The sequence below is a fragment of the Pogoniulus pusillus genome, chromosome 10, assembly GCF_015220805.1.
Source record: "Pogoniulus pusillus isolate bPogPus1 chromosome 10, bPogPus1.pri, whole genome shotgun sequence".
In the NCBI taxonomy this organism is placed as follows: domain Eukaryota; kingdom Metazoa; phylum Chordata; class Aves; order Piciformes; family Lybiidae; genus Pogoniulus; species Pogoniulus pusillus.
The window spans coordinates 17,134,278-17,206,366 of record NC_087273.1 but is presented as its reverse complement, the minus strand read 5'-3'; positions in this window follow the sequence as shown (position 1 = coordinate 17,206,366).

The following is a 72,089-nucleotide window of genomic DNA, read 5'->3' as shown; positions in this document are numbered from 1 at the left end:
GAAGAGCAATCCTGGTGCTCTGCACAGCCTGCTGCCAAACCTCCTCTGAGCTACAACACTGGCATACATCCATCTGATGCTACACAGCTCCTGCCTGGCTGCTTCTAACTGAGCTGCCTTGAGGGTACAGGGGTGGTGGGGGCAGTCGAGGGGGAGAAGACATTGTGGGGCAGAAGGGGGTGAGGACCGACGCTGCCCCACAAAGGCTGAGGGCATGTGAACACATGGCAGCAGGCAGCCCAAGTACGTGGCTCAGCCCATGGGCAGGGCACATTGGCACTTGTGTGAATCATCTCAGGAAGAAGTAAGCAAGGATTCATTTGGGGTCTAGTGCCTTTTTTTATTTACCTAGCCAGGTGGCAATCTTATCCTTCTGCCAATTTTCAAATCTGGATTGAGGAACCAGCTGAGACCTCTCAGCCATACAGCCACATTGGCAGCTTTCAGCACCTATTCTTGGCCACCATTGGCACAAGAGTGCTCTTGAATTTGAGAAAGGATGACTTGATTACAGAAAGCATCTCTGAGACAACTCCAGATTGCACCAAGAACTACCAGGCTCTAGAAGGTCAGCAAATGGGAGAAAACAGCTCTCACCACAGGGTTAAATGCCCACCCAGAACTACTGCCACCTCTCTAAAGAACTGGTCACAATGGTCATGTTTACCAAAAGGAAGAGAAGCAACACTGGAAGATAAATGGCTTTCCTAGTTTTATATCTGGGTGGAAATGAAGTTAGTATTGAGTGTTAATGAACATTCTATGATTCTATGGGTTTCCATCTCCTGTCACAAAAAAAAAATAAATAAATCCTACTCCTTTTTCTTCTGCAGTTTCATCTCGTCTGGTATAGATACAACACACAAAGCATTTTACCATGAATACTATGTCTCCTTATGTTCCTAATTGCAAGGAACTTTATTTTAACTGAATTCTGGTATGTGATTTTCCCAAATTGCTACTTCACTGCTATTGTTGGACAGAAAGCTGCCAATGGGGGGTTTGTCTGATGTTCAGAGTCTCCTTAAGGAAAGTGTGTAGGCATATGTATGCTGCATTGGTCAAAGCCACCAAAGGCATAATCCAAGGTAGGAGTTAGATTTATATCTGTACTGATTAGAGCTTTGACATTTATGAGCCTATCTTAAAATATCATATATGATGCACAGGATGATCTGCTTTGTTTTGAACACGTTCAGAAGGCTGTACACAATCTACATTTGTTATCTTAAGAAAAAACAGATCTCTCCTTCTCCCCAGAGTCTCTGACCTATTGAGACTTATATTCTTACATTTATTTCTTATGAGCCTTTTCCTTTCGGGCTCCATAAATTTTGTGTTGATTTATTCCAGTGAAGGCAAGATTATGTCCATGTACTCATCTTCATGGCTTGCACTTCTTTTACCCATCTGTTAAATGGTTTGTAAGTGATATATGCCTACCAAACACTGCTCATGGCAAGTTACATTTTCCTGTTTTACTCTTTCTGATTCTGTAGTTTATTAAAAGCCTTACACTGCCCAGGGACAGTTACATCAGTGGTTCAGATTAATTCTTTTTGGTCTTTAGCCAGCCAACCAGCTAATTTTGTCACTTGGCTAATTTAGTGATGTGCCAGCAAAATTCATAATTATAGCTAAAAGTATTTGTACTACTATTGCTTGCTAAGCTAAGGTGACTTCATGAGTGCTATGTATTCCTCCTGCCCTTCACTCCAGAGGAACATATCTAATAAAACATCCTAGGAATAGAATCTATCATCTGCCCATTTAAAACTTCAATTGCTCTGATTTCTTTCAGTAAGACCCTATGTCATCTCCTACTCTGAGCTACAAAGGGAGATATCTAAGGAAAGGATTATTTGCCCTGCTTAGGAAATGCAGCTTGCAAATGGGCTACTGCAGATGGGTGAACACCATGCAACTGAATGTTTCAGGGAGAAAAAGCCCTTGCATATCATGGCTTTACTGAGATACTTGCTGATGTGTCACATGAGAAACAAGGAGAGCAGGCCTTACAGAAGGTGTGATTTAAGAGATGCTTCACTGAGCTTCTCTGTTTTTTCAAATGCATGAGTTTCCAGCACTGTCTTCTATCCGAATAAAGAAACACCATTTCCACAGAGAAGTTGTTTTAGAAGATAGGATTTAAAAGGCCACAGGCCCCCTGCTAACCTCATTAGAGATACTGTTTCCCATCAGGTTCACTACCACGCCCATCATCACCAAACACAAGGGCAGAGATTTTCCCCCTAAATATTTTTATTGTAGGATTTCCAAGTGACAACATTTGATAACTTAGCAGTCAAACTGGGAGCCTGGCTATTTGCTAAAACACTCCATCAACTTCTTAAGACTTGATAGAATTACTCAGTGCTTTGGTTTGGTACGTGACAACTCCAAGTAACCAAACTCAATTCTCCAAAAGCATTAAACTATTTAAAACAGAGAAAATATGACAGTACTTGGTGGGGGTTTGTCTCAGTTCTAGTTTACATTTCCCAGAGACTCAAACATAGTTAACAGAACCAATAACAATTTAGAAGATGCCTTTCTCTCTTCCCCCCTCCTCCTTTTTTTTTTTTTTCAATGAAAAGGAATTAGGTGTAGAGAGGAAAAAGGTAAACACACACAAATAAATAATAGTACTTCAATTTGGAAGTTAAAAGAGAAAACTTTAACAATAAATAAAAGGTATTTGAGGTAGGGGAGTTAGAAAAAGGTATAGGGAAGAGAAAATAAGATTATATATATATATATATATATATATATATACAACCAAATTGATGGCAATGGGGTTTCCATTTCATGCATTGATGGCTACATAGTAAAACAAAGAGTAGCACGAAACAGGAATGTGATGCTGTCAGGCAGGGCAGGAAACAGGATGCACCTCTGTTTTTATGGGAAGTGGGAGTGGAGAAAAGGTCTGAGCCACTCCCAGGGAGGAGTCAGGAAGACCTGGGGTCAGGGTCAAGACCACAACCCCAGAGAGGGTTAATCCTTTACAGGGTTTTCTTTTCTTAGCAACTCTGTGAATGGTAATGTCTCTTTGCCCTTCTTATTAAGCACAAATTTAATGAGAGGCCAGCATGAAAAGCAAAGTAGGTGTCTGGAGAGGAGGGACTGGCAGGCAAAGCCCAGAGCATAGGCCAGGAAAGTGCAGTTCTGAAGCTGAAGCCAGGAGCAGCCGGTTTGGTCGAGAATTAATCCCCGAGTACCTTCTGCTGTCAGCTAAAGTGTATGACAGTGCTAAGGGCTGCACATGTGCACAGCCTGCTTCCCCAGCTGCTTTGAGATGAAAACCTAGCTCCAAAGTACATGAGATGCTCCAGCACACTGTGTCCATGTGCAGAGAGCACTGAGGGTCCATGCTGGTCTGCCTGAGGGAGCTGGAAAGCACTGCTCCTACTTCTGCAACTGGGGAAGCAGAGCTGAGAGACCTTCCAACATGTCAGGGGTCTGGCAGCCTGTTCCGGGTAGTGAGAGGAGGGGCGATAAAGGCCCCATGGAAGAGGAAAGCAGAAATAAGGATTATAGAGGAGGGCAGAAAAGCACTTAGAGTGTGAAAAGGAAGAGCTCCAACTTGTTCATATTGCTGACTCTGACTTGATTTGGAAGCTTAGCTATCATTATGGGAATTGGATCAGAAACAATTTGGGAAGATGATGATATTTACTTGCCAAGCCAATCCTTAGCACTTACTCTGAGTGCCAGCTCCCTCAGCTCTCAGAAATAGCCTTCTCTAATTTTCTTCAGGCTGGAAGCAAATACCTATTCAATGGGAGTTGTGGGTCCTCAGCACTTTTCAGGACTAAGCATTAGCTGCATGCTGAACTTAAAAACTGACACATAAATCAGGCTGGTTTGTTTCGGTATTCTGCCTTCTCTAGAAAACAAATCCTTGTAATACAAAATTGTGCTTCTCACTTTGATGGCTTCTGTTAGCTGCCCATGCCGATGCTCTGGGTAGCTCAAATAGGCAGAATTTGACACTGATGTTTTCTGGCACATCACTTCTGGTGGAGCTGTGATTGAAGTGACACAGCAGTCCTTCAAAGTGCTCACTGAGGGTACACAGACTTCACACAGGCTGCTTATGAGCACAGGTACAGAGAGATTTTCAGTGACACCAGAAACATTCATCCTCTCTCAGCCAAGTCTTGTGAACTTCCTCTCTGTGCTTCTGCCAATTAAAGGTGCTATCTGGGTGTCTTTGTATGCTTGCCAGCAGAGATTTAGATTTTTATCACAATAATAGGGGTGCAAATGAAAAACGAATACATAAAGAAATACAATGCAGGCTTTATGGGTCGGGTTTATATTGCTGTCACCTTACTTTACACATGGAGCAAAGAAGACAAAGCACCAAAGTAAGAGGAAAAAACTTGCAAACTGAATGGATATTTTCACTGTTACCACTTCTTTTCTGTCCTGAAAATTTATATTCTTATCTGTTCACCTACAGCAGAATGTGACTGTATCTAAACATGATCCTAACTCTGACTGTGATTGTGCCATTTATTGGATGTTATTGGAAGGGAATCAGGACAAGCTATTCTGACAGAGAGCTCTTCAGATTTACACTGGCAAAAAATCCAGGCATCACAAGTCTCAAAGGGTAAATGGATATAAGCAATATTAGGGTCTTTGTTCATCTACTAAAGAATGTGTTCAGCTGTAATGGAGAGGTCATAAATTGATTGTGAGATGGTGTTTTCAAAATTAATATTGTTTATTAATTTTATTGTTTAGGAGTCTCGACTTGTGACCACTAATTTTAATAATAATCAGGTTCTCTTGCAACGGTCATGGAAACATTATACAGATGATAGTATAGGATCTAGAACATTCAAGAAATAACTATTTAAAAACATTAAACTCATTTGAACTGGAAGAGAAGGTTCTTGTGGTCAGTACACTGCTTGTCCACTAGATGGATGCGGGAAGCATGTTTTTGCTAATGGCAGAAGGTGATGGTGAATTACAAGAGGCTTTAAGTATTTACCCATCAAATATTATTTCCTGACTTGGGAGCTAACTACAGCTTCAGACAGCACCCAAAACACTTTCAGGGAATTCTGTTGTGTCTTGTCAGCTTCTAATTCTTCCCAGACCTCACAGGATGCTGGGGAAAGGAGGCAGATGATCTCTGACCTTATTCTGATTGGACAATCTGTGTGTCCCTTCCAGGGCTCCTTATCTTGGCAGGTGTAGGCAGGGTGTCTTGCAATATGCAGTCTCAGCACAATGTCACGCTGGCTATGCAGGCCTATTGCATGGAGGCATGTGAAGCCTGTTCCTGGTAATTTAAAGCAGGCAGTTTCCAGGCAAACCCAGAGTATCAGGGTTTGTTACTTTGTGGCAGAGCTAGATTATAGCTTAGCAAAACATAATGCTGCAGAAGGCAGTACGGCAGTGAGGCATAACGCTGCCTGAAGCAGAGAGGCAGCAGAAGGCAAGCATGAATACAACGGCAGAGCATGTTGTGTTACCTACTCATCTCTTTTAGCTCAAGACTAAGGGGCCTTTGGACACAGAATAACCAATCAGAATGGCAGTTATCCAAGCTTGCCCTTATTAGGTGAAGCCATAGGCTTGCTTTATCCAAATTTGGGAAAAACATAGGCCTTGCATGAGGAAGGCAAAAGCCAAGGGTATTTACCTTGCTTACCACAGGATGCAAACAGGAGAAAAGCAAGCCTGGGCAAGCCAGAGTCCTTAGACTAGGTGGCTCTAGGCTCTTTGTCCTCTTTCCTGTGGTTGCTTCTCCCCAAAACAGAGAGAGGGAAAGCACAAAAACATCTCTGAGCAGGCCAGGACATGTATAAGCCTATTTTGGCCTATTCAGGCCTACAGTGACATCATCCCTAAAATATATCCTTTTTCTTAGGGACTTTTACTCCCTAAAAGTTTTGAGTCTTAAGTATATGTTTTAGTGTTTAGCCCTACTGTCTGGAATAACCCTGAGACATGTATTTAAGTGACTAATGCATTTAAGGTACAGTCCTACACCATGTCAGGGATTTGAACTAATCACAGTTGCTTCAATTAAACTAATGCACTAGGTAAATGGCACTTATCTTTATGAATGTAACAAATGTACTAAGTAATATACAGCTTGTTGTGACCTAACCTTGCAGGAAGGGTTCAGGGGAGGCTTTTTAGTGATAACAAGGAGTGCATGAAGCAAACTGACACCTAAATGGCTAGAACAGTTGGCAGTTTATTAATCACAAGTTAGTGCAGATCACTTGGATCATACAGTGGTTCTTATAGCAGACAAAGTCATTACCTAGTACATGCCAGAGAGAGGGGAAAATTATGAGAGAGTGGGAGAGAAGAATGGAAAGAAAAGTGAAGATCAGAGGTAAGAGGAGAAAACCATGTCCTGGGCTGCATCAAGAGAAACATTTCAAACAGGGCGAGCTGATTCTGCCCTTTTACTCAGCTCTTCTGAGACCCCACTTGGAGTAACGTGTACAGTTCTGGAGCTCCCAATACAAATGGACATTGAACTGTTGGAGCAAGTCCAGAGGAGGCCACGAAGGTGCTCAGAGGGATGAAGCAGCTCTGCCATGAGGACAGTTGGGGCTCTTAAGCCTGTAGAAGGGAAAGCTTCCAGGACACCATGTAGTAGCCTTCCAGTATCTGAAGGGCTGGGGAGGGACTATTTACAAGGTCTTATACTATTAGGTTGAGGAGTAATGGGTTTAAACTGGCAGAGGGGAGATTTAAACTAGGTATTAGGAAGAAGTTGTTTGCAGTGAGGGTGATGAGACACTGGCACAGGTTGCTCAGGGAGGTTGTGGCGGCTCCCTCCGTGAAGATTTTCAAGGCCAGATTGAATGAGGCCTTCAGCAATCTGTTCTAGTGGGAGGTGTCCCTGCCTATGGTAAGGGGTTGGAATTGGATGATCTTTGACGTCCCTTCCAACCTAAACCTTTCTATGATTCTAAAAGCATCACCACTCCAGGTTCTAGAGACATCCTGCATGTTTGAAGTCTTCTCAGTGGTGGGTGCACACAATAACAGTACATGGTGCTACCTTTTTTATTCCTGAATTCACTTCAGTCCCTACCTAGTGGTGTTCCCCAAGGGTCAGTGCTGGGCCCCATCCTGTTAAATATCTTTATTGATGATCTGGAAGAAGGGATTGAGTCCAGCATCAAGTAAGTTTGCAGATGACACCAAGCTAGGAGCAGGTCTTGTTCTATGGGAAGGTAGGAAAGCCCTGCAGAGGGAACTGGACAGGCTGGATGGATGGGCAGAGACCAGTGGGATGAAATTTAACGAGGACAAGTGCAAGGTTCTGCACTTTGGCCACAACAACCCCAAGCAGCGCTACAGGCTGGGGACAGAGTGGCTGCAGAGCAGCCAGGAAGAAAGGGACCTGGGGGTACTGGTTGATAGTAGGCTGAAGATGAGCCATCAGTGTGTCCAGGTGGCCAAGAGAGCCAATAGCATCTTGGCCTGTATCAGGAACAGTGTGGCCAGTAGGACAAGGCAGGTTCTTCTTCCCCTGTACTCAACACTGGTCAGGACACACCTTGAGTGCTGTGTCCAGTTCTGGGCTCCTCAATTCAAGAGAGATGTTGAGGTGCTGAAACGCGTCTAGAGAAGGGTGACAAATCTCGTGAGAGGCCTGGAACACAAATCCTATGAGGAGAGGCTGAGGGAGCTGGGGTTGTTTAGCCTGGAGAAGAGGAAGCTCAGGGGAGACCTTATTGCTGTCTACAACTATCTGAAGGGAGGTTGTAGCCAGGTGGGGGTCAGTCTCTTCTCCCAGTCAACCAGCAATAGAACAAGGGGACACAGTCTCAAGTTGTGCCAGGGGAGGTATAGGCTGGATGTTAGGAGGAAGTTGTTGCCAGAGAGAGTGATTTGCCATTGGAATGGGCTGCCCAAGGAGGTGGTGGAGTCACCGTCCCTGGAGATGTTGAAGAAAAGCCTGGATGAGGCACTTAGTGCCATGGTCTAGATGACTGGATAGGGCTGGGTGATAGATTGGACTGGATGATCTTGGAGGTCTCTTCCAACCTGGTTGATTCTGTGATTCTAGAGGTGCCTAGAAGTATTCCCAAAGCTGCTCATGTGATGGCACAGGCACATTGGACACTGTGGCAGTCACATAGTGGTGAACATTCCTAATATTCTGGGTGACTGTTGCTGCACCTTTGTTTGTGTGAGTTCAGCTGCGGTGCGACAACCTGTTGTGCAGGCACTCAAGCTGTGCCTGAACTGCAACATACTTTTGAGGAGCAGCCTGTCACAGGTGCTTGGAGACAGAGAGAGTGGAACTGAGAAGAAGTTTGAGACAAACAGTTTGTGCAGAGCAATTTTCTATGGGGATGTAACTTCCACACAGCTGAAAGAGTAACCTGTTAGAAAACACACAGTGTGGGACAACATGGGACAGAAGCCTCACACCTCTGTGATGCACATTGTTGCTTTTGGGTTTCACTCATGTTCTTAAAAAGTATATGCTGTGTATTAGGGTAGAAATTCATCCAACAATGGCATTTGTGAAGTGGTAAAGAAGAACAAGAAAGAAGGAGAGGGGAAAAAAATCTGTCGCCAATGTAGTACTGTCTATAATAACTGTAAACAAACCTAAACCATAGATGGGGGGAGCCAAAAAAAAAAAAGGGGGTGTGTGTGTGAATTTAATTGTAAACTCACCATTTCTCCAAGAAAGAATAGCTTTTATCTTTCCCCACCTTTTTCATGTTGACATTAACATACCATTTTCCAGATGACAAAACTAGATGTTGGTGTTGTTTTTTTCCATTCAAAGGTTTCAGTGGATTTACATATTAACATACCATTTTCCAGATGACAAAACTAGATGTTGGTGTTGTTTTTTTCCATTCAAAGGTTTCAGTGGATTTACATATCTGATATCATTTATGCAAATACCCTTCATCCAGTAATCAATACATTTTGCCCCCCTGAGAAGGAAACTCTCTAAACCTGAATATTTCAAACTCAAGCATAATCAATAAGCATCCAGGCACAATATTTTAAGGATTTTAATTAATGACTTCTAATTGCTACCAGCCAAGCCCTGTCAACTAACATTAATGGACCTCGGCTTAATATGGTTTACAATCTTCAGTGGAATATGCAGGAATTAATCACTGCAAGTAACTTACTTACACAAGTGTCCTGAAATGGATCTATAAACTTCCAGACAGCAGGATTCTGTCCCACTAGAGCCACTATAAAGTAGTAGTCTTCAGGATGTTTATTTTGATTTCACAGTATCACACAGTATCACAGTATCATCAGGGTTGGAAGAGACCTCACAGATCATCAAGTCCAACTTCCCACTCAGGCATTGGAACAGGCTGCCCAAGGAAGTGGTGGAGTCACCATCCCTGGAGGTGTCCCAAAAATTGTAGATATGGCACATAGTTTAATAGCCATGGTGGTATTGGCTTGACAGATGGATCTGAGGATCTTTAAGATCTTTTCCAACTCAAATGATGTTGTGATTCTACAATTACTTTTCAGTCTTGTGATTCCATGTCTCAGCTTCTTGGATATTCTCACTTTCCTTTTGCTTTCCTCCCTCTACTCTGATGCCTTTCATCTCTTCTAAACCACTTTGCAATTGCAGAGTCCAATTCTATCCCTCGCTGTTAAGTCCTTCTCCATTGCTAACCTTTTTCTCATCTTCCTTTCACTTTGACTCTATCTGCTCACTTAACTTTCATCATTTCCGTGGACTCAGTCATCTTACATCCTTCAGCTGGTATGCACCATTCAGAATACAGCTTACAGCATCTTCAGTAGCTAATTATGCCAAAGAGAACACATTTCCTAGTCACAATTGAAATACGAATAACCATAACGTTTTCCACTGCAAAACTGACAATAGACACTCTGTTAGAGGCAGTAGAAGAATATTGGTCTGTTTGGTTTTCCTTAACAAAGCAGCCACATTTAATAGCTCTGACAAATCATAGAAACACATGACATGCAAGTTTCTCATATCAATGAAAGACTTTAGTGACAGATAAAAATCAAAGATGTATACAGCTGTGACCCTACTTATCTTGTAGCCTTTCTGTTCTCTAACAATGAACTATTATGAAACCATGCTGTACTGGAAAGCTTGTAAGGAGAGGAGAGGAAATATATAAACATAGAATTAGGAAAAGAAACAAGAAAATTATTGACAGGTACCTGCAACTTGATTTGCAAACGGATCCTCTAGATGCGAACAGAGGGAAAGGAAATACTTGGAGCTCTAAAGGGGAACAAAAGGAAACAGTTGAGGAAATAAAGAGGTGCTGCTTGTGTGGAAATGGAAGGGGAGCAGCACCCTTCCAGTAGCTGAAGATCCAGTAACATCAGTTGTAATTGCTGCTATGTCCAGAAACACGAGCACCATGCAAACAGTGGGAACTAACAAACTACTTCCACAGTTTTACCTGCTTACTCATGACACAATAACAACTCTGCATAGCCTTCCTAGTACATGTGGCTATCAAAAAAGTATTTGCAGAGCAGGAAAGTGGAAGACCACTGACTGAAAGTCCTAACGCAGCTAAACAGAAAAAGAGGTTGCTCTTCATCAAAGAAACCAACATTGCAGCTGCAGTTTTGACCAAGTTATCACTACCCAGTAGAGCAGTGGAGAAGGTGTAAAGCAGAAGGCAAAGGGAACAAAGAGTGAGATAATTGTTTATACATTGATGTATAGTGAATGATACAGGCTTTAGCATTGTTATTCTTTTTATAACCAATGCCCTGCTCATTCATTATATATTCAACAGAATATCAAGAAAGTTCCCCTCTCGTTTATAATTTAAAACCAAAATAGAGCTTTAGCTCTTAAACTGCTATAGGGGCACATTTGGACTGGATGTGTTACAGTACTTGCAGGGGTCAGCGCTAGAGAGGCATCCTCAGTCCTGAGCTATGCCATGTGCCATGCTAGCTGGTATAGCATTCAGAGAAGTACTGCCCTTTTATTATTCATCCACAGAAGCCACTTTTTGTGGGCACGCACGTTAACTTTGTTGTCTTGGCAATGACCAATGCTGTTAATACTGTGGACTCAGTTCAATTTCCTCTGCCTTTTCAAGTGGCTATAGCGTTCTTAATTTTCTGTCTCAAACTGTTAGGTGGCTGTGGTGTGAACTGTTAAGCTGTTCTCACATTTCATCCCAAAGGTGCTGGTATTACACTGACTGATAAAGTGTGATCCTTTAACTTAAAACTTAAGGGACAGATATTGATAGCACTTTATCCCATAAGGGAATCTAGCACTCAGTTCATTATAAATAAGTTTATTGGGATCTAGCACACATGGTATTGAGGTAAAACACTGTATTGCACTAAAATGTTAGGTTTATTACCAGTTTTGCTATGCAGGTATTGATGAGTTGCTGTGATAGCACAAAAAGCCCAGCACTTGACAAAGAATTACAGAGCAGGTACACTCTACCATTATAGGGGTGGAGGGAACACGGCTGTAAAGAATTCAGATAGAATTTTATGCTGTTGGAAGAGATAAAGTCTTCAAAATGACAGAAAATAATTGCCTAATAAAGAACTATAGTACTGCCCTAAGCTGCAGAATGAAACAATTATTTTTATGTAGCTGTTCATCTTCAGAATCTTAAATTCTTTTTGTTGTTCTCTCATCTTTAGCTTGATCTGTTTGAAGACTTTTCCCTGTACATTTAACAAGTATTTCTCATCTGTTTTCTCTACCCACTCCCTACATTATTTTGCCTATGATGACTCTCTGTACCTCGCCTCTCCAATTCTACCTTACTGCCTGTAACGTCACACCATGGGCTAGATCATTACCACCATCTGTTACTCAGCACAGCTGACATATTAACCTACACATGCCTTCCATTCTCTCCATTATTCTCACAGGTTAGTACGGTTCAATGGCACCCCCTGATAGATGATGCAAAAGCAGAGAAGATTAGAGCATCACTGGCAGGAGACAGATTCTGAATCTGATCAGTTTAGGCAGAAGAGATTTCATGTGCTCCTAAGATGCAGCTGTAGTACAAAACAAGAAATACTTCTTCATGTCTGTCATAGTGAGTGCAAAATCCCAAATGAGAAAAGACACTCTGGGCAGTTGCTCATTTAATTAACCTGCCCTGACTTTATCGGTGTGTAGGGTCTAATGTCATTTGATAGAGTTTTCACTTTGCTTCTTAGATGAGGTCACCCATGCTGGAGACAATCTCTGAGTCTATATCTCTACTGAATTTCATGTGAGAGATCAAACACCTCTCATCTTCAAGCAGCCTGCATGATCCTATGTATCCAGAGCAGAGAAAGCTTGATATTTTTCTATCTGTTGTTCAGTGTCACAGATGCAGGCCTGGTAAGCCTCTGTTTGTGAATGTGCCAAACATTTCCACGCCCATCCTAACAGCCTACTGGTGCCCTGAGCATGTGATGATGAACACAGGGGCTAGTCAGGTGGAGAAGTACTGGCAGCACAGATGCCAATTCTACAGTCTAAGTGATACAGTGGAGAGCAGCTGCAGGTTCAGATCCCAGCTTTTTTCTGTAAGCTTTTTTTAAATACCTCCTACAAGCCTCACAGGTAGATCTCCCAACCTCTAGCATTAAATGTGAAGTTTTATGTTTTGCCAAAGTAAGAGGCCATGAGTGAATGCCATCTTCCTGTTCAAGGTCAGGATGGACGAGGTCTAGAGCAACCTGGTCTAGTGTCAAGTATTACTGCCCATGGCAGGTGGGTTGGAATTAGATGATCTTCAAGATCCCTCTCTACCCAAACTATTCTACTAACCTGTGAAGCTCTTTGGTATTACAAAATGAGCCAAAATCCCCAGTTTAGTCCATTCTCAATCACCAAAGAAAGACACCAGCATTTTTGAGTGGGTGCAGCAACACAAAGTATTTCCTAAGCCTACACACTTCTGGAAGTCTCAGTTATCATTTCCAGTGTATGTTGTGGTCATGTCATAGTCACATGCATGATCTCAAAGAGAGAGTTTTTCCTTCTCTATTTTCCTGATTAGAAAAAGAAAAAGGAAAAGAATGCAGCTGAACAAAGAATAAAAAATGGATAATGCAGACTATGAATGTTACCCTAATTTACTCAATTTTAATTTGCTGCTTTTAGAATATTGGCAAAAAGACAAAAAAATCCTGAGTGTATTCATTATCTTTTCTCCAGATCACTTCTTAAAGTATTTAAAGCTCATTATCCAAGCTGTACAGTTTAGTTGCCATTGGTCAGGCAACTCGATGACTGACAGATCAGCAAAAAGGGCAAAAAAGTATGTGGAAAGATGAAAGATCTAGGTATTCATATCACGGAATCACAGAATGGTTGGAAATGTGCACAGGCAGTGATGCCTCTCAACCAGATTCTGCTGCTCAAGGCCTTATCCAGCCTGGCCCTGAACACACTTATAAAAAGTCCCTCTCAAACTTTCTTGTAGGATCCCTTCAGGTATTGGAAGGCAGTTATAAGGTGCCCCCAGAGTCTTCTCTTCTGCAGGCTGAACAACCCCGGTTCCCTCAGCCTATCCTCACAGCAGAGGTCACAAAATTCTTCATACATCTACTTATGAAATAAAACCCCACATTTCTATTATGAAGACAACTGACACCTGTGAGAGACTAAATCTTGTCTCTCTTGCACATGTAAATCAACAAAGATAAAAGTCCCCCCACCCCCCAACAACAGCTGCTCAGGTAGTTTGCCTGAATGCTCAGGGATGTATCTTGAAGTGAGAGATGAAGGTACAAGGGGCAAAAGCCCACTGTGGGCACCGAACCCCTGCAGGCACAAGGACTCCCAAAACATACAATGGTTGTAAAGGACCTGTCTGATGGGACAGCTCTGCCCACTGCTAGCACACCTGGCAGTCACTCATGCATTAATGGCACTAGAGTGGCCAGGGGGAGCTGCAAAAAACTGAATAAAAGACACTGAGTATATACCAGCTTAAGTGACTGAGTGAGAGGAAACATCACCATGGGTGTCCAGGCTGAAAACAGCCCAGGAATTCTCCCTACACCGCCACCAACAACCATGAAAAAAAGAACTCCTGGGGAAGAACTGAACTGAAGACATTACTTGCTGGAAACACCCCTGGGCAACACACACTGAAAAGGTCTTGGACTTTGGAAATTCTTTCTCTTCCCTCTTCCATCACAAGCCGACAAGGATGAACCTCCTCCAAACCAAAGCATCACGTTTCCTTGGACCTTCTCCAGCCAAAAAAAAAGCATCTTGAGGGAGCATGGGGTGTGGTAATATCTCCTTCCTGCTCTTTTCTTCTCTCTCTCGCTTTCTCTCCTTTTCTCTGTTCCATTCACTTTACCCTTTAATAAATAGTCTTGCTTTTGATATTTGGCCCCACTCATGCCTTGATTTCACAACACAGGAATATATGAGAACAAATCTCTCTCCTCTGGACAGAGGCATTTTTAATCTCTCTCCCTCGAACCAAGATAACACCAAAAGAGACTAAAAATGGGAACCAAAATGCATTAGTTCCTGATGCAGTATTAATTGAAAGTGATTTAGAATATTCCCTCAAATTAAGATAACAAACTCTCCATCCTAATCAAAAGAAATTTGGCTGTGGCTAATAAAGTACTCAGACAAAGGTAGCCAATGTACCTGATTGCAAACTAGGTACCAATTTTTCCCAATGACTGATTAATGAACTAACTAAATACACATCTCAACCTGTTCAGAAGGTTTGAGGTAGAAATAGAGGATGCCTTTTGCTGCCATCTCGAAAAACAGATGTGGGAAACTTTACAGTCATCCTTTTCTGTGTCTTACTGCACTTCGTTAGAGACTAATTCTTACAACCCTTGCAAAAAAGAGTGCCAAGTTATATGAACACAGGACCACTTTATGAGCAAGGTCATATATTCATAAAAGCTACAGAGAAAATCTTTAGTCTAAAATCTGAGTAATACAATTCTGGGCTCATTGATTTTAATGGGCTTAGGAATCAGACCATCATTTCTGTTGTGATGACAACATCTATATAATGCTCTCATTTTTACAATCATGACAGTGAGATACTGTTTGATAAGTGTTTCTAATTTTAAATAGGGGGAAAAAAAAGTGTCATTAGTTAAAGATTATTCCTTGGCGTTAATTTTATAAAGTGTGCTGTAGAGCTCTTTTTCAAATTAAGAAAGAAAATCTATGCCAACAGAGTGCCAATGAAGAACTTGTTACGAGTTAGCAACCCTGCCTGAAGATGAATAGGAGACACCTCGGCTTCCTGTTTAGTTTTGTCTCTGCACTGATCAACCTTTCTTTAATAGCTCCGTCTCAGCAATGTGTCCATCTAAAAATACATTTCTATTTCACTGCAATCCAGATTTTTTGGCTCTAACAAATAATTCCTCTGTGTTAGGCTGATAGTACAAAGGACTAGTACAAAACCATTTGCCTCACTGTCAGCCACTTTGGCTGACAACAATTGGAAGACTTTGTTTTTTTCAAGAAAAGTCGCTATTGTTACCTGAGTTTATAATGGTTGAATTTCAACCATCTGTTTTGTTTTGTAAAAGCAGCTGAAAACCATTTATCTCATTCCATAACTTCTCCAAGCAAACAGCAGTGCATCCTTTCCCCACCTGAGAACCACCAAGGGAAATGCCTACTACTGCAAGCAACAATGACAACAACATCCAGAACAAAGAAATTCACCATTTTTTCTCTTAGAATTATTAATTCCAGAGAAATAAGTAAAAAAAAAAAATTGAAGGTAACTTCAGAATTGTTGCCAGTTTTATTAACAGTTTGCAGAAGGAGAAAAGTTATGTTCAAGAGAGTCAATTGCATCCTGGCCTCTATCAGGAATAGTGTGGCCAGTAGGACGAGGCAGGTTATTCTTCCCCTGTACTCAACACTGGTCAGGCCACACCTTGAGTACTGTGTCCAGCTCTGGGCTCCTCAATTCAAGAGAGATGTTGAGGTGCTGAAACGCGTCTAGAGAAGGGTGACAAATCTCGTGAGAGGCCTGGAACACAAATCCTATGAGGAGAGGCTGAGGGAGCTGGGGTTGTTTAGCCTGGAGAAGAGGAAGCTCAGGGGAGACCTTATTGCTGTCTACAACTATCTGAAGGGAGGTTGTAGCCAGGTGGGGGTCAGTCTCTTCTCCCAGTCAACCAGCAATAGAACAAGGGGACACAGTCTCAAGTTGTGCCAGGGGAGGTATAGGCTGGATGTTAGGAGGAAGTTGTTGCCAGAGAGAGTGATTGCCATTGGAATGGGCTGCCCAAGGAGGTGGTGGAGTCACCGTCCCTGGAGATGTTGAAGAAAAGCCTGGATGAGGCACTTAGTGCAATCTGGAACTGTTAATTTAACAATAGGAAGACATAGTCATTTGGGCTTGTTTTAAGGATGATTTCCAAGAAACTGACATATATATGGATGTATTCTGTTCCTTTGAATCACAGAGTCAACCAGATTGGAAGAGACCTCCAAGATCATCCAGTCCAACCTAGCACCCAGCCCTATCCAATCAACTAGACCATGGCACTAAGTTTGCTAGCACTACCCTTATTCCTGCTACTGCTCTTGTTTTAACATGTGGCCATCCTTCCACGGTGGACAAGTCCTTCCTGATTCTATCTCCATCCATTGCCATTAATCTGATTTTATATATATATATATATATGTATTATATATTGTTTTCCCTTCCCTATACCTCTTTGTAACTTTGTAACTATCTTAAATGCCTTTTATTTATTGTTAAAGTTTTTTTTTCTTTTAATTTCCAAATCAAAACAAGGCTATTTATTTGGGTGTGGTGTTTTGCCCTCTTCCTCTCTATATCTAATACCTTTCTTTCCAAAAGGGGGGAATGGGGGTGGGGAGGGGAAAGCACTCTATTATTGTATTGGTTCTGTTAGCTATATGTTGAGAGTCTGGGAAATTTAAATTAGAACCAAGACAAGGTGGTAGAAGAATTTGCAATACTCACTACACTATTATAGGATGATGCTAGTGGTTTAAAACTAGAGGGGAGTAGATTTAAATTGGACATTAGGAAGCTCTTTACTATGAGGATGGCAGAATGCTGGAACACATTGCCCAGGGAAGTGGCAGAAGACCCATCTCTGGAGACATTTGAGGCTATACTTGATAAGGCTCTGAGCAACCTGATCCACTTGGGAATGTCCTTGCTTACTGCAGGGGAATGCTGGACTAGATGACCTTTAAAGGTCCCTTCCAACCTTCTATGAATCTGTCCTATTTCTGCAGTGTAAAGAGGGAAATATATTTTATTTCCAAGTGGCACCTTATTTCTTTGATAGTATGGAACACATAAGATCACGTGGAAGAAGTAACTTCAGGTAACCCAAATTAAAATCCCTGGCAGTAGAAAGAGAATGCACCTCTCCAGATTTTAAGGAGTTCTTTACCAGCTAAATAAAAACAAACAAGCAAAAATCAAACAAGAAATAGAGAAGAACACACAATCTGAAGGAAGACTAGTGCCATCTGGGAAAGCTGCTGAAAGTGCCAACATATTTCTTAGTTGTACAGACAAGTGACCTAACTGTAGAAAATGATGAGCATGGCAGGAGCCTGCGTGTTCACGCTAACACAATACAATCACAAATATAAGTTGTTTTGCTACTGTTTCTTGCACAGGAAAAAAGATGCCAATATGTATATATAATTTTTTTAACACATTCTCTTAAAGGCAAGCCTCAAGGATGGAGAACAAAATCAGTCTGCTTTAAATCAATGGCCAATGTTTTCTAGTCATGAGTAACTTTACATGGTTTTAATCACTGCTGACTTCAATAACCCATAATGTACCCTGAAAGTTACTAATTTTCTCTTTCTCAAACCTTAGAAATGGCCTTCTCATCCTTTGTTTATGTCTGTGGTGATTTATGTAGAAATTACACAGTCAAAAGATGAAGAACTATAAAGCCATAAGATATCTTCTCTCAGCCTGAAGAAACATGGTAATTTTCCAGCAAAACCAGTGAAGTAGAAATTCTGATTTATTGATCTTTGAGGTCAAATGTAGATTTTTTTGGTTGTCTGGCTGATTTTTTTTTTTATTTTACTTGCTTTGTTTTGCATTGCCCTTTTGAATTTATGGAAGGTAAGGTTAAATGTTAATGCATTAATTCAGGCAGTATTAAAGAGCTTCCCTTACATCTTTCTGAGCATCCTTCAAAGCTGACATCCTGTTTAATATCTGTATCCATCATCTCTGAGAAACAATGTGGTTTTGGAACTTTAAACTGCCATATGATAGCAGGCAGTTGTGGTCCTGATTTTATTTTAGCAGAGTTTCACTAGGAAAGGATAAGAGGGAGAAAACCCTGAAGGAGAGAGAGATAAGTTTACTTTCTTGGAAAAATGTCCTTTATTAAAGACTCAAGCTTGAACGGATCTGATTGAATTAAGCTTGAGCAGTGTGAACAACACTATTTTTTATGGCTTGCAGCAATTTCTGACTGAAAGGCAGGTAACAAGCATAATAGGCTTAGATCTGAGATTCTGGCTTTTTGCACACCAAGGACTTAATTTGCAGAGGACATGTAATTTTGAGCTACATTTTCCTAAAATTTTGGTCTTTTCATGCCCAAAATCACTAGGTCCTTTCAGAACACTTGTGTGGCATTACAACTTTGTAACCTTCAGGTGCAGCACTAAATAAAACCAAGCTCATGGCTTGGACAGAATCACTCTGTGCTAGGTCAAGAACTGGCTGGAGGGCTGGGCACAGAGAGCGGTGGTGAATGGTGCTGCATTCAGTTGGCAGCCAGTCACTAGTGGTGTCCCCCAGGGATTAGTGCTGGGCCTAGTCCTGTTCAATATCTTTATTGATGATTTGTGTCAGGGGATTGAGTCCCTCAGTAAGCTTGCAGATGACACCAAGCTAGGAGTAGGTGTCAATATGTTGGAGGATAGCAGAGCCCTACAGAGGGATCTGGACAGGCTGGATGGGTGGGCAGAGGCCAATGGGATGAAATTTAACAAGGCCAAGTGCAGGATTCTGCACTTTGGCCACAACAACCCCAAGCACTGCAATAGGCTGGGGACTGAGTGGCTGGAGAGCAGCCAGGCAGAGAGGGACCTGGGGGTGCTGGTAGATAGTAGCTGAACAGTGTGCCCAGCTGAACAGTAGCCAGCAGTGTACCCAGGTGGCCAAGAAGGCCAATGGCATCCTAGTCTATATAAGGAATAGTGTGGTAACAGGACAAGGGAGGTTATTTTCCCTCTGTACTCAGCACTGGTCAGGCCACACCTTGAGTACTGTGTCCAGTTCTGGGCCACTCAATTCAAGAGAGAAGTTGAGGTTCCGGAACATGTCCAGAGTAGGGCAATGAAGCTGGTGAGGGAACTGGAGCACAGCCCTATGAGGAGAGGATGAGGGAGATGGGGATGTTTAGCCTGGAGAGGAGGAGGCTCAGGGGAGACCTCATTGCTGTCTACAACTACCTAAAGGGAGGTTGTTGCCAGATGGGGTTGTTCTCTTCTCCCAGGCAACCAGCAATAGAACAAGGGGACACAGTCCCAAGTTGTGCTGGTGGAGGTATAGGCTGGATGTTAGGAGGAAGTTGTTGACAGAGAGAGTGATTTGCCATTGGAATGGGCTGCCCTGGGAGGTGGTGGAGTCACCGTCCCTGGAGGTGTTCAAGAGAAGACTGAATGAGGCACTTAGTGCCATGGTCTAGTTGGTTGGATAGGTCTGGATGCTAGGTTGGACTGGATGATCTTGGAGGTCTCTTCCGACCTGGTTGATTCTATGATTCTTACTGCTTTGGAGTCAGTGAAGCAACACACTGCACCTATTTCCAGAGTGCTCAGTTCTCTTAAGTGTGTACTTTGCCAAAACTTCCACAAACAGAAGAAAAAAGCAACTGCAAACTTCTGTCTTCATATGAAATGTTATTTGAATTAAACTTAACCAAATGCAACTCCACCTTAGTATTTCTGTTTCCACTTTTTCTATGTGCACATATTTATTTGTGTTTATATATACTGTGTACACACAGATCTAAAAACCAACAATATTTCAACTCTGTGGTGCTTCTAAGATCACTGATTTAGATTGAAAAATGCCACTTGATATTTCTTAGGGTGAAATCCATCGTTGCGTGATGGCCTACAAACTACTCGAGGCCCACTTATTTCAGGGTTTAAGTAGCACTTCAGTGAGGCATAGCCTTGTACAGATAGAATTTTACCTGTGAGGAACATGCCACTTCTTTTCTTTGGATGGTTTTTACTGTACAGTAGGACTACAAGTGTTTTGTGAAATAATACTGCAAAAAGTGATGCTTCCCACCCCCTCATTTATATCTATATTCTTATCCTGAGTGGATTATTTTTCCTCTCTGAAAATTTAAAAAAAAAAAAAAGAAAGGAAAGGGAATTTTTAAAGCAAAATATGATCTTTTTTCCTTCGTATTACTGCTAGTGCTCATAATACAAATCTCATGGTGAAAAGTGAGTTGCAATCTGATGTGTGAAAATGAAAATGAATTTCACTTTCCTAATCATGCTATTGTGCATCCCTGACATCAGTAAAATCACAGTATCACAGTATCATCAGGGTTGGAAGAGACCTCACAGATCATCAAGTTCAACCCTTTACCACAGAGCTCAAGGCTAGACCATGGCACCAAGTGCCACGTCCAGCCTTGCCTTGAAGTGCCCCAGGGATGGCGACTCCACCACCTCCCCGGGCAACCCATTCCAGTGGCCAATCATCATTATTTGGGTAGCAAACAAGTACAGGAATATTCTGAAAGACAGTTGGTGCACACATTCACTATAGCTGGCCATAGTGCTTTGAAACTAGGGTAAGTTTCTTCCCCTCAGAAAAACAAACCAGCTATTACCCACCAGTGGAGCCACTGGAAATCCTTCCATTGGCTTCAAAGAAAACTGATTGGAGCCTGCAAGCACAGGATGGGAAATGGATCAGAGCAATGTGTGTGAAAAGCACTAAATCAAGAACAGAGGTACTGAGAAGACAGGTTTAGACAGATTATAAATCTAATGTATGGGGAATTGCTTCACAACTGCTGGTTACTCAAAACTAATCACTATGTTGGGCAGAGGCTTCTGTTCCACAGCACTGACTGGGCAGGACTCTCAGGACAAAGCAAGCTTTCCACGACTTGGTCCTGAATGGTGCCTGAACACCATCAGACCGACAGAAGAGGAATGTGGGGGAAGTGAATTTTAAGTCACCTGTCAGAATTTGTTCCCATAAACATCAGAGAAGTAGTTTGAAGTGTGGATGAGCAGCTTCATTCCATGTGTATCTTTCTGTTCAACGGTCTGTTAAGTTCTATAGTTTTTCCTTCTCTGTGAATATTTAAATGCCAATAAAACATTTGTACTGGCTCCAAGACTCTTGCACATATTAACAATTATGGGCACAAGATCTTCACAAAAGTTGGTTTCAGAAGTCGACAGTGAGGGATATTTCTGTGAAGCTGTTCAGTTCATCTCAATATGGAAGAGAGTTAATTCAAGAAGTAATTTCATGATAGTTTAGATGTGCACTATCCTAACAGGTATCAAATGCTAAAGCTAAGTAAATGCCCTGGTAAACAGTGCAATCTAAATGTTATGCATGTGCATATACACACCTGCAGAATAGATAAGAAATATTTATTCACACTCATATATAAATTTTAGATAAACTGAAATAAATCTATCATGCCAATTACAGATTTACAGATACTGCACTCCTTTATGTTTTTGAAGATGGATTTTTGCAAACCATGCAGTCTGAGTACATAAAATCATGCATATAGAGAAACCAGTAGCAGGAGATTCCTATAGCATAATTCATTTCAGCCTATTTCATAAAAGCCAGAAGGTATAGATAAAGCAAGTTCATTTATTCTTATGACTAGATGTTACTGCTATTATCAGGCAAGTGGAAAGTCAGATGCTCAGAATATACCCCAAAGTCCCATGGCATACTAATAATTTCCATACTGGATAGCAGTAAACACATTTTTACACTCTGACTTTGACATTTATTTCTTTTTCTTGTCAATAATGTCTTGATTTGGACAAGCATAAGACCAGGATAACACCAAGAAACATAAGGAGCATGCATCCAGATTTTGGCTTCAGTTTAGGACCCTGTGGTAGATAATGATGGTTCAAGTGTTATGAAAGATTAGAATAATTAATTACACCACCAGAAAACAGACTAGTGAATCCACCATCTGGAAGTGTTATTACATTGTGAGTCTAAATTATTCCCCTACGCTTAACACAAATCTTCAAAGAGTGGCAATTTAATTACACAGAGGGTAAAAATTGAATTCCACACATGATTGGAAGGCCTTCTCTCCGGTGCAGTATTGAAGAATCTTAGAAGGAAGATGGCATTTGATGAGACCATTTCTTATGCCATGAAGAGGAAAACGATTGCCCCTACGCAGCATCTACTCAGCTGCTGACCTGCAGAAGGAAAAGCCTCTGACATGTTCTGCAATCAGTGTCTATCTAGCTGCGCACAGCGACAATCAGCCTGCACCAGGTGTAATTGCACACACCTTCAGCTGCCACAGCTAAAGATGATGACACAATAAGTCTTTCCAGAGCTACCAGTGATGATTGTGCAGGCAGGCCATTAGCAAGAATTCATTACTACATACATCCACTGACTAGAAGTTTATACTGGAGTTTGACATTAGCCTTTCCCTCAGAGCTGCATAAAGGAGATTCTACACTTGACTCCTTCAAGTTCTAAAACAAATACCCTTCAAGACATGAAGCAAGCTTGCCTGCATTTGTCAGAGTTAATATCTGAGTGAGTTTCCAGTGTTCCTTTAGAGGTCAGAGAGAAGGCAGACTGTATGGCAACAAATTGTCTCAAGCCTTTCCCTTCAGAGATAGGGAAAAAAGAAAGGAAAAACCTAATATCACACACATGCAGAGCATTAGGGAATATCTGTTAGTATGTTACATTTACTGCAGGAACGGTCCATACTTCCTAAAGAGAAAGTTGCAGATACAGTTGTACTTGTGGATAAAAGCAGAATCAGCATCAGAATCAGAATTAATCAGGTTGGAAAAGACCTTCAAGATCATCGAATCCAATCCATCACCTAAAACCTTCTAATTAACTAAACCATGGCACTAAGTGCCTCATCCAGCCTTCTTTTAAACATCTTGAGGGATAGTGACTCCACCACCTCCCTGGGCAGCCCATTCCAATGCCAATCACTCTTGCTGTGAAGAACTTCCTAACATCCAGCCTAAATCTGCCCTGACACAGCTTGAGGCTGTGTCCTCTTGTTCTGTTACTGGTTGCCTGATAGAAGAGCCCAACTCCCACCTGGCTACAACCTCCTTTCAGCTAGTTGTAGAGAGCACCAACACAGAACTTGAAGCAGAAAGTTCCCTTCATGGCTGGAAAAAGGATCTCCACAAATACTTGGAGATGCTGCTTAACATCTTAGATATGTTTCCCACAGCTCCTAATAATCCATGACCTGTTTGTGTAAATGAATGTTAATATCTCCTGAATTAATTAATATTTATTCCATAGTATTTCCTGAAGTGCAATGGTTCCTGAGTGGAGAGTATAAGGAATAGGTACGCTTACTGCTTCACAATTCTCACACCTGCCCTCAGAAGAGTTACAAAAGTCAAGCCCACTCTCCACAGCACGCAGAAGATGAACAGGCACCTCTGAAATAAGAGCCAGTTCAGACCATCTCCAAACCTTACAACTACTCTCAACTTCCTCGGTGTTCAGAGTGCTGCTCTTCCCATTTCAGGTGGGTATTTTTTGTTTGTTTGTGCATTGTTTTTCTTTGCTTTCTGCTTGTTTGTATTTTTGCACTTTCTGTGAGAAGATGAAAGGAGAAGCAAAAATACCACAATAATGTGAGAAAGGTCAGTCTGCTGACAGTTCCAACATGATTTTCAGATCAAAGAAGCCAGGGAGCGGTAAGTATTGGGTGAGTACCACAGTGTGTGGACATTTCAGACCTTTTAAAGGTTTGTTTGTTAGAATCTGAAAAATGGAAGAAACCAGAGACTAAGATGCTTATACCAGACCCATGAACATTCTTGTACACACATGGTTGTGTACCTTGTGGAAGGTTGTGATTTGGGTCATGTTTTCACACAGTAGTTTCATTGCAGGAGTGATGACTTGAATGACAAACAAAAATCTCACTACCACAAAATCTTGGTCCTAAATGACATTCTCCACCATGTGACATTCTTCAGACACAGATTTGTCTCATTAGGATGGGTTAGAGGTGGCATCTGAAGCCCATCTTTTCACTACACTTCACTTTACAAGAGAGCAATGGGGACACTAACTTGCTTAATTGTACTCTTGCTTGCAAATATAGTTAACTCTTTCCCTATACTATTATTTATGGTTTCTAAATATTCTGAAAAAACTAATTAAGTGCTATAAATCACTCAAGAATAAGGAAGGAATTTCACCTGTTATTTCAGACATAAAGCTAGATTGTACAGGTCTACATTTTCTCTTATGCATATTGTTAGTCATTTGTGAGTCAGTGTTAGGTGAGGAATATTTTAGTTAAATGAAAATATATTGTTCTTCTTAATCTAAAAAACAGCCCATCGATTAACTTAAATGCATACTAAAGAGTTTAATTGTATTAGTCACAAGCACTTTTTTTTAGGCAAAACCTGTGCATTCCATGTAACCAAGCTGAGTGTCAAGCGAGTATGCTCCAGAACTAAGGGAATCTTGTAGAGTAGGGTTATAGGTTGGACTGGGTGATCCTGAAGGTCTTTTGCAACCTGGCTATTTCTGTGCTTCTATGATTATGTATTGCCTTCAGAAATGTGAGCTTTAGCTTCATTCCCTGAATAATTCCAGTCCAAGGAGTTTGTGGTGGAGGACCACATAGGCCCAAATAGCCTTGTTTGCAAGCCTATGCTTGCCCAGACATGTTTTCCCTCCGAAAGGTGTTTTTCTCTCCAAACCAGGGGAAAACAAATTAAGCGGACAAAGGAGCACAACAAGCCTGGTGCCCTCAAGTCTGGCCTGCCCTGCGTGCAAGGTTGATGTAAACAGGTTGCATAAGCTCATGTGCTTAGCGTGTGGGCCTACCTGCGCCCTCTCCATATCTGGGTGCACAGGACCTGTGGACCTTAACTTATTTGGCATGTTTTGGCCTGCTGCCAGACGCTTATTGGACAGTATTGTGGCCAAAGGACCATCAATCTCGGCCCACATCCCATAAATAGGGCAATTCAGTGCTCCTGCCATCCTCCTCCACCCACCGCTCCCAGCCTCTTTGTTGCCTGGGGCCACTGCCGCTGCATGTTTCCCGCCCAGCTGCCGCTTCAGCTCGCCGTTCCCAGCCCGATCATGCCCGTGGAGCCTCCGCAGACAGTGCACCCCAATATCCGAACTGAACTATTCAGGTCCACATGGATCAACAGCGTGGCTTTCGCTACACATATTTGGGAACACAGAGACTGTGACTCCAACTAGCGAGTAACTGAACAACCTTGATTTGAGCGGCAAAGACTTTCAGTGACTTTACCCGTGGCACTTTCATGCCACAAGACTCTATCCAAACCTTTCCAAACCTCTACCAAATTCCTTAATCCTACTGTAAACAGGCATTCTGTAAAATAATTTCACAGCCGCATACAAAGAACTTGTGTGGGGTAAGTGTATATAAGTTTGGGGGTGTTAAAATTGAGCCACCAAAAACTTAGAGATAAGTTTAAGGAGTTTTATTTTGGCAAGCAGGGAGCAGCGCTGGGCGCAGGGGAGTTTATCTCCACAGCTTCACGCCGTACACACGCGGTTGCAGGGGTTTTATTTCCCGCTCAGATACATATTCATAAAGCAGTTTAATACATATTTTATCATTTCCCGAAACGGTTGCAGTTTTTCCTGGAACTTTTACGCATGCGTGTTAATCCTCCTGGGGGTCTCTCTGGTGGTCGTGGGGCTGAAGTAACGAGTCTTCCTCAGGTGTCTTTGTGACTCAGCTCTTTGTGTCTTCATGTTCGCGCGCTTTTTAGTTTCTTATCTACCATGCTCATAGTGCTTTTCTGTTATCATTCGTCCCTGGCTTTGCTTCAGTTAGCCCTGGCACACCCCTGTTTTGTTTACGTCTCCCATTGACAGGTCGCTATCTCTTCACAGCGCTTTGTGTTATCACCCATAGGTTCCAACGTCTCCAGCTTCCTTAGCTCTGACACACCCCTGTTCCCCTGTTTTACTCACGTCCCATGTTGAAAGGGGGCTATCTTTCCGCAGTGTTTTGTGTTATCGCTCGTAGCTTTCAATGTCTCCACCTTAGTTAGCTCCGACACACCCTGCTTTGCCATTCTCATATTGTCATATTTTTATTTTCTCATATTTTTATATTCTATTCTGCCTTGTCTCATATTGACACGGGTACTATTTTTCACAGGGGGGGGGGAGATTCTTTTTGTATATAATATTAAATTATTTTAAAACCTTTCAAAAATTCGGCCTCCTATCTTACCCCTAAACTCAAACAAAACCCCTTCACAACAGAGTTCTTTAAAAACGCATCTACAACAGAAAAAAAAAAAGCATTGAGCGAAGAAACCTACACTGAAATGCCAGAGTACAGGAGAGTGCAGGTGAGCAGTATGAATGGAGAACTGTTACCCTCCTCACACTTTACTGAGCAGATTTTACTAACCTGAAAAAGCCCAATTTAATTCACGGTGTGCAAAAGCAGAAGAGAACAGGAAATACCCTGTTTCACAGAGGTGATTTTGTGTATTTGTACTTCCTAATGGCTCCCCCGCCACTGGCCCTTGGAGTTTGTTTTGTTTGTTTATGTTTGCGGGTTTCAGAAAGAGCAGTAAAAGACATGATCACAGCAGCGACACTACCCAGTGCTATTAACTGTGCTGTTGTGCACCGCTGCTGGAGCTCTGACACTCAGTCTTACTAACTACATAGTAGAATTTAAGCTGTATCATTTAAATAATGATAAAGCTGTCAAGACTCTGATGTGATTTTCTTCTTGAGCAATTCACCTTCTATTACAGGTTTTATTGTACCTTATAGTGGGCATCTGTAAATCTGTGGATCAGCTTAGCTCCCTAATTTACACCCATTGCACGTACTACATGGTTTTAACTGACTTACTTTAGAAGGATTCACAGTAGTTGCTAGGAAACCTTTCTGTGTTCTTTTCACTTCTTATATAGCATTAGCTTTTCAATTGATAAGGCTGTACCTTTAGGTACAGAGGGATTTAAGCAGAATCAAACAATGACAGTAGGACTGCAGCATAGATAAGCTAAAAAAAAAAAAGAAGGGTGTGCAAATCCTTGTTCTTTGTACAGGTAATACAGAGGATTAGAGCAAAAGAAAGGACATCACACGTTTTCCATGAATAATTTTTAAAGATATTCTGCATCATATTAAGAACAGCAGCAAAACAACTCTTCTTACTATAGCTTAAAGTTTATAAATTTGCAAATGACTGTAGCAGAGAAGCCATTTGATTGTACTGCTCGTGTTACACAGCATGCCTTCCTGGGGGTGATTTCCAGTGGTAGCACAGTAAAGCATTTTTCTGTTTGAGGGAAGGATAACTCCCATACAGCTTTAAGGAAGTAAATCTATTTGCGAGAAGTATCTCTACTGTGAATGCGTTCCCATCAAGATCACTCAGGGAAGAGTCATACTTTTTTCCAGCTGAAACACAGCCTGATTGATGTCCCCAGGTTAGCAGACACACAGCCTCTGTGAGAGCCATGTAGAAAGTGGAGAGATAAAAGAAAAGTTTACCCTTATCTACCGTAAACTACTTTGTCTAACTGCTTCTCATCTCTACTGGGATAAACTGGTCTCGTCTGTCATTAGGAGCAACCTTTTCCCAACCAATTTGAGTATACAAATGTGTACCTGATGCACAGCAGTAATTATATTACTTTCAGAATATTTTCTGCTTTGCCATTCTTTCTCTCCCTAGAGAATCTCCACTCTTTTCAAAAGTTTCAGATCTTATATGAGCACACTGTGAAGAGCCCACCAACGTTCCTCCATCAACAAAAGCTCCTGTCCCTGTCCTCAAAGCCCAGGAACGCTCTTGGCAGTGCAGCTCATTAGCCTGAACAGCACCACAGCTACCTTTCAGCAGACCTCACACTAAATTTAAGGAGAGTGGAAGACAATTTTTCCCTTCACAACTGAAAGAGGAAAGATAATTGGAATTGCCTTTTTCTATGTGGGACAGCTAGAAAACGGTAACTGTAGGTTGTCCTACAGGTATTTGCTTTATTCAAAGTTTCTAAAAGCTAAATCCAACAGAAGTTTTTTATCTTGTCCTTTTCTGTATTGTCCAATAGAGATTACAGTCTCACAACATGGCAGGCTTACTGCAGAAAACAATCTAACTAATTTTTTCCTTACTCAAAACTCTTGGATTAACAAACCTTGGTTTGCATTAGCACTGTCTTGGGTAGATTGAGATTTTTGCTTTCTACCAGTCAACATGGAAAAGGGAAAGAAAAGTATTTCCCAGCATCTTGCTTTCAAACAAGTTAAATCAGATAAATAAAAGCATCTGAATGCACAGAAATAAGATGGCTATTACACCCATGCTTCTAATGTAGCCTAGCAAAATAAACACTTCAAATAAAAAGACAAAAAACAATAACTGATAACCAAAGAGCATAAAGATCATGAAGTTTAAAGGCAAACAGGACACTGAAAGAAATAGTGCCTCTGTAGATGATTAACCCCAACCAGTGCCAAATTCATATCAACTCTTCTTGAAAGGTATTTGTCTAAAGCAAACATCAGCTCAAATGAATTTGAAAACATCCTGAGATAAAAGAGAATCCTCCACTTCCAATTGTAAGAACAGTTCTCAAATTCTAACAGCAGGTTGTTAAGTTTAATCTTGCAGCCCCTCTCTTGTTGGCATTTTCTCCACTACTGCTAAAGAGTCTTTAGGATGCAATACATTGCTAGCATCAAAACATTCATTTACACAATGCAAATAAATCACCTCTCAATATTCTTGATACATTAAACAGATTGACTTGTTTAAATCTTCTATTGAAAGGCACTTGATCCAGTCTTTCCCCTCTTTTTTTCTTTTTTCTTTTTTTTTGGTAACTATTTCCTACAATCTCTCCAGACTTTTAATAACCTTTAAAATAGAGACAACAGTCTTAGAGAAAAAATGGTAACATCAGTGCATTAAGAAGAGAGTGTCCAGCAGATTGAGGGAGGTTCTCTACTCTGCCATGGTGAGATCCCGTCTTGAGTACTGTGTTTAATTCTGGGCTCCCCAGTTTAAGAGGGACAGGGATCTGCTGGAGAGGGTCCAATGGAGGGCTACGAGGGTGATTAGGGGACCTGAACACTGACTGATCTGGAGAGGCTGAGGGACCTGGGGCTTTTTATTCTGGAGAAGAGAAGACTGAGAGAGGATTTATTAAATGTTTATAAATATCTGAGGGCTGGGGGTCAGGAGAGGGGGGACAGGCTCTGCTCACTTGCTCCCTGGGATAGGACAAGGAGCAACGGATGTAAGCTGCAGCACAGGAGGTTCCACCCCAATGCAAGGGAGAACTTCTTTATTGTAAGGGCCCCAGAGCACTGGAACAGGCTCCCCAGAGAGGCTGTGGAGTCTCCTTCTCTGGAGACTTTCAGTCCCATCTGGATGCACTCTTCTGTGACTAAAGATAGATAGTATGGTCCTGCTCTGGCAGGGAGTTTGGCCTTGATGATCTCTTTGGGTCCTTCCCAACTGTTAACATCCTGTGATCAGTCTCTCAGTGATGCATGCAAGGTAAAGCCCTCACCCCTTTCCCACCTCCAACTCCTTGTTTATGCATCACAGCCTTGCACAAGCTCCTTTAGCCACAGGTTCAGACGGAAACTTTCGTATTGTCACTGAGACAGAAAGGCTAAGTTTTAAAAGCACTTGTAGAGGTAGCAAGATGTGTAAGACCACTTTCATTACTGTACAGCCAAGTATTCAGAAGCTTCAATCAGCAATACGTTGGCAGAAGAAACATTACCACATGCAGGCTGAACTTCTGCCATACCATCATAACCAACACTGTATTGTATGCTTTATTCTCCTGCCTCCAAATGTCATGTGAATTAAGTTACACACCATTAAGTTACATGCCAGATTTATGTTGCTTACAATGAAAGAAGAAGAAAGGAGGAGAAAGAGGAGGAGCAGAGACTTAAAACATATTTCAGAAAGCTCAAAATAACTTTTCACTTCAAAAGTAATTCTTAACACCAGCAGATGGAAATTTAGAAAACAAAATCCCCAAGAGTATCTACTAAAAGCTACTTTCATTTTTTGGTTAAATAATTTGGATTGCACTGACCTGAAGAGATCACTAATGAAATATATAGATGAATTTACATCTGAAATACTGCAAAGTGACAAAAAACCCCAAAAAAAAACAACAACAACAACAAAAAACAAACCACAAACCAAACCCTTCCAAAAACTACCTCAAAGGGAAAAATAAACTAAAATACAGCAAAAGGAGTTTTGCATTGGGAAGTACAAGTGAACAAATCTACACGAAAATCAGACCATTTCTGAAACACACAAATATTGTTTCTTCTGAAAGTGTACAGAAACAGTGCTTTTGACCCAGAGCTGTCTTTACAAAGGCTCTCTGACATAATCTACTCAACTAGACTAGATTAGCTTTCACCTTCTTTATTCCCACATTCCTTAGAAGGAGATATATGAAGCTACGAAGTCCTGACTTCTTCCAAGAGCAAATGCCTAAGCAATGTCATCACACACCTCAAACCCAGCAACTGTCCCTGGAGGTGTTCAAGAAAAGACTGGATGAGGCACTTAGTGCCATGGTCTAGTTGACTGGGTAGAGCTGGGGGATAGGTTGGACTAGATGATCTTGGAGATCTCTTCCAACGTGGCTGATTCTCTGATTCTATGACAGAGGAAGTACTAAGATTTTGTATGGAGATAACTTCTATATGTAGGCAAATACAGGGAAAAACAGCTTGCTTACCACACAACTGACTTTGTTATTTGGTCTACTATTTAAAAGTAAGTAGGCTAGGGTTAAAATACAACTGATTAAGACTGAGTCTTTCATATAACTTTTGCTTACCAAAACTAATCATGTGTTCCTGTTTGCTTTTTGTTGTTGTTTGATTTTGGTTTTAAGAATGTTGTGTAGAATAAAATAGTTGATTTCAGTTTTAAAATTGCACTTGATGAGAATAGGACCCCTGGGCTATTCCCAGGCTTGAGTTCTCTATTTCACCTAGCACAGTGTGAATGATTCAAAGAATGAAAACAATACACAAATTGTATGCAGATGTAAGATGGCAGCTCTGATTTTGAGATGTAAGTAAAAGCTCCCATTCAGCCAGTCACACTATTTCTATCAGTACAAACACAACAGCTCTGCATGGGCTAGATCTGAACTACCCAGAGCTTAGCAATCGCTCCATCATGACAACTTATTTACTGAGTTCAACTAATTCATCAGTAGGACTGGTTTTCTTCCAAATGCCTCTATATTTGGTCTCCTAGAAGCACAAATTATGATTTGTTCAAAGAAAATTATGACTGTGGTTTTTAAATTGCAGATAATAAGGGAAGATCAAAAATTTGTGCACTGTGACTTGATAATTTCTCCTGTTGCAGTTTTAAAATACCTAGCAGTTAGTCAGCAGATTGCTCATCTCTCACAGCTTCTCTTGCATCACCAAAGAATTAACAGAACTTGGCTTCTTTTGTGTACTGCTTGACTTTAGACAGGTAATACTGCATTCCCCACTGTCTTGGGTTCAAATGCAGGTTCCCAGAGACTCTTATAAATTTGGTAGACCCAATGACAATTTATAGAATTTATAGAGTTTATAGAGTGCCCTCCCCTCCTCCCCCTCCTTTCCCCAAAAGACAGGGAGAGAGATAAAGGTAGGGACACCCCAATAAATCAATCTCACTCGATTTGGAAGTTAAAAAGGAAAAGTTTAACAATAACTTAGAAAAAGGGATTGGAGGTAGGGGAGTTTACAAAGGATAAGGAAGGGAAAACAGCAAAATACAAAACAGGGATGGATACAACCCGAGTAGTGTGATGGTGTCTCTGCCTCGTGGCTGGTATGCAGTATCAGTGTGTGTGCGATCATGAACGCAGGTAAAGGAGAAAAAGGGAAGAGCAAGAGAGCGAGGAGCAGGAAGTGCTCCTCTTTTATACCGCAGGAAGTGGGGGGAGTGGGCTAACCATCACCTGGAGTGTGGCCCACCCGTGAGGAGGGGCCAAGACCCCTAGGGTCAGGTTCAGGGTCACTCCCCCAGGAGTGTTAACCCTATACACCCACTGCCCAAGTTTGTCCAATATTAAGAAGCATTCTCATTCGTTAGAGAAAAGAGAAAGGCTTCCTTAACAAGCAGAGGTCAAAGGCACATAGAAATAGACTGCTGGCATACATAGATTATTCTTACTATACAAAGACACTGTCCTCATGTGCCTCAGTTCCCTCCAGTGCTGTCTCCCTTACCAGTGCTGCTACACTTTACTGCCCATTTATCAGCTTCTAAGTATCTCTGCCTCCTATCACCTCCCAAGATACAACTCCCTGCATTTAAGTACATTTCCAAATCAAGATCAAAGTCCTTCTCAAGTCTTGAGAGGGCTGACAGAATCAGACACATATGTTAAGAAGAGACACAATTCTCATATCCTAACTCCTTGTTTATGATCCATCTGCTCCTCATCATGTGAGCATTTCTTATCAATCCCTTTGACACAGCAGTGTTCTAATTATTGAGTGCTACTAATGACCTCATAAGATCTTTCTTCATCTTCCAACTGCTGCTCCCTCATCCACTATACTTTCATGATGTCTGTGTAACTATACACAAGCTGAAGGTTTTCTCATCCTTAAGAGTAATAAGTCAAAATAAGGCTTCTATGCTGACTGAGCTTTTCTAATTAAAAGAGAATTCCAAAGCAAAATCTCATCCTTGTCTTCTGCCCTCCTCCATTTCCCTTCTCTGCCCTTCAATGGTTAGCATGCTTGACAGCTTCATTCCAAAAAGCCTTTTTGTCTTTTGTTCTCCAATAACCAAGACATCAACCAGCACTCTTTCATAAATTAAAATAACCTGTATGGTTTTTACTTTTATAACAGCAGCCATTTTGGCTGCAGAGCCGATAGAGAGCACAGTGGACACTGCTTTGCTCTAACTCTGACTTTCTGCTCTGGCTTCCCTATTTCACGGATCGGGGACCTCCAGCTAGGCAGGGGGTCAGCAGGGTTGTTATCTCATGGGATTGAGCAGGGCTGTGACGCGGGCTCGTGATGTGTGCCGCGGGAGGTTCAAAACCCACCAGGGCGGCACGCACAATGCCATTTGGGCTGCAGAGCCTGCCCACAGCTAGTTGTTTTTGTTGTTGTTGTTGTTGTTTGTTTGTTTTTGGGTTTTTTGTTTGGTCTCTTTATAACTGTCAATGACACTGTGCACCATGGCTGTCACTCGCATGACAAAGGGCAGAAAAAGTGTGCGTGCCCACACAGATTTGGCCCATCAACACACAGGAGTCCAGGCTACTGGCTGCAGGGAGTGCTGGAGCCTGTCACTTGCCATAGAGGGAGAAGGGACAAACAATTGTGTCAGGTGTGAGCAGGTGAATTTTCTCCTCACCTTGGTGGCAGAACTGAAAGATGAAGTGGCTGAGCTGAAGGATGAAGTATCCAGGCTCAGGTCAATAAGGGAAAATGAAAGGGAGCTGGATCTGTGGGAGCAGGCTCTGCAGATTGCCCCTGCTAAGGGAACTGCTCCTGGAAACAGGGAGGGATGGATACAGATCCCTGACAGAGGCAGCAAGGGAAATCCACCCCAGCCCTCACCTCCTCTTCCATTGCCCTTGCAAAACAAGTATGAGGCCCGGCATGCAGAGGGCAGGGAGGATGAGAGGGATGAGGAGCAGCCATCTGGGATGATGCCTAGGGTGGAGCAGTCCCTATCAACTATAGTGACTAGCACCACAAAAAACAAGAAAAAGAGAAGAGTTATAGTCGTTGGGGACTCTGTCTTGAGGGGGACTGAGGGACCCATTTGTCATCTTAACCCATCCCACAGGGAGGTCTGCTCCCTTCCTGGTGCCTGGGTTAGGGACATCGCCAGGAGACTCCCAAACCTAATCCAACCCTCTGATTATTACCCTTTGCTGGTAATACAGGCTGGCAGAGATGAGATTGAGAAGAAAGGCACCAGGGCAATTAAAAAGGAATTTAAGGCCCTGGGAAAATTGATAGATGGGACAGGAGCACAAGTGGTGTTCTGCTCAGTTCCCTCTGTGGCAAGGGAGTTCACAGAGAGGAACAATAGAATCTATGCCATCAACAACTGGCTCAAGGGATGGTGCCAGAGGGGGAACTTTGGGTTCTTTAACCATGGGGAAACTTTTACTGAGCCAGACCTGCTTGATCCTGGTGGGGTGCAGTTGTCTAGGAGTGGCAGGAGAGTCCTGGCACTGGAGTAGGCAGGGCTCATTAGGCGGGCTTTAAACTAGATCTGAAGGGGGTGGGTGAGGCAATTACTCTCTCTGAGAAGGAGAGAGTGGGAAGGAAACTAGGGACAATTGAGGAATTGAGAGCCCAGCTGAAGTGCATCTACACCAATGCACGCAGCTTGGGTAACAAGCAGGAGGAATGGGAAGTCCTGGTCCACCAGGGTGACTATGATATAGTTGCCATTTCAGAAACTTGGTGGGACAACAAGCATGACTGGAGTGCGATACTGGGGGGATATAACCTCTTTTGGAGAGACAGGCAAAGGAGAAGAGAAGGAGGGGTGGCTCTGTATATTAGGGAGTCACTCCTTGCCACTGAGCTTGAGGTGAGGGATGAAGGGGTTGAGAGCTTGTGGGTTAAAATCAGAGGGAGGACTAACAAATCTGACATCCTGGTTGGAGTCTGCTATAGACCACCCAACCAGGATGAGGAAACAGATGAGGTATTTTACAAACAATTGGAGGCTGTCTCAAGATCATCAGATCTTGTTCTTGTGGGAGACTTTAACCTACCAGATATCTGCTGGGAATTTAATTCAGCAGAGAGGAGGCAGTCCAGGAGATGTCTAGAGCGCATGGAGGACAGCTTCATGATGCAGCTGTTAAGTGAGCCTACTAGAGGTCAAGCTCAGCTTGACCTGCTGTTCTCCAACAGAGAAGGGCGGGTAGGAGATGTGACAGTGGGAGGCTGCCTGGGGTGTAGTGATCATGAGATAGTGGAGTTTTCAATATGCAGGGAGATAGGGAGGAACTATAACAGAACCCTCACCTTGGACTTCTGGAGGGCAAACTTCAATTTGCTTAAGAAACTTATTTCCAAAGTCCCCTGGGCAGCAGTCCTTGAGAACAAAGGGGTCCAGGATAGTTGGACCTACTTTAAACAGGAGCTCTTGAAGGCACAGGAACTGGCAGTTCCCATGTACCGAAAGATAAGCCGGTGGGGAAGGCGACCAGCCTGGATGAGCAAACAGCTCCTGAAGGAATTGGGGGGGAAAAAGAGGGTGTATCACCTCTGGAAGGAGGGGAAGGCTTCTCCTGATGTGTTTAAGGATGTAGCCAGATTATGCAGGAGAAAAATTAGAGAGGCTAAGGCCCAGTTAGAACTTAGGCTGCCACCTCTGTGAAGGATAATAAAAAGCACTTTTATAAATGTATCAATTCTAAAAAGAAGGGCAAGAAGAGCCTCCACTCCTTACTGGACCAGGAGGGAAACATTATAACTAACGACGAGTAAAAGGCTGAGGTCCTGAATGCCTTCTTCACCTCAGTTTTCAACAGTAAGGAGGGAGGAGCTCAGGGCAAGTGCCTTCTTGAACTGGGGGATGGAGTCGGGGAGCGGTGTGTTCCCCTGGAAATTCGTGAGGAATTAGTTCAGGACCTGCTGAGCCATATGGACACCCACAAGTCCATGGGACCAGATGGGATCCATCCCAGGGTGCTGAGAGACCTGGCAGCTGAGCTGGCCAAGCTGCTCTCCATCATTTTCCAGCAGTCCTGGCTCACCGGAGAGGTCCCAGGAGACTGGAAAATGGCCAACGTGGTCCCCATCCACAAGAAGGGTCGGATGGAGGAACCTGGGAACTACAGACCTGTCAGCCTGACCTCAGTGCCAGGGAAACTGATGGAGCAGGTTATCATGGGGGTGACAAATGCGCACCTGAGGGATGGCAAAGGGCTCAGGTCCAGCCAGCATGGGTTTAGGAAGGGCAGATCCTGCCTCTCCAACCTGATCTCCTTCTATGATCAGGTGAGCCGCTTGGTGGATGTGGGGAGGCCTGTGGATGTGGTCTATCTGGACTTCAGCAAGGCCTTTGACACTGTCCCCCACAGCAAACTGCTGGCTAAGCTGTCAGCCCATGGCTTGGATGGCAACACTCTGTGCTGGGTTAGGAGCTGGCTGGAGGGCCGAGCCCAGAGAGTGGTGGTGAATGGTGCCACATCCAGCTGGCGGCCAGTCACTAGTGGTGTCCCTCAGGGATCTGTGCTAGGCCCCATCCTCTTTAACATCTTCATAGATGACCTGGATGAGGGCATCGAGTCAGTCATCAGCAAGTTTGCAGATGACATCAAGCTGGGGGCAGATGTGACTGAGTTGGAGGGCAGAAGGGCTCTGCAGCGAGACCTTGACCACCTGGACAGATGGGCAGAGTCCAATGGGATGGCATTCAATAGCTCCAAGTGCAGGGTGCTGCACTTTGGCCACAACAACCCCATGCAGAGATATAAGCTGGGGTCGGAGTTGCTGGAGAGCAGCTAGACAGAGAGGGATCTGGGGGTGCTGATTGATACCCGCCTGAACATGAGCCAGCAGTGTGCCCAGGTGGCCAAGAGAGCCAGTGGCATCCTGGCCTGCATCAGGAATGGTGTGGTCAGCAGGAGCAGGGAGGTCATTCTGCCCCTGTACTCTGCACTGGTTAGACCTCACCTTGAGTACTGTGTTCAGTTCTGGGCCCCCCAGTTTAGGAGGGACATTGAGATGCTTGAGCGTGTCCAGAGAAGGGCGACGAGGCTGGTGAGAGGCCTTGAGCACAAGCCCTACGAGGAGAGGCTGAGGGAGCTGGGATTGTTTAGCCTGGAGAAGAGGAGGCTCAGAGGTGACCTTATTGCTGTCTACAACTACCTGAGGGGAGGTTGTGGCCAGGAGGAGGTTGCTCTCTTCTCTCAGGTGGCCAGCGCCAGAACAAGAGGACACAGCCTCAAGATATGCCAGGGGAAATTTAGGCTGGATGTGAGGAGAAAGTTCTTCACTGAGAGAGTCACTGGTTACTGGAATGGGCTTCCCGGGGAGGTGGTGGAGTCGCCGTCCCTGGAGCTGTTCAAGGCAAGGTTGGACGTGGCTCTTGGTGCCATGGTCTAGCCTTGAGCTCTGTGGTAAAGGGTTGGACTTGATGATCTATGAGGTCTCTTCCAACCTTGGTGATACTGTGATACTGTGATAGGCTGGAAAGGTGTCACTGGCTCTTTCCCCTTTTGACTGCTGTACTGTGGAAGAGCTTGTGTACTCAGGTAGCTTCTAAACACATAGGATTCTTGAGGGGGAAAATAACCCTACAAAACTGTTGATGCATTTGTCCAAATATCAGTAGTGTCATGAATCTCAAACTTTACAAAAGACCATAGTGACATACATGGTATGCACCTGAAAACTGATGATTAAACAAGTTTGTTTTCCCATGCCAAGTGCAGACTCAAGAAGGAAACAGCTTACACGGGTAATAATGCTTGTTTTGGATCGATACACAGTGGATTGCCCAGTGCTAATTATTTTGAACAAATACACATCTCTACCCCACCATGTAATAAAAATCTGGCTGCCCTTTGTTGCTCATGAAACTCATAAAGGTTAAACCTCTAGCCCGAAGGAAAAAAAAAAAAGATCTTTTTTCATCCAATGAAAATTAATAGGACTGAGCATCCCTCTCCTTGCAGGCAGCTGTAATTTTTCAGCTAAGAGGCAGAGAGGTTTAAGAAGAATTGATGATGGAAAGTTTTTGTCACTAACATAAACACATTTTAGAAGCGGCTAGCAGTAGGCTCACACTGAGAGCTGTACGTCTGAGGCGATGCCAGTGGTACTTAGCACAGCTGCTCGTGGCCGTGTGCCTAATTGAATGTTGTTTGTCTCAAGATTTTCCAGTGGACCATTTCAAGTGGCAGCACACAGCTGATGTGCCATCTAACCCGCATTAACACCTCACCTGCAAAATACATAATTACATTCCAATCTGCTGATTAGATGCAAAACACAAACACATGCCAGTGGTTGCATTTCAGAAGTAAGCGTGCCCATCCAAACTGAAGAAAATGAGTGGATTGTTACCTAGAGCTAGTGCCACATCCTATCTCTCCAAAACAGATTAGTGGGAGCTTGTGGAGGAATTAAAATTTCCTAGGATCATCTTTTGATGAGGGCTCTTTAAGGCTAGGTCAATCTAATGCTCTTTGTTTCTCACACATTTATTTCTCATCTAAACTCGTATGCAAGGGTTTGTGAAGCAGAATTCTGTGATGCTCTGAAAGGAAATCTTCTGATAAATTCCTTCTTATATATGTAGAATAAGCTTTCAGATTGCCTGATTCACAAAATTAGAGGATGTTTATCTAATATATCTTAATCTAAGTATTCCTCTCATGTCAATCTTTTCATTGGAATGTGTTTGTTCCAGATTTATTTATTCTTTAATAAGTAGTGTTCACTTCACAGTGGAGTTTATGTTTGTATTAAACAAATTTATATCCATTTGAAAATGCTGAATCCAAGCCATTTCCTTTTTCCGCTGGGAACGCAGTCAAGCTCAGTTGCTGCCAAATAACTATTCAGAAACTGTGGTTTATTATTATTGTATTTTCAGGTGATTACATGCAGTGGCTGCTCTGAGAGGTCATCACAGTCATTGTGAAGAGAGTGGACTAAGCTTTGTTCCACCAGAGCAGGTAACAGCTTAAAAGACTCCAAACAGAAGCTAAGCCTGGAATGTGGGAATATTTCTTGAGATTTACTTAGAATACTGCATTTAGGTAGCATAATCAATAAAATTCACATCCGCAATGAGACATGAAACATTGTTTTTTATTGTTTTGTTTTTTTTTAACCCTAGAAAACACAAGTAGATAGTCTAGCAGTCCATGGTCATTAAACACCATGTGTTTTGAAGTTATCATCAGTAAAAGAATGAATTCTTAATTAATAATTATAATTGTTTTAGATATTCTACTCCCAAGTGAAAGAAATAACACTGAAAATTTGTATAATATTAAAATAGTAACTAGTGGTCAAACTCAATCTCTCGAAAGAGATCTATGACAAAGAACTTAGAGAAACAGGCTTTTAATGAATGTGTAAACTTAAGTGTCACATAAAGTCTGTCCCTTTTTGTCTTCAGACTCTGTGCAGTTTGTGAAAAGAGGTCCCTCTGAGGAAAGTGAGGATCTGAATATCTAATAAAAGTCTACATCTGTTCTATAAAACTGTAAAGATGAAACTTGTACAGACAATCAAATATAGTGTTCCCTAGCTTTACAGGTGGGAAGATCAGCTTCTAATCTAGCATTCTTATAGACTGCTAAGCATGTGATTCTTTTTAGAGAGCAAGGTAGTGATAGATTTTGTTACCTATATGCATCCCATAAATGCTGGAGCATTTGAACCTTTTCCCTTCAGTTACTGTAAAACCAGCTGCTTTTCCTCAACCCACACGGCTAGCAGTACTCAGGGAACATAATGCTGTTGACCTCAAAGAGTCCGGGGAGAGAAACTTCTACTACCCTGATTCTCCATTGATGTCACCCTCGAACTGAGGGTGCAGGCTGTGAAACTGGTCAAGTAATCTGCAGGTGGGATGCTGCTAAAACATGGGAGAGATTTGGAAATAAAAGCCAGCTCTTTGCTTTACATTTTCTCTTGCATACTCTCTACCCCCAAAGCTTCTTGGGAAGTAGTAACTTCTTGATTTTCCCACGACAAGGAGTATGATGTTAGAGATATGTTCTTTACTCCATGGGAATGGGCTTATTCACTCCCCTTTTTAATTTTTTGCAACTTTAATGCATCTCTTAGAGGTTTAAATCTCTTGCTTTGTCAAACTAATTAGTGTTGTTTTAATCACTTTCATATCTCAGAGCATCCACATCCTGATAAGTGTTTAAGAGAGAAGAATAAAGGACTGGCTCCTTCCCTGAAGACCTTGAAGCCATTCTCATTGAAATAGTTGAAGAAAGAAACTGCTTTTAAATCAGATTCTACAGACTACACTTTAGGGACTAATAAATTACATATATTGGCTTGTTAACCCTTACATTGCACCCATTGTGGTTTTTAGATAATTTTTTTCTTAAACAAACTCATCAGAAATTCCTTTTCAACGACTTGAGATTATTTATATTTTAAAGAACACAGCAATTTAACACTATTTGTCTATTTTGATGAACTATTATATCACAAGGAAAAAGACTTAGAGCAACTTTGATAAACTAACAACAGAGACAGCTGCTCCAAGGAACTGACATTACAAGCAACAGCCTTTTGTATAGGCAGTGGATTTCAACAGGATTTTATTTTAGTGCAGCGAGGCAACACGATAGACACTGATAATGCGCAGTGTTAAAGCCCTAAAGAACAAAGGACTGAGGGGGTGCTGTAATAAGATGCAATTAGAGAGTTGCTTTAAATTTCTTAGTGCTAGAAGAGAATTTTAATAGAGACTCTGACCAAGAATTATGGTGCAGACCTTTGAGACAACACTGTATTTAATCTCCTTATGTATGAATCCGAAGTCGTGATTTATTCGCTGTCACACAAATTTTGTTAACAAAGTAAATAAACTAGTTATTTTAAAAAAACCCTCATCTATTATTCTCAACTCTCATATGTCTTTTTAACTTTAAAATTAAATATTCTGGATATTAAGTTGCAAAATACTGTCTTTAAAACCTCATTTCAATGTATTAATAAGATAAGCTACTGATTACGTTGGTCCAGGTGTTCAGAACTGCTTAGATATCTCTCTGGAGTACAGCACTGTGCCATATCATCATATTCTATCTTTTGTCTGGCTCATTTTGTTAGCAGAACATTTCAATAACCTACACAATAATAAAAAGCTTCTGTGTTTCACTTTATTTCATTCATTGCCATTCTTATCCATACTAGAATTACAGTTTTTATCTGAAGGTGTTACGTGGGAGGTGATGAAGAGCCCAATGAACCTTCTTTATTCCCTTTCTTCCCACCTGGTGTAACAGGTCATATTGAGGTTTGGCTAGAAGAAGGATTTGAGTGGCTTAACTTTAACAGAATAATTACAATGCCATAGCTATGCTGATATAACTCCCCCATGTGGATACTCTATTTCAAGGATAAAAAATACTTTATTCTAGAATAATTACTCTGGGTTTTAATTCCATCTGTACAAAGTTACTTTTCCTCTGAAGGGAGGGATCATATGGGAAGAATATCAAGATGCTATAAAAGGTTCATTTCTTCTTGTGGTCCAACCATCTCAGGTGACCCTGAGATGCTGGAATGGCATCAACTCAAACTCATAAAGTTTCCTCAGTGCTTCAGTCAAGGGAACAGCACGACTTGCCATTTAGTCTAGTCAAAGAGGCCTCTCCATGGAGAAGAAGGGGACTGAAACTGGGCTACCAACTGTACCAGTTAGGTAGCTAACATACAAGTAGACATCAGCCTGAAGTGAAAGGATGAACCTTCTGTGAATTTTCACTTGGTTAAAAGTCTAGATCAAAATCAAAATCACAGAATCACAGAATCATAGAATGTCAGGGGCTGGAAGGGACCTTGAAAGCTCATCCAATCCAACCCCCTGCCAGAGCAGGATCATCTATACCAGATCACACAGGAACACATCCAGGCAGGTTTTGAATATCTCCCGAGAGGAAGATTCCACAAGCACCCTGGGCAGCCTGTTCCAGTGCTCTGTCACCCTCACAGTTAAAAAAAAAATCCTCCTCATGTTTAAATGAAATTTCCTATGCTTCAACTTCCACACAATGCCCCTTGTCTTGACATCGGGCATCACCAAGAGAGCCTCGCCCCAACCTCCTGGCATCCATCCTCCTCCAAAATGTCAATTTCTTTTCTTTCTTTCTTTCTTTCTTTCTTTCTTTCTTTCTTTCTTTCTTTCTTTCTTTCTTTCTTTCTTTCTTTCTTTCTTTCTTTCTTTCTTTCTTTCTTTCTTTCTTTCTTTCTTTCTTTCTTTCTTTCTTTCTTTCTTTCTTTCTTTCTTTCTTTCTTTCTTTCTTTCTTTCTTTCTTTCTTTCTTTCTTTCTTTCTTTCTTTCTTTCTTTCTTTCTTTCTTTCTTTCTTTCTTTCTTTCTTCCTTCCTTCCTTCCTTCCTTCCTTCCTTCCTTCCTTCCTTCCTTCCTTCCTTCCTTCCTTCCTTCCTTCCTTCCTTCCTTCCTTCCTTCCTTCCTTCCTTCCTTCCTTCCTTCCTTCCTTCCTTCCTTCCTTCTTTTCTTTTGCTTTGATGAAAAGAGCTTGATAGGGAAAACCCATAGAGTCCCAATTACAGGCTTAACTAACCTGAATAACATTTTGTTTAGGAACAGACATAAAGTTCCTGGTATTACAGAAACTATTCACATTTTAGCATATATAAATGCTTTTCAAGTTCTTTTCCTCAATGAATCTGTGAGGCTGCACAGAGACACAGACAGAAGGATTGTCTGTACAAGTTCCCCTGTGCAAAGTATTTTCTAGGCTTCAGACGATTTCCACAATTCACTTCATGTATCAGAAAGACCATGCACTAAAATTGCCAAAATAGGTTATTAAATATCAGTGAAAAGAAATAGATGTGATGTTCTCTTACTGACCCCAGCCTTTATGTTCTCTCTTAGAAAGAGTGAAGCTCCTCAGTGGTCTTAGATGTAACATCAGGCTCTAGCTGATCTAGAAACAGAGTAAAAGGGTTTCTATTGTTGCCATCATAAACTGTGGATTACCTAAAGCTGTCTGCTCACAAGCAGCCTCACAAATATATTTTGCATGATTCAGATGGAAAGAAATTCTTGTTAGCAGTAGAACCCTCACCACCTGTTTGGATACAAACAGTTAAGTTCACAGTATCTGGACTTTGAAAATCACCAAGACAAAAGTGGTTTTAGCTCTAAAGCTCTTTTGAAGCATTTTATTTTTCTCAGCAGTGCAATTTTTAAGAAGGAAGTGCCCTGATTACTTCTTTGTAGCTTCAGTTGCTAAAGTGTCACAAGTCTCAAGTTGTGCCTGGGGAAGTATAGGTTGGATGTTAGGAGGAAGTTCTTCATAGAGAGTGATTTGCCATTGGAATGGGCTGCCCAGGGAGGTGGTGAAGGCACCATCCCTGGAGGTCTTTAAAAAAAGCCTGGATGAGGCACTTAGTGCCATGGTCTAGTTGATTAGCTAGGGCTGGGGGATAGGTTGGACTGGATGATCTTGGAGGTCTCTTCCAACCTGGTTGGTTCTGTGATTTTTTTTTAAAGATCATCTGAACTTCTCCATGAAAAGTATGAAAATACTCCTGGATGACTTCTAAATAACAGACTTAAGGACAGACAATTAGCTTGTGTAAATCAGTGTCACTCTGTTTCAGTTAGTGGAACTATGCCAAGATACCAACTTTCATCTGACATAGTCTGTTTTCTTTAACTCTTCTTTCATGGAGTAGGAGAACAAAAAAGCTTCACAACAAATCTTTCTAGGTACAGCCTGACCTCCTCCAGCCTGGCTGATACAACAAACAAGGAATTTCAGCTGGTGAACAAAATGCTGCATCATGTTTCCTCCAACACCAAGCATCTGAAACAATGGTCTATAAGCATTTACTCTTGCCAGAACTTTTTAAATGTTTCCCCCTATGCCTCAACAATTGAAATCCCAGGAAGTTAAATTAACTTGCAAATCTGACTGAATCAACACCTGCTCATTCAAAACATTTAACTACAGGAAAGATGTCTTCATTCTTGTTTGAAGCAGCAAAAAAATAAATATTGAATTAATGGCCAAACAATTTCAAGGCTCTGAACAAATACATTGTTTTTTATCAGTGCATCACCATCTCTCAACTAGTAGAAGAGAGGTGACTTTCCCTAGGAATGAATGACAGAGAAACAAAAAAATAGGGGACATAAAAGGATTAAGGGATCTTAACCAAAGTTAACTTTTAGTATTGATAATAAATATCCCAAGCTACTTTACTGAAGTCACATCAAGGGAGTGACACATTGATAATTATTCTGCAAACATATTCTATGTATCTGCACAGTTTATGCAATATTTTAACTGGAAATTTCCCTTCTGCTTTAATTCTGTGCCAGCTCTTTATGGAGCCCTGTACTAGCTATTGTCAAGGGAACTGTTTGTGTTTAGTTCCTTGTAGAAGGGGGTGAGGATTACACTAAGACTTTAAGAAGACAAGAGATAACAAAGGGAAAAGGCAATAAAGAAGGGACATGGGGAAAAAAATAGAACATTCATAATCTTGTAGTTCTCAGCCCTTTAAACCAGTCAAATAAGTATGATCAGTAATTTAATATATTCTAAGGCCCACAAGAAGTATATTTTGGAAGACTGCACCTCACAGATCTGGAACAGCCACCTATTTAGTGCAAGCTTTTATAGTCCATGGCAAGCTTTGGAAACAATATTCTAAACCATCCTCAAAAGTTTGGTGTTTCTGAGTTTTCGACTGTGTCATAGCAGCCAATGTTGCATTAAGCACTGTGATGCAAGGGAAGTACAATCATGGAGCTAGTATAAATTCTCACCGTGAAGAGACAGTTTCATAGTAAATAGGCTTATGTTGACTGTGTACACATTAGCTGGAGAATTACTACGTGGAGTGAACAGCAACTACTGTTCATAATGGTAGTAGAAATAATTAGAAGGGGAGCAGGTACCTTTGTTTGTTTGTTTGTTTGTTTTTGGTTGGGTCTTTTTTTTTTTTTTTTTTTGGACAGCATCAGCTTGTCCTATACCATTCATTGCATCACTACACAAGTCTATTACAAACACTGAACCTGTTCACAATGATTGTCAGAATTAATGATTATTCCAGTAACTAATGTTTTGCCCCCACAAAGAAACACACTGCTTATGTCTGATAGGTTTTTGAAGACACAAAATCAGGTGAGTTGATAATATGATCCCATAAAGGATCCTGTTGCCTGCAGAATGGGTGAAAGCACCTGGCCAATGATCCCATGGCATCCATGGGGTTTCTGATCAACAAAAGCTTGCTAGGTTTACTGTGCCTACACAATGGATAAAAAGTTGTAGTGCCCCTGCCTCTACCGCCTCTTAGTCTCATAGTGCAACTGCTTCTACTGAAACACAAGAAATTTAAAAGCTGTGGGTAACCAAAACTGTGCAAGATGCCAATCAGTGCCAGGGGTGTGTCATGGAGGGGATTTCTCTATTCCTCCCCTGTTAGGGGGAGGTGAGAAATTAATTTGAGGTGGTTTTGATTTTTTTATAAAATTATTTATTAAAATTAATATTTACAAACTTACACCACCCCCAACTACTATGAAATCCGGTTCGTTGCAAGTTTATGAAAATAGCTTGGGAAATATATATTTACAGGGATTGATTATTAAGTGGAAATATCAAATTATTAACAATTATTGACAGAGAGAAATATTTCTTAGGCTTAATGCCTCTTCACCACTCTAGTGTTTGCCCAGCAAGGGTTGTAACTGTGTGTGCTCTTTAGGTAGAGATAACTTATATTACAAAGGTTTAAAGCTTACTTAGGTGTGATGCTCTTGAGTACTAATCATTATCACCCTCCCGGGATTCTCTCTCAGCATGTGCCCAGTATTGGGGTCTTGAAGCTGGAGTCTGTCCCGGCTTGCAGGGATGATAAAGGTTTTCCCAGTCTTCCCAGTCTCTGGGGTAAATAGAGTTTCTCTAACCTTCTCTCCTGGGATGAAGTGGGCTCTGCCTCGGTGCTGCGGCTGCTGGATGCTGTGAGTGTCCAGGGATGATCAGCTGGCAGGATTCCAGGTGCAGGAGAAGGATTGGTCCGTGTAACCTCTGACACGGTCTGGTAGCTAGCAGGCTGCGTTTGCAGGTTTGCAGACCATCTGGAAAGGGATCTGCTGGCTCTGGGTCTTTCCAGAGTTACAGAATAGCTGGCAAGCAGTATTTATGCCAGGCAAACAGGGTCTATGCCGTGCTGCATGGAGATTTAACTCCGTAGATGAATCAAGATAGCTCTAGGCTTTAGGCAGGGGGGTCTCGGCTCCCCATATATGTATGGTGCAGGCGTGAATGTGCTCTGCTTCTCAAAGGGCTCGCAGGTAGCATGACTGCGCTTTGAGATCAATGCATGAGGTCTGAGCCTCTGTAATGCTTGTGAGTGAGTCAGGCCTGATCCTGTGTCTAGGCCATGCAAGCTGGGTCAGTGCAGCAGGATGCTGCTGTGGATCAGAGCTGAGTCTAAATGCTCTAAGCTTCTGAACTGGTAAACAGTCTGATTGTCTGATCAGACTGTACACGTGGTGCTGCTGTGCACCCCCCTTTATAGGCTCTGGGGCCGAGATTTGTGGCTCGATGGACATCTAAAATGACCAATCAGGTTGGCCGTAAGCCAAACCTTGCCCCAATAGGCAATAGAGACATGCCTGGACCTCCCAATAGGGGATTACCTGAGCGGACCTCAGGGGCACACGGGCTGAGCGTTTGTGTGTTACACAATTTGTTTGCTGCCTCGTGGGTCCTGGCAGAAAAACATGTCTGGGCATGTAGAGGCATGGTGAAGCCTCAGTTTTGGGGCTGCTGCCCCTCCACCACAGGGTGAAAGGATGCTTCTGGATACTCCTGGGATGAATGAGAGGGATCAAAATAGATGTGAGCTCTGCAGTGCTTGAGACAAAAGAAGACTACATTCTGAACAGTTCCTGTCTTGGAACTAGGAGAGGGAAGATGAAGTTAAACTGAGAACATGATGGAGTGACAACTTGCTCTGGAAAGAGGGAAGAAACTGTCAAAATTGACACAGGAGTTGTAAGCCTGAGTGACAGGGAAGATGCTGAGACTGCTGATGGACATGTAAGAGGAGATGCTAGGAAAGACAGAGATGCACCTATGAAAAACAGGTAGATCTAAGCCAGAACACTGAATGAAGCCAAAACAGAACAAGAACATGGGAAAGCTAAGACAATGCTAAGACCTAAGGCAAAAGGCCCTTCTCCAGGGACCAAAGAATCATGGTAGAGGAACAGGAATTTGCTCAGAAATAAAAGTAAATTTTGCTATCTATTCAGAGAAATAAAGTGCTAAAAGCAGAAGTTAGATTTTTCTGTCCTGAATTGCTAGATCCATTGTAGCTAACTGCATTTGATAAAGAGTGTAGTTTTACTATGTACTGAATGCTTGTCAAAACTGCTCTTGGGACAATCAGGTGTCATGCAACTCACACTGAATGTGCTTTGCACATCATAATTTATTAACACCAAGAAGCTGTCTAGATGGCAGTCGAGGGACATTGACCTCAGGAGCATTAGCTGATGCTCCAGAGGTGGGTAGGTCAAACTGAGTTTGACCTCAGCAGATCTAAACTCTACTATGGTGAATATCTGGAAGAAATAAGACAGGTGCTGAATCTATATTATACTAATATTATTATATTGTATTAAGTGACTGAAACATCGATGATACTAATGGAATTACACCAGCATGGGGCTTGGTGCCTGAACCACTGCAAACACAGACCTTGGAGATAGAGGATGGCTCAGCTGTGGACTTAATGCTGGACAAACAATGGAATAGAAGAAGGAATCCCAGGTGACATGAATCACAGTAAGACTGAGATCACACTGAGGGAGGAAGCAATTAACAAAAAATGTTCTTCCCAAGCGTACCTTGCAGCTGAAAATCCATTCCTTTTTAACTGTTATTCATTTCTTGTGTTTGCTTTTACATTGGGCTCGTTCTGTCGCAAGTGTTAGAAGGAAAATTAAGAGTAGCTGAAGTCCAGTGATATGCAAGTTTCAGACATTAATTTCAAAGACTAGCTAGGAAGAAGGCACATATAGGGGTTACTGAGAAAAGTGTTCAAGGAGTAAGGAAACTGGATACTGTAGAGGCTCAGCAAATCCTATCTCAGTATTCAGTAGGAAGTTTCTCCCTACCGTTACTAAATGACTGCTAGAAACCTCTTCTGAATCTCCACCTGAGAGGTCCTCAAGGCCTTTAAGATCACAGAATCATAGAATCAGTCAGGGTTGGAAGGGAACACAGGGATCATGCAGTTCCAACTCCTTTGCCATGGGCAGGGACACCCTACCCTAGATCAGGATGCCCAGAGCCTCATCTAGCCTGGCCTTAAACACATCCAGGGATGGGGCCTCAACCACCTCACTGGGCAACTCATTCTAGGTTCTCACCACTCTCACGCTGAACATCTTCCTCCTCACAGGCAGTCTGAACCTACTCACCTCCAGCTTTGCTACATTCCCCCTAGTCCTGTCACTACCTGATATCCTAAAAAGTCTCTCCCCAGCTTCTTTGTAGGCCCCCTTCAGATACTGGAAGGCCACAAGAAGGTCACCTCAGAGCCTCCTCTTCTCCAGACTGAACAGCCCCAACTCTTTCAGTCTGTCCTCATAGCAGAGCTGATCCAGCCCTCTGATCAGCCCAGAAGCCCTTCTCTGGATACACTCCAGCATGTCCATGTCCCTCTTGCAATAGGGGTTCCAGAACTGGATGCAATACTCCAGGTGGGGTCTCAGCAGAGTGGAGTAGAGGGGGAGAATCACCTCCCTTGCCCTGCTGCCCACACTTCTCCTGATGCAGCCCAGGCTCTGGTTGGCCCTCCGGGCTGCAAGTGCACACTGCTGGCTCATGTTGAGCTTCTTGTTCATCAGCACCCCCAAGTTCCTCTCCTCAGGGCTACTCTCCAGCCAGTCACTGCCCAGCCTGGATTTGTGCTTGACATTGCCTAGACCCTGTTGTGGAGGGGTTTGTCTTATTCCTCCTCTGTTAGGGGAAGGTGAGAAATTAATTTGAGGCAGTATTAGTTTTTTATAAAATTATTTATTTAAATTAATATTTACAAATTTGTACCACCCCCAACCACTATGAAATCAGGTTTGTTGTGCAAGATTATGAAAACAGCTTGGGATATATTTACAGGGATTGGATTATTAAATGGAAATATCAAATTATCAACAACTATAGACAGAGAGAAAGATTCCCTTAGGCTTAATGCCTCTTAACAACTATACTGTCTGCCCAGCAAGGGCTGAGACTGTGTCTGCTCTTAAGGTAGAGGTAACTTATATTACAAAGGAATTAAAGCTTGCTTAAATGTGTTGCTCTTAAGTATTAATCATTAGTCACCCTCCCAGGATTGTGTCACAGTGTGTGCCCAGTATTCAGGTCTTGGCGAAGCTGAAATCTGTCCCAGCTTGCAGGAAATTGATAAGTGTTCCCAGTCTCTGGGGCAAACAGGATTTTTCTGACCTTCTCTCCTGGAGTGAAGTGGTCTCTGCCTTGGTGCTGCTGCTTCTGGATGCCGTGTGTGTCCAGGGATGATCAGCTGGCAGGATTTCCAGGTGCAGGAGAAGGATTTGTCCGTGCAGCTTTTAGCTTCTGACAGTTGTCTCACAGCTAGCAGGCTGTGCTTGTAGGTTAGCAGACTATCTGGAAAGGGTCTGCTGGGCCTAGAATTTTCCAGGCTTACAAGACAGCTGATAAGCAGTATATGCCGGGCAAGCAGGGTCTGCCAGGCTGCAGGGAGACTTGAGCTCCATAGATAAATGCAAAGCAGCAAGCCAGTATGTACAGCTGCTCTTGAGCTTAGGCAGGGGGCTCTCGGCTCCCCATATATGTATGAAGTGCAGGTGTGCATGCACTCTGCTTCTCAAAGGGCTTGCAGACAGCTTAACTGCACCTTGAGATCAGTGCACGAGGTCTGAGCCTGAGTAATGTTTGCAAGTGAGGGCCTGATCCTGTGTCTAGGCCATGCAAGCAGGTCAGGGCAGCAGGGTGCTGCTATATGGATCAGAGAGCTGAGTCTGAATCTCTAAGTCTGAACCTCTGAACACTCTGAACACGTGGTGCTCCTTTGCACCTATCTTTATAGACTCTGAGCCGAGATTCGTGGCTCATTTGGACATCTAAAATGACCAATCAGGTTGGCAGTAAGCCAAAACCTTACCTTAATAGGCAGTAGCTGTTTGCCTGGACCCTCCCAATAGGGGATTACCTGGGCGGACCCCAGGGGTACACGGACTGAGCGCGTGTGTGTTACACAACCTGTTTATTGCCTCGTGGGTCCTGGCAGAAGAACATGTCCAGGCATGTAGAGGCATAGAGAGGCCTCAGTTTTGGGGCTACTGTCCCTCCACCACAGACCCAGATGCAGGACCCTGCACTTGGTCTTGTTGAACCTAATTAGGTTGGCTTGCACCCACCTCTCCAGCCTGTCCAGGTGCCTCTGGATGACATCCCTGCCCTCCAGCCTGTCTGCTGCTCCACACAGCTTGATGTCATCAGCAAACTTGCTGGGGGTGCACTGAATGCCTCTGTCCATGTCACCAACAAAGATGTTGAATAAGACTGGTCCCAGGACTGATCCCCGAGGGATCCAACTGTCCTTTACAAAGTCTAACACAGATTAAACATTAACAGGTCTCACTTAATCCCTACAGTTGCTACCCTCCATGAAGTGGTTGTCTTTGTCTATTAACCTGTCTTTCCTTTTTGAGATATTACTCTAGCAGTCTCTTTAAAGTTATAATTTATCTATAAAGCCTGAGGGTCATCCTAATATCTTTTCTGCTTCACCAAAATAGTTTCTAGATACACAAGCCACCAGCATTTTCAGTTTGCTTCACCAGCTGGTTTCCAAAATATTTTATTTTCATGCCTGTGAAATAATGGACTCATTCCTTAACATTTCATTTAACCAAATTCTTAGTAAGACCAAGTTGTTTGACAGTTCTTTGTGTTTTCCATTTTTAACAACTGCTCTTCTACAACCTGCTCATTTCTTTCACAAAATTTACTGCTGTGGAGAACTATGCAAAAATATGTCTGGTTCCCACCAGTGCTTGTTGTATTTTACTTCCCATCAACATCTGGAAATCACATAATAACATAACTTCTGGGAACATTTATTCTTGCAGTAACATCATAGAGACTTTACATATCCAAGTCTGATACTTGCCATATGGTGGCTGCAAAGGTGAAATGAGATTTTTTTTTCCTTTTTTTTAAGGGTGACAAGGCACAGCAAAATGTCTGAAGACAAAGCAGGAAAAGAGGAAGAAAAGACAAGGGCAAAGCAAGGAACATGTCAAAACAGCTGCTGAAGAAAACAAGCAGAGAAATCAGGGAGAAAGCAGGCAGACAAACGTGATAAAAAAAATCATGCTGAACAAGATTTCTACTTGGTCTCTGTTTCAGGGCTGGAAGGAAGGGAATATCTCCTGTAATTCTCTGTAGTTCAAAGGCTGTCAGAATTGATATAGAGGGGAAAAGAAGATACTTCAGATGGTACAATACATAGACAAAGTATTCTACACAGTCTCAGCCCGTTTTACAAACACATCCTGAGGCACTGTCTTTAGGCAATTCCAAAAGTCAGGCTTACTCAGCTTCGCAGTGCCAGCCCAAGGTGATGATATTCCTGTAGGCTGGAATTACACAGTTCTGTCTAAGTGACTGCTACTAGATATCCCATCTGCTCTAGAGGAGACCCCAGATAACATTTTCAAGGTAGTTTGGGCACCACTTGTTACATGGAAAGCAAAGACTTCTAGGCAGTGTGGCTACTAAACTTCATCCTACCAGCCATATGGGTGTGGATCCAGACTGTGAGGAGCTTCAGCTTTAATCCATTACCTGTCCTAGCCACAAGTATAAACATAATACTATAGTGGAAGCTATGAAAATTGAATGAAAGATCTTATGTAGATATATCAGAGATTGTAGAATTAAGACTAAAATAAGATCTTACCATACAGGGTGATGTAAGACAAAATAAGCTGATTATTAAAGGAGAGAAATTTGCAACTAGTAGACCATGAAGAAAAGTCAGGCAATTCCCACATCAAGAGAAGACAACGACCAAGACTGCAAGTGAGGGAACTGATCCAGAACTAGAAATAAAAACAGTCCTGTCGATGAGAAGGAGCAAGATGAGGCAAGGTGCAAAGCTAAATAAAAGCCAAGTACCGAAAAGTGGAGAGAAACGGCAAAGAAATGAGCTCAGAGAGTCAGAGTCATTGAAGAAGAAAGAAAAAGACAGCTGAAGCTACAATAGGGGCGTGAAATGTAAGAGAGCTTTCATTAGCTATCTGTGTCTTTCTAAAAAGAAATTATGTCTGACCTCCTATGAAAAATAGAGGCAGTATTAATTTTAAAAGATAGAAATTCTCTGGCTGTAGACAGCCAGTGTACTAATAGGACAGGCACCATTCATCTTACACACCCATTACTAGGAGTAGTATATAAACACAGGCGCTGTTGCCTCTATCTAGTACAATATCATCAAGCAACTAATTTAACCACATCATTTAGGGTGATTACTCTAAGACCATATCAGATCCTTTAGAAGGAAAACTAAACTGAATTTGCAGTACTCTGGTTTATATATCTGCCCCCAGAGACACCATTTAATCAGATTCATCTCAAATATTAATTTCTATACAAATGAGTTTCATAAAAATACAGTTAATTGAAATACACTTCAGATGGATATGGATGGTTCCTCCTTCTCCATCACAAGGTGAAGTATTTCTACTTTTAGAAAAGATTTTAAAAAATACTCCAAATATTGGAATCTGAAAGTGAAATAGACTATAATTGACTATTTCCACTTTTAAATGAGAAAATCAGGGGCAGATACAGCAAAAAATAGCAGCGTAGTATTTTTCTTTACTTTTTTTTAATTGGAGTTTAAATAATGTCAGGTGGTTAATTCCAACATTGTCTAATTAAAAGATATTTACATTGAAAGTATGAGGCTAAATAGCTGGTATAGAAAGATGCAAGTCCCACAAAGTCATGGAAAAGCAGATCTTTGCATCCTCAGGATGGGATTAGCCCTCCACTTGAAGTGGATGCCTCCTCTTTAAATCGATATTCTGTGTATAGAGCACAGTTGGATGTTCTGTCACTGGAACTTCTCACCACAGGTGGGAAAGCTAGATTTTTCACTACATTCATTATTTTTCCTTAGCTCTTTCTTCTTCTAAGCTGGATTGAAAGACTTCACCTATCTCTACATGTGAATAAAACATACAACAATTTAAGAAAGCTCAGTTGTGAGAGATGAGGAGAGGCTGGGGGAGCTGGGATTGTTTAGCCTGGAGAACAGGAGGCTCAGGGGTGACCTTATTGCTGTCTACAACTACCTGAGGGGAGGTTGTGGCCAGGAGGAGGTTGCTCTCTTCTCTCAGGTGGCCAGCACCAGAACGAGAGGACACAGCCTCAGGCTGTGTCAGGGGAAATTTAGGCTCGAGGTGAGGAGAAAGTTCTTCACTGAGAGAGTCATTGGACACTGGAATGGGCTGCCTGGGGAGGTGGTGGAGTCGCCATCCCTGGGGCTGTTCAAGGCAAGGTTGGACGTGGCACTTGGTGCCATGGTCTAGCCTGGAGCTCTGTGGTAAAGGGTTGGACATGATGATCTGTGAGGTCTCTTCCAATCCTAATAATACTGTGATACTGTGATACTCTCTCTCCCAAGCCTGACAGTTGGCACTGCAAGCTTGTGTTTCTTACTTCTGTGCTACCAACAGACAGGAAGATGGATGAAAGTGTGAATCCAAGTGCCACTAGCAGCATGGAATGACTAGCCTTCAAAGTGGTTCATTTCTTACTTCTAGAGCACATAACATCCATTACACAACAGACCAAGCTTCAGGTCAGATTAAAATTTATGTATATGTTCTCCTTCGTAGTTACACAGAATTCCTCATGTAACCTGTTCTGTACAACTCATTTTGATGACCTGCAAAACCGTCTGCATGACATGTACATTGCTATGACTCACGTCATGATAGCTCAAGAGCTACAAAGATTCTCTTAAAAGATAATTAATTTTAAATAAAAGTTAATGCATGTTTCAAAGTATCCACAGCAGACTTGTATGCAGAATTCAGGTGTAAAACTGCACTTGTTTTGCTCCAGATCTTGCCTCTTTGTGGTGCAGATCATTCTGCATGTGGCTGCAGCAGTCCCCAACAGCCTCAAGGAGTTACAAACACAGCCTCGGTCAGAATGAGGTCAGGTTATTCCAAATCCCTTTTCCCTGGTACAGTAGCAGCAGGAAAAGCATATGGCATAACAGACATTAAGTCATATTGCTCCTTCTAAACTTAGTCTTCTATTTCTGCCACATGTGGAAGGTTCCATGTGTAACAAATGTCAAGAGCCTTTGCACTGTCCCAGATCTTTGACAATTCTTCCACTTGTCAGGCAGCTGAAGCAGGAGGAACATGGACTAAAGCCTGTGCACTCTGACATGAAAGCACTCAAAGCCTTGTATTTTCCTTCAGGCTGCAAAGAAATGAATTTTCTTACTACAGAAATGTGAAATGTCCTCAGTTTTTTTATTGACACCATTGATCACACACCCGTAATGAGCAAAGATGGTTGCATTTGGTCTTCAGGCTGTGAGCTAACCCTGAAGTCATCTTGAAGACCATATTTGGTGCCAACTCAAAGGCAGGCTGAGCTGTAGTATCCCCAGCAGAGCCCAGCCTAGCACACCTGGCAAGGCAGCACACTGCCAGACATAGCCAAGTAACCTCAGCACAAGCCACGGACTTTGATGCCCAAGCTGTCCAGGTGAGAAGCATGCACATTGTGGGCTTTTCAGCCTGCAGAGATCCTCTGCACTTAACACAGAATCACAGAATACCAGGCAGGAAAGGACCTCGACATCTGGTCCAGTCTTTCTTGGCAAATGCATGGTCTAGATGAGATGGCCTAACAGCCTGTCCAACTGAGTCTTGAAACTGTCCAGTGTTGGGGAATCCATCCCAAGGGAGTAACTTGTATCTGTTATCCTTGTCGTTTCAATCTGACTTCTTGTAAAAAGTCTCCATGTTCTTTGAAAACATCCTTTAAATACTGGAAACTTGTGATAAGTTATCCTCTAAGCCTTCTTTTCTAAAGGCTAAACAAACCCAGGCTCAGCCTTCCTCCATGAAGAGACACAGCTTGGAAGTAAATTATGGCAGATACTACAAGGATCGGTTAAGAGAGAAGGTGTGAAAACCTTCTCCAGCATTCAAATACTGAACTTAAAGAGAATGCTTCAGCTTGGACTAAAAACTATTTATGGAGAGCTAGGATCACAAGTCCATTTGTCATTATTCTGGCAAGTGCTCCCTCTGCATTCAAAAGGCATGGGAGAGTCTCACTAGAAAATGTGCTATACCTTCTGCAGTGTCCTCTGGGATGGCATGGCCCTTTACTCAGGCTCAGGAAAATGCCTTAAAACCCTTTCGTGTTATATATGCTTCACTGGGAGTGTTACGAAGTCATTCAAGGGGAAAGGAAAAATAAAGAAAGGATAATTAAAAGGATATTCATATATTGCTTTGGAAAAAAAATTTTTTTGCATTCACACATTTCAGAGTATTTGTATTAGAAAAACGAGTAAAAAAATCAAGACCTACTGGAGAAATTCCACCTTCAGGTGAAACTGTCATTGACTTCACAGGATATTTGCCTGACAAAGGACACAGGAATTATATTCAATTCAATTAAGGCTATAAAATATTCCCTCATCAAAACAAAACTGTATAAAAGCTGCTACCACCACTACAACCCTGTTATTCCAAGCATGTGCTACTGGACAGTTATTATGCCTGGGTAAACAGTTGCAGGGGAATCAGAGCTCTACATTCTCTTCTACCACAGCAGATCTCTGCAGGTAATTTTAATGGGGCTGTTAATAACCTGGCAGCCATCCCAGCCAGATGTAGCACATTTAAACATTGTCCTTACAGCTTTGTCAGAACTGTTGACATTGCATGTCAGTAATGGAAAATTGCCACTGCTCCAAACAACCATCTTCATTATATGGAATCACATTGTTAATCTACAGCCAAATGCAACTTGAGGCAGAAAGAGAGTTTAGATTGCACCCATCTGTATACTATCACTCCAGGTGGCAGGTCGTTCTTCAGGATTAGAGATTGAATCAGTCTTTCCATCATCAATAAGCCCTCCTCCACAACGAGAGCCTGTCAATCCAATATTTTACTTTCAGCACGGTGAGGACCGCACAGCATGGTAATGAAATTTCTCTGTAAGTAGACCACGGGGATCTATACCAGGGAGATACATCTCTTTAAAAAGCTCAGGGAAATCAGACAGTGTGATGCACAATCTGGACAGTAACTTGGTTTCCAGCACCATCCTAACTGTTTTATCTGTTTAGGGACAAGACCTACAGGATAAAACAGCATTTTGATACTGGGTTGTTTCCTTTTCTTTCTTTTTTTTTTTTTTTTTCTTTCTTTTTTTTTTTCAGTGATTAGTACTAAGTGATTATTTCCCCTTTGGAGAGGTTTGGTGGCCTTAGAAAAGATGCCTTTTTCTGAAACAAAATAAGCTTGTTGGCACAGAGCTTCTGCAGTTCACATTTCTTATTGCATATTGCAGGTATGACCTTGACTAAAGCAACTATTTCAAACTGCTCATTATTATTAAAACTTAACAGATATTATTGATTATTGTATTTTCAAGATGCAGCTCAGCCTCCTTCAGCAACAACTGGAAAGTCTTCAAAGCCCACCAACCACCTGCAGTAGACATTTTCACAGAATCGCAGCATCTCCATGGACCAGCAATGTGCCCTTGTGGCGTAAAAAGCCAATGGCATCCTGTGGTGCACCAAGGAAAGTATGTTCAGCAAGTCTGGGGAGGGTTCTTCGCCCCTCTACTCTTCCCTGGTAAGACCATATCTGGAATGCTGTATCAAATTTTGGTCTTCCCAGTTCAAGACAGACAGGGACCTGCTGGAGAGAGTCCAACAGAGAGCCACAAGGATGACTGGGGGACTTGAGCATCTCCCCTGCGGAGAGAGACTGAGAGACCTGGAGCTGTTTGGTCTGGAGAAAACTAAGAGGAGATCTGATCAATGTGTACAAATATCTGAGGGGTGGGTGTCAAGTGAATGGGCCCAAGCTTTTTTCGGTTGTCCACAGTAATAAGGCAAAGAACAACAAGTATGAACTTGAAACACAGAAGGTTTCACCTCAACAAGAGGAGAAACTTCTTTACAGTGAGGGTGACAGAGCCCTGGAACAGGCTGCACAGAGAGGATGTGGATTCTCCTTCTCTGGAGACTTTCAAAACCCCCCTGGATGCATTCCTGTGCAAACTACCCTGGGTGATGCTGCTTTGGCAAGGAGGTTGGACTCAATGATCTCTGCAGGCCCCTTCCAACCTCTAATATTCTGTGATTCTGTGATCACCTTTTGTCATATTAAGAAGCCTCCTGCCTCCTTAACCTGTCTTGGGTTTGTGTATTTATAATACAGCTCTAACCATAGCACCAGGACTCTCCTGAATTAGTCAGCATTACTATTTCAATACTTTAGGCATTTTGACTTTCTGATGATAGGTTTATTATAAAACTATATGCTATAAAAGTGTACACATACATACCAGCTGCAGCTCATGCACTTCAATTACTACAAATGAAACTACTTTTTGTAACAAAAAAATACCCTAAGTGCAAAATTCTCATATTGTAACAAGCATCAAGCTTTTAACAAGTGTATTATATGTATTGCACTCATTGCCACTTGCTTATATTATGGATATTAAATTCAGCTCTCTCCTCCTTTTTTTTTTTGTTCCTGAGTGTTCATGTTTTAACTGAAAATGGTTAGTTACAGCCCTTTTTTTTTTTCTTTCAAAGCATATGGAAATAAGAATAAAGGCATTGTTCTTTTTTTTCACAATCTATTGTTAACTTTGAGAAGTTAGACACTTGTTAAACACCTAGCAAGCTCAAGCTAACAATTACGATCATTTAACAGAAATGACTATGTGACATTGTCTCAGAAACTGCTGGAAATAAGGAAGCAGATGAAAAAGAAGACATTCCAACTACAGAGGAACAGAAACAAAACCCAAACTCTAAACTCAGAATTTCTGTGATTGGTAGAAATACATCCTAGAGTGTGTCTTTTACCTCAGTTCATCATTTGGTTTGGATTTATCGTGTCTGCAAATGCAGGAAATGCATTTGTTTACAAACATAGCCCTTAGGAGATGGATAACAGATTGTTATCAATCTTCTACTGCTGTATTGCTCAGGAGAACAAAAGAAACAATGTTAGGATTTTTTTCCTAACAGATCTCTTTATTACATTGAGTCTGATTGACAATGCTATTTCCCTTTTGACTGCATGAACTATAGTCTGGTACCTATGGAGGGGGCTCTGCCCATGGGACTGCAGGTGAATATGTTAGCTGTCCTGTCTCAGCTAGACTGCAGTTCATGGAACTGAATCATAGTAAAAGCCCCACCAGTGGCACCTGTTAAGCCCATCCTGCACTGAGAGGAATGAAATGACTCATTTCTCCATTCTGCGATCTTATTGTCAGAAGTAGCAGATTCAGTAAATTATCAGTAGGGACTTGAATGCTACCTCAAGGATGAAGTCCCAAAAATGGAATTTTTCTCCCATATAACTCAGTCATTTTATCATTTATAAAAAAAATAAGGCCATCTCCTTTGGTATTGCCACCTACTTTTCATTGGAGGTAAACTAAATTGATGCCCTGAAAGGAAACATTACTTCAAAAGAAACAACTCTAACTCAGAAAAAGAACTGGGTGGGTGGCTAGAACTCAGAAACACTTCTATCTATCGTCAGCCCCAAAACAGACCTTTGTTGATGACTTTGGCCTTGCTTGGTAACTCCTTATAGACGATTAAGGCTACATCTACACTAAAGAATGTCACCTTGCTTCAGACTACCTGGTACAAGAAGCTTGCATTTCCATTTCCTTGGGGTCCAAATCCATTAGTAAAGGACTAACTATGTCCAAGTTGTGCCTTCTGCAGCCCACACTGAGCTGTGTATGGCTTTAATTCCCCTGGCCTCATCTGCTGTTTCAATATCCACCCTGAAAAAAGGGGTTTGGTTTTGATGTTCTAAGCACTGAAAATAACAACCTCAAAGCAACATGACAGAGAGAAACTTTTCTAACACAACATCTAGAGTCTTTATCATGTATAAATATATCTTAGGGTGCAAGGTTTGCCAAGACAGTGTGGAAAGACTATGTAGACCAACAAAGATTCCAAGTATTCAAGCATTTGAAAACCAGCTGTCCCTGGAATAAGCTACCCACAAACCCACACCCAGGTTTTATTTGAAAAGAAACTGGTCAGTGAACTTCAAAAGAAAATCTGCAAGTAAAGTGCCAGACATGCATTGTGGATGATCAGCTATTGTGGTCCCAAGGGCCACTGAGAACTTATGTGACTAAGAGCACAGATCATAAATACTCTGGCACTTATGAGTTTACATAGCAAGTGGTCAATGCAAAGCTGAGTCCTTGGGAAGAATCAGGTTCCTCCTTCAAAGTCTAGGTAAAGAACCTGCAATGAGTGAGGATTCTTCTTTTCTCCTTTCCAGAGCATTTTTAACCAGTGGTTTGTCTCCTTGCATGATCCTTTCATAGGCTTACACACTAACCTATAGAAACATTCTAAACTATTCTAAACTATAGAAACATATGGAACATTTTAAGACATCACTTTTCCTCTCCCTTTCTTGTTCCACTTCCTTGCCCCAAGAGCCAAACAGGGATTATGAGAGCATTGCTGTGACTTCGCTGTCACTGCTGTTAGCTGAGCAGGGAGCACGCTGAGGCTGCTGGGTTGTGCTGTTCACAAGGAGCAGCACAGAGCAATGATCCTTCCACTGAACATCTCCATTTGACTTATTTCCCCCTTTGCAGTGATAATTTCACAAAGAAGGCCAAAGATTAGTGCCACAGAACCAACATTCCTCTTGTATCCCTTTTTGACAGTCTGTGAGAGGGCAGTATTAGAGCATATCCTGTCAGTGTGTGCTGAATATATAACTGATCAATGCTTGAAGCACCTTTTTATGGCATTGGATGGACATTAATTTTATTACCATTCTCTGCACAAATGGACCTTTCAATGCAGACAAAGGAAGAGCCGAAGGAGTGAAACTTAAAGGATATGAAATTGAAATGAACAGGCTGTGTGTCATACCCCAGGGGTTGTTGGCTTGGTGCTACAAGCATCTCCCAAGAAGATTAAACACTGAGCATTAAATTTGGCCTCAGTATGAATTTTGCTACTGAGTTCCAGAGAGGGAAGATTTGCTACCAAACTTTGTGAATCACCTTTGTATTCCTTGTACTTTCAGGTTGCCTGGGAACCTGTTGAACTTCTGGCATCAATTAGAGAAAGTTTAAAGCTACTCTAATTCATATTCTGGCTGTTAGTGTCCCTTACAAGCCATCTACCTGTCCAGAAGATTCTGCTAATTGACCATTCTGGACCTGTCTGCAACCCCAGAACATCTCCAAAGTGATGAGTATTTCCAGTGGCTATTTTACCCTTTAATGACCTCTTTACATTGCCAAAACAATGTCATTTGGATGAGTACAGTGGAGAGTCAATTTGTCCACGTGCATAATAAACTGCTAATGCAGATATGCACCACACTGCCGTCCCTGATGGCTTTACCAGTCGCTCAGCCCTGATGAATGACTCCTCTTCATTAACAGCACTACACTGACATTTTCTAGCTGTATAACTAAACCCTAATCTTACAGTGTATCCTGTCCACTTACAGTAATGTAGTGAACATATCTGTTGAAGAGAAATGTAAAAGGAAGGTGGGCAATTTGTCCAGAAAGAAGCAACATCTGAAGAAATTATTTTAAAGGGATGATTACAGCCATGATATGTGTAGAGGTGGAAAGAGGCATAATGAAAGAAATTGACTTACATGGCCAGTTTTAATGCATTTCACATAATGGAGAAAAAGCTGAGTCAATGAGCAATTTCATATCACCATTACTGTGGAATGATTACAGTCCCCTTTATCACAGCTGTACAATATGCTGACTGAACTGGAAAGCAGGCAGCACACCCACTGCAGTGATTTCTACCACTACTATGCAGTAAATGTCAGCTTTGTTCCATGTGTTCCGTGATTTTCTTAATGAAAACATCAGCATTACAACGGCATTTTCCTCCTTTCATTTCAGTCTTGCACTCCCCTTTCAGCCACTCGCTGACCTCTGCATGCACTTGGTAGTTTGCCCAAGGTGCTGTCACACCTTTATTGCTCCTCTCTAATGGTCTTTCCCTGCCAGGCTCCAACAGGACACTTGGGAATGAATTGCAGGGCCCTGTTCCCAGTACATCACAGTACAGTGATGAACACGTGAATGCTTCATTACTTTATGGGACCTTCACTTCAACTCTGAAAAGAATTATCAGGAGTTGTTTACTAGAATTAGCCTGTTCAAACACTATCCTGTTATAGTATCCTAGGATTCAAGAGGAGGAGTCAGTAAGGGAACAACTACTGCACCAGCACCATAGAAACACCGATGATTAGTAACTGTTGAATGAGTCAGGCTCAGGCAGCTAATGGAATGTGTTTTCTCAGTACAAAAGGAAAGGGATGACACACAATTAGAATGAGGGGAGTTGTACATGAGAATGACAAATAGAAGTAACTTGTCTTTTATAAAAAAGGAGCAATGATATAAAATCAGGGCACATTTATAGCACCACATTGCTGAGAAAAGGCTTAATAATACTGTTGACCCTGCAGTTACATTGAAAGATCAAACTGCATCAGGATATATAAATTTCTAGTATAAATGGGTATAAATCATGATGAAAAACCTTTTTTTCCCCTCTCTTTTCCTTTTTTTTTTTTTTTTAATTCCTGATTTGTGCACTGTTTTTGCTGCTGGTTTGAGGAGATCTGCCTCCATTGTACTACGTTTAACTGTCTCTTGCATATGTTAGCCGGCTGCTGACCCCACAGCAGAGCCAGCAGGCAAGGACAAGGTGTACAATAAGTTCTGGAGTGACTTGTAGAGGAAAGTAGTAAAATCTGAGAGAATACACAGTAGTAGATGGTTCAAAAGGAGACTAAGTCCAAAGCTTCCTTCCTGAGCAATGCCATTTTGAGGATTTGTTCTCTCTTCCCAGGGTCTCTACACTGTCAAAGACTAACTTTCTAACACAGAAACTCCTATTCCTGCCTTCTAAGCCTCTGGGAATGAACAGAAGAGATGCAATTACCTTTTCAACATCATCCTCCCATTGCTTTGTGATATACTTTTACTTTACCTGCGGGTTATGGAAGGAATGAGCTAACTGCAAGAGCAAATAGGTTCTGGCTAGAGGATTTTACAAAGTTCAACAAAAGCCAGACCCATCTGGGCTACACAAGTGCAGTCAGTTCTGCTGTGTCAATATGTTGGTTTACCCCTAACCATCATTTATTGCATGCAGAATCATAAGGAACTCCTGTCTCAGGCATAAAGCAACTGCTAGTAGCAGTTAACTCTAAAAGAAAGGTGACCTATTTGGGGGAAGAAGTGATCAGTTATTCAAATCCTTTTCTGCACAGCAAAAACAACTAGGTTATGAATTTGACAGGTTTTCTGCTATGCCACAAGTCTTTTACTGTTAGTCAGGTCCCTACAAGTAAAACCTATAATCAGTTTTTCTCATGAAAATGTGGATCAAAAGAAGCTGAAATGAGGCATGCAGCCAGGTGTTGAACATAATAAGTAGGCTAAAGTAATTAAAGCTTTAGCTAAATATTTTTCACTTTTATCAACTCACTGCATGCTGAGAAAAATAACTTACAAAAGAAGGAAAAATATTTCACATGCCTCTGGAAAATGCTCATAGGATGAAAGGTGAGAAAGCAAAAGGATCAGAAGTCTGCAAATGGTTGCAATGGGCTCCTCTCACCATGAGCATCTCTGAAATTTGGAACCTCAGCAACTCTGATCAGCATCTCTGAAGTCTGGGACACCAACAACTTCTTTAACCAACTTCAGACACTTGTGATTGAGATTTTTGGCCATGTGCTCTATACAAAAGCATAACTGAATGACAAAGTTCTGCTGTAATAAATGACTCCTTGTAAAGGTGAGTGCTGGAGAGCAGATTGCTTATTTCCAGAAGTGAAACTTATAATGCTCTCTCAAGGATAATCTGATAATAGATCACAAGGATTTTCAATGCCACAAAAGACTAAGCAGAGCCTTGGGATTTCACTGAGGAGAGGGACATCACTAACCTCACATAATCTACTGATGAAGAATTAGAGATTCACTGTGAGCTGAAACACTCAGTTCTTTCCTTCTTTAATCTCTCTGCTATGTTTTCCATAATGGGCCATAAAGGCTGAGCTCCCCCCCCAGGAACAACCAACAGGTTTCACTTTGCAGGAAAGACTCCTGCTGCTCTCAGACTATGAAAACAAACCACTGCTTTCAACTACACAGAATCAGTGCACTCATACAAATCTCCTGTGTTCTACACAGGAAAACATTCCTTGTCAAACTCTGCCACAGCCAGCACATGACCTGGAAAGGATCATCCAGCTCTACCCCACACTGCCAAACCACCAGTGTTATACTAACTGCTATTTTGCTGGATAACACTTGTTTGGTTGGTTGGAGGGGCAGGCTAGGCTGCTGTGGTAGCAAATGTCACAGAGTGAAACCTGTTTTATGAAATACTGCCCCTTTTTCTGTTGGCAAAACCACAGAAACAGAATTAACCAGATTGGAAAAAGACCTTTGAGATCATCAAGCCCAACTCATTACCCAACACCATCTAATTAACTAAACCGTGGTACCAAGTGGTTCTCTTGGAGAAGAGAAGGCTCTAAGGAGACCTTACTGTGGCCTTCCAGTATCTGAGTGGGGCCTACAGGAAAGATGGGGAGGGACTTTTAAAGGTGTTCAGTAGTGATGGGATTGTGGGGAATGGAGCAAAAGTAGAAGTGGGTAGATTCAGATTGGATGCTAGGAAGAAGTTGTTCACCATGAGGGCGGTGAGACACTGGAACAGGTTGCCCAGCGAGGTGGTGGAACCCTAATCCCTGGAGGTCTTTGAGCTCAGGCTACATGGGGCTCTGAGAAATCTGATCTAGTGTGAAGTGTCTTTGCCCATGGCAGGGGGATTTGAGCTAGATGATCCTTGAGGTCCCTTCCAGCCCTGACAATTCTGTGATTCTATGATTCTAAGTGCACCATCCAGTCTTTTTTTTAAACACTTTGAGGGATGGTGACTCCACCACCTCCCTGGACAGCCCATTCCAATGCACAATCACTCCTCTCTCTGTGGAGAATTTTTCTTAACATCCAGTCTGAACCTCCCCTGGCACAGCTTGAGACTGTGTCATCTCGTTCTGAGTCAATGGCTCTTTGATTTGGGTCAATGACACTCGTTGCACCAAATACACTGATCTCTCTATCTGGAGTGGTTAGCAGTGTATAAGAAACATATCCCACAACTTGATTGTTTTATTACATGCGTTGGCTATCAAGATAACAATTGGCTAAATAATATGAGGCAAGGCAAAAGGCACAAGTCCTAGAATCATTGGGGAAAAAGAAGTTTGAGTAAGCTTCATTCATGCTCCTAAATAGGAAGCTGTATGAACAGCTGGTTTTAAATAAGGAGAATAAAACTCGACTAGATATTGTTCTGGAGCACTTCAAATTCCTTTCTTCTCTCCATTTCCCAAGCCACCCTCCCTCAGATTTGAATGGGGAGGAGAAGGTGGCATGAAAACTGCTTTCCCCTCTGCCCTCTGGGCTGGAAGGGGAACAGCAAAAGGTGCCTTTCCACACGTGTATTGACCCATGTAGAAGCCCGTGCTGGAGTCGGGCTGGTGGGTGGGTGGGTTTTCGTGCCCAGTGCAAAATGACAAATGGACACTTTGTCTAGAAAAGCATAAATAGAGCAAGGGAGAGGCGCAAGGTGGTTCCTGGCTTGAAGGAGCATCCACCTTGACAGAGTTCCTGACAGGACAGGTTCCTGCCATGACAGAATTCCTATTTTGGACCGTCTCTGCTTTTGGGCAGCTCCTACCTTTTGCACAGCTCTCAGTTTTACACTGTCCCTGCTTTTGAGTGTTCGTCCCCATTTTTGCACCATTCTGTGCAAACTTGCGAGCTTGGCAAGTTCTAAGGTCCTTTTGAGAGAGCTGCCAGCAGCACCCAGACCTGGCTACTCTCAGACCATATCACAGTCACAGTATCACAGTATCATCAGGGTTGGAAGAGACCTCACAGATCATCAAGTCCAACTCTTTACCACAATTCTCAAGGCTAGACCATGGCACCAAGTGCCACGCCCAATCTTGCCTTGAACAGCTCCAGGGACGGCGACTCCAGCACCTCCCCAGGCAGCCCATTCCAGTGTCCAATGACTCTCTCAGTGAAGAACTTTCTCCTCGCCTCAAGCCTAAATTTCCCCGATGCAGCTTGAGGCTGTGTCCTCTTGTTCTGGCACTGGCCACCTGAGAGAAGAGAGCAACCTCCTCCTGGCCACAACCACCCCTCAGGTAGTTGTAGACAGCAGTAAGGTCACCCCTGAGCCTCCTCTTCTCCAGGCTAAACAAACCCAGCTCCCTCAGCCTCTCCTCATAGGGCTTGTGCTCGAGGCCTCTCATCAGCCTCGTCGCCCTTCTCTGGACATGCTCAAGCATCTCAACGTCCCTCCTAAACTGGGGGGCCCAGAACTGAACACAGTACTCGAGGTGTGGTCTAACCAGTGCAGAGTACAGGGGCAGAATGACCTCCCTGCTCCTGCTGACCACACCATTCCTGATGCAGGCCAGGATGCCACTGGCTCTCTTGGCCACCTGGGCACACTGCTGGCTCATGTTCAGGTGGGTATCAATCAGCACCCCCAGATCCCTCTCTGTCTAGCTGCTCTCCAGCAACTCCAACCCCAGCCTGTATCTCTGCATGGGGTTGTTGTGGCCAAAGTGCAGCACCCTGCACTTGGAGCTATTGAACCCCATCCCATTGGACTCTGCCCATCTGTGCAGGTGGTCAAGGTCCCGCTGCAGAGCCCTTCTGCCCTCCAACTCCATCACATCTGCCCCCAGCTTGGTGTCATCTGCAAGCTTGCTGATGACTGACTCGATGCCTTCATCCAGATCATCTATGAAGATGTTAAAGAGGATGGGGCCCAGCACTGATCCCTGAGGGACACCACTAGTGACTGGCCACCAGCTGGATGTGGCACCATTCACCACCACTCTCTGGGCTCGGCCCTCCAGCCAGCTCCTAACCCAGCACAGAGTGTTACCATCCAAGCCGTGGGCTGACAGCTTAGCCAGCAGTTTGCTGTGGGGGACAGTGTCAAAGGCCTTGCTGAAGTCCAGATAGACCACATCCACAGGCCTCCCCACATCCTCCAAGCGGCTCACCTGATCATAGAAGGAGATCAATTTGCTGGCTGCTATTCCTTACTGGGGAGACCCTAGCACTTTGGCTCTGCTCTGCCGCTGCAGGGACAGAATTGCTTCCAGGTGTCTTGTGGCAGCCATGTCTCGAGACGTTTCTGAGTTTGGCAGCTTTTCCACCTGCCTTGGGCTTCTGCCACGTGGATTCAGACTATTGGACATTACTTGCAGCATCAGAAGGCAGTTGAGCCATATAGAAATACAGCAAGGGATTTTCACCAAATACCTATCTCACCTCTGTGAGTAAAGCCTGCTGTTTCCTTAATTCTCTGCTCAGTCTGATTGATAGTGGGGTAAAGCTGTGTTTATAGCTTAGCCTTTTCCATTTTCTGACTTCCTAAATCTCTAAATATGTCCATAACATCCTTTGGAAGAATTCCTGATCAAATTAGAGTCCATAAATAAACCTAAACTAGTTTTGTATGTAGTTTGGGGGCTGGGTTTTCAGGAAAATAATTCTATTTTTGCAATTCCTGGGCCACATTAATTCCCTGCCTCTATGACAGTATAGAGAAAGGCTGAATTGTTTTTGCTAGTGCAATATCAGTACGAAGTTCTCGCAGGAAAAAAGAGAAAGAGTGAAACACATCCTTTTGTTTCCTCTCTCTGTACACTGTGGAGCCAGTTCTGGGCCCTCTAGATCAAGAGGGACATAGAGCTGTGGGAATGCAATATAAGAGGGACTAATAGCAAGCAGTGTATAAGCATTTTATCTTTATTCCCGTAGCTTCAGTATGTCTCCCCCGGTGGAGGAAAGAGAGTGGGACATCTGGCTAAGGAGAAGAACAAGGCATGATGTGTGTAAAAGACTGGGCTGTATCTGCCTAGATTATGCTAACATGTAGGTGTGTGTTCTGTGCTCTAGGCTATACAAACAGAGTCATAACCAACAATGAACATCTTCCGTGGGATTCACATTGATTTGTGTGTAGTCCATGTTTTCTCACAACCACATAGAGCTGCTTGAGAGTCCAGTGCAGAGCCACAAAGATGATGAAAGGAATGGAACACAGAATCACTGAAGCCTTCTCTTTCCAGGCTGCAGAGCCATAACTCTTGTAGCCTGTCCTCATAGTAGAGTTGCTCCAGCCCTCTGAGCATTTTCGTGGCCTCCTCTGGACTCACTCCAACAGTTCGATGTAACACCTCAGTTATAAGGAGGGCCAGAGCGAGCTGGGGCTCTTTAGCCTGGAGAACAGGAGACTGAGAGATGACCTCATTCATGTTTATAAATATGTAATAGGTGAGTGCCAAGAGGCTGGAGCCAGGCTCTGCTCGGTGGTGCCCAATGACAGGACAAGGGGCAATGGATGGAAGTTGAGGCATAGGAAGTTCCATGGAAACATGAGGAGGAATTTTTTCCTTGTGAGAGTGACAGAACCCTGGAACAGGCTGCCCAGGGTAGTTGTGGACTCTCCCTCCCTGGAGATATTCAAAACCTGCCTGGATGTGTTCCCGTGTGATCTGGTATAGGTGAGCCTGCTCTGCAGGGAGGTTGGACTGGATGAGCTTTTAAAGTCCCTACCAGCCCCTGACATTTTGTGATTCTGCAATCGTTCCATAATGAGCAACGAAGAGACAGAAAGCTCAAAACAGTGAGTGTCTCTTCACAGGCCTGAGCTATCTTTGCTGTTCACCAAAAGACATGCTGTCATTAGATTAAATCTCTGTCCCACTTTGTTCAATACAAGCAAGCTTCAACAGTTGGGTTTTGGGTTTTTTGGTTTTTTTTTTTTTTTTTGTGTGTGTGGGTGTGTTTTTTTTCCCATTTGCACACTTACTAAACAAAGTACCAAAAAGCACAGACTGATGGATGAACCTTTAAAAACTACCTATTTGGCACCGCCACACAGGTAAAGCATATCTGAGGGAGATTTTCCGGACTTAGCTGAGTGTTATCTAACTTTTCTACAAGCAGATGGAAAGTTTGTAGTATGGTGTTAACCAGAAGGCTTCTGTAATAGTCACTCCCTTCTCTGTCCTGAAAAGCAGATAAATACTGGGATTATGTTTTCAATTCCAACTTTCTTCTTCCCATCTGTTTGTTATCCTATGACATAGTTAAGCAAAACTATCTGTCTGCAGGGGGAAAATGGAAAAAAATACTTTTTTTTCCCATCCAGCTCCTGCCACAAATAGTTCAGTTTTTACATCCTTTCCTTCCTCCTCTTCCTTGAGTCTGTGTAGATTCATATGATTCTACAGACTAAGATACAGGGTAGAACTCAAAGTTACAATGACTGAAATATCATTGAAATGTCTGGAGAGCAGCCAGGAAGAAAGAGACCTGGGACTACTGGTAGATAGTAGGCTGAACATGAGCCAGCAGTGTGCCCAGGTGGTCAAGAAGGTCTGTATCAGGAACAGTGTGGTCAATAAGACAAGGGAGGTTCTTCTTCCTCAGTATTCAGCACTGGTCAGGCCACACCTTGAGTACTGTGTCCAGTTCTGGACCTCTCAATTCAAGAGAGACGTTGAGGTACTGGAATGTGTCCAGAGAAGGGCAATGAAGCTGGTGAAGTGCCTGGAACACAGCCCTGTGAGGAGAGGCTAAGAGAGCTGAGGTTGTTTAGCTTGGAGAAGAGGAAGCTCAAGGGTGACCTCATTGCTGTCTATAACTACCTAAAGGGAGGTTGTAGCCAGGTAGGGGTTGGTCTCTTCTCCCAGACAACCAGCAATAGAACAAGGGGACACAGTTTCAAGTTGTGCCAGGGGAGGTATAGGTTGGATGTTAGGAGGGTGTTCTTGACAGAGAGAGTGATTGGCATTGGAGTGGGCTGCCCAGGGAGGTGGTGGAGTCATCGTCCCTGGAGGTGTTCAAGAATGGATGAGGCACTTAATGCCATGGTCTGGTTGACTGGCTAGGGCTGGGTGCTAGGTTGGACTGGATGATCTTGGAGGTGTCCTCCAACCCAGCTGACTTTATGATTCTATGATTTCTACTACAACATATTAATGAAGTTTGCCTAACCATGATTTTTTTTTCATTACACTAATTGTTAATCTGACTAACAGCTTGCTTGTTAATTTGAGTAGCTCATTCTGTTTTGTGATTTTAGATCCTCAAAGTCTCTCCTACAATGTTCTTCTGGAATTACCTACAAGCAATCCAGTAAAGTTTCAAACATAAAGCTCATTACCATTTAAAGTAGATAACCTTAGGTAGTTAGAAGTGATTTATGACATAAGTCAAGTTATTTTAGCAAAGATTAAGGTAAGAGATTTTTCGAAGTACTATAATCATGAAAATTCCCTATGTTAGAAGGAGATACTGCACGTGACTGAGATCTACTCTTCACACAATCTTCTCCACTTGCTTAAGAGGTTGTGCTTTATTCATTTATGATAATAGGCCACTTTATATAAAGAGTCTTATTATTCTGAGTGAGTAATTCTGAAGGAGAGCAGTTCCAGTGACCTAGCCAACCACGAGTTCAGCATTTGAAAATCAGGGAGGAAAATTTATTTGAAAATATTTCTTCATCAAAAGGAAATTCTTAAGCACTGCTTGTAGAACTTTCTTGATTACTAAGTTCTCAGCTTCATGGCTAACTTAAAGCTCCAAGTCTGACTGACATCTCATAGGCTTAATGTTAAAATAGCAGTTGAAGTGCTTCAAACCAGGATCTAAATATTTCATGCTGCTACGATCAGAAGCATGCATTCATCTTGGACAAGGGAATCACATTACATTTACATACCTCCTTGTCTTTGCCTATGTGGTCTGAAGTCCAGACCCTTAAAAAAGCCACACTATTTCCAAAAGGCACTGGATCTGACATTAATTAATAACTCTAGTTGCAATAATATGCTATTTGAAAATATTTAATCGAGCTCTGAAAACACCATGAGATACCAGTTTTTATTCCAGTTTGACTAAATTAGATAGCAAAACTTGGGAGAAGTTGTTCTTGGGAGAAGTTGTTCTTGGGAGAAGTTGTTCTTGGGAGAACAAGCCCTGAAAGAGCTGAAGCTCGAAGAGTTGATGGCATAACCCTTACTGTAAGGAAACCGAGGACCAGGGTGTATCCAGAGACACGCTTTCATTCCAGCCCCATGACTTGCCCCAAACACAGTCAACGAATTTGCTGCCTTGGAAGTAAATAGCGGCAATAAGCAACTCTGGCACACTACTGCAAGTTTTCAAAGCTAATTGAATCAGCATATAAAAATGTTTTCCCTGTGTAATAAATCTCATTATAATCAACTTCTCTACAGCAGACACTTCCCTATGATATGCAAATTCCAAATATTTATTTGGGATATATTTAGCATTTCCATGCAACTCCTTTTGCTGTTTACAAAACTTGAGAGTGGCATTAAGTGCCCAGCTCTCCTTTGGAAGCTGTTCTTAGCCACAGTCTATGCCAACATCATCACAGGGCTTCTTGAATATTTGGACTTAAAACACAATTCAGAAAAAGTTAATAAAAGATTTCACTCAAGTTTGTTTTTTTGTTTGTTTGTTTGCTTTTTTTTTGAGCTTCTTGATCCAATATATTGTGTGGACTTCTTTGCGATACAGAATATGAAAAGAGATCAAAGTTTTGACAGATTTTTTTTTTCCTATCCTCCCTCAACCTGAGGGAATAGACTTCATGACATAACCATCAGATATTTCCATGTTAAAGTTCAGAATCAATGAACTCATGCTGGATTGTCAAGTGTAAAAGAAATCCTACAGTGTTGAATCCTACGCTGGTGAAGGAGAAATACAGATCGCTGATATATAGTGATCCAGTGATGCTCTTAATCTCTGCCTCTATCAATATTGTTTAACATTCTGGAGAGCAGCTCCGTGTGGTTTGGCATTTTTGAAATGCTAGCACACAGAAAAAATTACCTTATTTGAGAAAAAACAAACAAGCAAAAATAAAAACCCAAACCAAAAGAACAACAACAACAAAACCCCAACAACAAAGTAGCTTTTGCTTGAGGAAGTACTAAAATAATCCAAGCAGGCAGCCTCTCTTGATATTCATAAGCCTCCTAGCCTAAACACACACCTCATCATTCTATGCTGCTGGGGGCAAGGAGAAGCATCAGAATAAACCATATTCTCTAGTGGAACCCTTTCACACTGCAGTGAGTTTCTTATTGTTTCTTGCAAGACATGTGGAACATGGCAAAAAAAAGCCTTACATAAACCACACACTGAGATTAAAAGATAAGGAGCTGTGGGGTTGTTTTTATTCCCTGAGTAGCAAATGCTTCCCCTACATCATAGTTACTATGAATATAGAACAACAAGATGAGACAAAAAATGTCCCATGGACAATCACTATTTGAATTTGTACTAAGCATCTTTTCTGCTAGGAAGTAAACCAGTTTCATGATGATGGCAAAACCTAAGCTGTGATTTTCCATTCTTCCTTTGCTGTTTTTGCAGAACCTTGTACAGAATAAATGCATTCCCTCAACACAGAGTTGACTGCCACTAACGATGAATGCTTCCAAAGAAACATTAGTGTGTAATAAATATTTCACAGTTATTTGTTTGTTTGTTGAGATTCACAAGGAAAAATGTTTATATTAAAGAAATAGTTGAAATACA